This window comes from Schistocerca piceifrons, chromosome 4 (assembly GCF_021461385.2).
Source record: "Schistocerca piceifrons isolate TAMUIC-IGC-003096 chromosome 4, iqSchPice1.1, whole genome shotgun sequence".
In the NCBI taxonomy this organism is placed as follows: domain Eukaryota; kingdom Metazoa; phylum Arthropoda; class Insecta; order Orthoptera; family Acrididae; genus Schistocerca; species Schistocerca piceifrons.
Genome location: NC_060141.1, coordinates 296,354,627 through 296,426,715, shown reverse-complemented (window position 1 = coordinate 296,426,715; position 72,089 = coordinate 296,354,627).

Here is a 72,089-nt window from a genome sequence, read left to right as displayed (position 1 = left end):
CTCAGGCATACAACTGATTGCCAATAGAGCCACTGAATCTCCTCTTAGGGAGCATTGAATGCCACAGCCAGGCACGTGTGGTAAAAGTAGGTTGTTATGGAAAATATTTACTGAAATAATTAGTAATTCTACTTTCACGTTGATTGGATCGCAATGGAAAAAGAGATACAACAGGCAGGAATGACTTTATTGTTCATGTGAGGCGTTTCTTCAAACATCCAGGAGTCATTGCTGCACGTATACATGGTGTTTCAAATTTTATTAGAAACAAACATTTGCAGACATTCACATACAATTTGAAACGCCATAGCTACGTGCCGCAGTCGCACGTCGATATCTGATGATAGATAAATTCAGAAACGCGTCTCATGAGCAGTAATGTCATCCCTTACCTGTTGTCTGTCTCACACCATTGCGTCCCAGTCATCTTGAACGCCGAACTGCTTATTATTGTACTAATGGTCGCCTGCCTCCTCGTAAGACTTTACCTCACATTCATTTTATTTACTACAATGGTTTTTGATTCATTTTGGCTTGCATCTTCGGAACTTTTCCTGTCACATGAACTCTGTTGGCCGTCAAATGTACTGGGAGATCTGCTTGGTTATACACTCTTCTAAAGTTCTTTCCATAATATACGCTCTCCTCTCTTTATTATATACCAGTTATGTCTCAGAACTGCACCAAGGTCTTCCAGAGATAATCGTCTTCAGTGCTGCTCTAATTTTTTTGACGACGTCAACAATGTACCAACAAAACGTAATGTGGCGGTGCCATGCTGTACAGAGCCGTCTGAAACCTCTAAGCGCTGAGAAACAGCAAATATAACTGTTCATAGATTGCGTATTTTTATGAGTATAAAAGTTTCGTACTTTTGCCAGTGTGAAGATGCACACTGTACAGGGTTATTACAAATGATTGAAGCGATTTCACAGCTCTACAATAACTATATTATTTGAGATATTTTCACAATGCTTTGCACACACATACAAAAACTCAAAAAGTTTTTTTAGGCATTCACAAATGTTCGATATGTGCCCCTTTAGTGGTTCGGCAGACATCAAGCCGATAATCAAGTTCCTCCCACACTCGACGCAGCATGTCTCCATCAATGAGTTCGAAAGCATCGTTGATGCGAGCTCGCAGTTCTGGCACGTTTCTTGGTAGAGGAGGTTTAATCACTGAATCTTTCACATAACCCCACAGAAAGAAATCCCATGGGGTTAAGTCGGGAGAGCATGGAGGCCATGACACGAATTGCTGATCATGATCTCCACCACGACCGATCCATCGGTTTTCCAATCTCCTGTTTAAGAAATTCCGAACATCATGATGGAAGTACGGTGGAGCTCCATCCTGTTGAAAGATGAAGTCGACGCTGTCGGTCTCCAGTTGTGGCATAAGCCAATTTTCCAGCATGTCCATATACACGTGTCCTGTAACGTTTTTTTCGCAAAAGAAAAAGGGTCCGCAAACTTTAAACCGTGAGATTGCACAAAACACGTTAACTTTTGGTGAATTGCGAATTTGCTGCACGAATGCGTGAGGATTCTCTACCGCCCAGATTCGCACATTGTGTCTGTTGACTTCACCATTAAGAAAAAATGTTGCTTCATCACTGAATACAAGTTTCGCACTGAACGCATCCTCTTCCATGAGCTGTTGCAACAGCGCCAAAAATTCAAAGCGTTTGACTTTGTCATCGGGTGTCAGGGCTTGTAGCAATTGTAAACGGTAAGGCTTCTGCTTTAGCCTTTTCCGTAAGATTTTCCAAACGGTCGGCTGTGGTACGTTTAGCTCCCTGCTTGCTTTATTCGTCGACTTCCGCGGGCTACGCGTGAAACTTGCCCGCACGCGTTCAACCGTTTCTTCGCTCACTGCAGGCCGACCCGTTGATTTCCCCTTACAGACGCATCCAGAAGCTTTAAACTGCGCACACCATCGCGGAATGGAGTTAGCAGTTGGTGGATCTTTGTTGAACTTCGTCCTGAAGTGTCGTTGCACTGTTATGACTGACTGATGTGAGTGCATTTCAAGCACGACATACGCTTTCTCGGCTCCTGTCGCCATTTTGTCTCACTGCGCTCTCGAGCGCTCTGGCAGCAGAAACCTGAAGTGAGGCATCCACCGGACAAAACTTTATGAGTTTTTCTACGTATCTGTAGTGTGTCGTCACCATATGTCAATGAATGGAGCTACAGTGAATTTATGAAATCGCTTCAATCATTTGTAATAGCCCTGTATAAAAATAGCGGTTATGTGTAGTATATCATTTTAAGAAATGAAGTTCACATATTGTACAGTCGTGCTCAAAAGTATCCGAACGATCTGAATTGCATTTCGCCTGCTACGCATGCTACCCACATAACGCAGCTGTCTAGCAGGTTCTCTAATCGCTCCTTGGTACAGTCGTTTGACTATTGAAAAGTGTTCCAACAAGTCACCATAGAAAACACTGCTCTGTATCGCAATAACTCAAGATGTAAAGAAATACCGCGATACTAGAAATATCAGGGAACAACTTATGACAGATAAGATTGTCCTTAAGGCTTGTAAGCTCACATTTATTGCAATAAATGACATGCCTGAATGTTACCACTCTCATTATTACGTCAGATAGGTAATGCACGTAATAAGTTCGTCGTATTCATGGTTTCCTCTTCAAAGTAACATACCGTACTTGTCATTTAACACAAAATGACATTAAAAATTTAAGTCATTGACGAGCAGCTAGATGAGAACGTGGATGAACTTCAAATGACACGACGAACTGTCTCGTTCTGCATATGGATTCAAACCCAGGTCGTGAAACCTAAGCAAAGATTTCGTGACTGACGGAAAGTAACAGTCATTCCGGACTAGGCATATAGAGAGTGATATACCTCGATTTTAGACAGTATCAGGTACCAAATACCAACTTTAAATTACATAACATAAACATTTTTAACGGATGCAAATTCCTACCCGGCATCTATTGTTCCTGTTAACCAACTACGAGAGATGTTAAATATTGCTTCTTCACAAGTAACTTACTTGAAATGACGTGAGGTAAAGCTTTGTGTTGGACAGGGATTCGAACCCAGAACCTAATCGTATTGTTATCGAAGCACAATCAACTGTGACATATCGGATGTTCTCGGCAGTAGCTAGATGTTTTAACTGAAATGACGAGACGAAACATTAATTTTTTCATTCTTAGGACTCCAACCCGGCACCTATCGCTGTTATATTCTAGAGAAAACGAAAGTTAAATATGGATTTGTTACACCAGCAGCGATATGTGAGCATGTTTGAACTAGAAATAATATGAAGAAGAGTTCAGTGGTGACTGGTTCAAAAATGGTTCAAATGGCTGTGAGCACCATGGGACTTAACTGCTGAGGTCATCAGTCCCCTAGAACTTAGAACTACCTAAACCTAACTAACCTAAGGCTACCACACACATCCATGCCCGAGGCAGGATTCGAACCTGCCACTGTAGCGGTCGCTCGGTTCCAGACTGTAGCGCTAGAACCGCTCGGCCACTTCGGCCGGCAGTGCTGACTGGGAATCGAACCCCACACATATAGTTGTTGACTTTACACAATCAGACATCAGCTACAGAATTTTTCTCCACCAGCAGCTCGGAATAACATCCTTGAACTTACCGTGATATCGCAAATAGTTATATGTCTCACTGGGAGTCAAAAACGTCAGATATCGTTAGTGTTGACAACGAATGAAAATGCATTAAAAATCAAAATTATTATCCACCAGCAGATAGGTGTTCTCATGCTAGAGATTGATAATTCATAATGAAAACCTTAATGCTGGGCCAGGATAAGAACCCATTCACGCGCTATATGTGGAGATGTTGAGGAATCTGCGGATTTGAACAAACAACAAATTGTAGTCGAGCTGTATTGTCACGAAGGAATTAAATTCCGTGTAAAGAGCGGTCTCAGTTGCATTCCCAGTTCAGAACCAATTTTAATGGCATACAGAAGCTCTTATAAAATATGGAATAAGTGTCCTGTGACCCTACATAGCGTTTGTCTTGTCACTAGAAATAAATAACTAGAATTAGAAAGGATACTTATGATTGAGTGTCTACATGTCGCCACTCCTGACATTATTGTGGTTCAGCCTAACGTCTACTTGGTAAAGAAGGAATATCATGTTTAATGTGAATTTCAGACAACAATTACATTTACCTTCTTCACTTGGCGTAGCCAGAAGCGAATAGAATCTTTCTCTCCCTATCTGAAACCATTGGCAGAAGTTTCAATCGAAAATAGACCGTCAGTATACAAACCTATCACCAATCCAACAGACCACCTAATTCGCTTCACTGTTACTCATTTTTCTACCATAACACCGATGCGGCACACTCGATGAGAATTCTGACACACAGGCTCCCTGTAGTGGTTTGCAGCATGTTCAATACATTCGTTTACTTGGTTGACCGAATCGCCATGAACTAGCTGCCTCGGCTATCCAGTGCATACATTCGACTCTATTTTGTAATCACCGAAATAAAATGACGTAACTGCCACTTACACAGAACTGACAACATTGTAGGATGCAGAAATTTAAATAGGAAGCGTTCCTTTCCATTTGAGCTGCACTATTGTGCTATCTGTTTGTTGAAACCGTCGTGCAGTGCAAAAGAAAAGCCGTAGCAGTCTCTCTCAGAAGACTAGAACTGACCTTATGCATTATCGCACAGCACTGTGGAATGTGGAAGTTCTGGAGGACCTGTTGTCGACTTCTGGAGCTGCTAGCTAGTAGTGTAACAGAAAGCGTCGCGCACTGTAGATAAAGCATCTCGAGTTGTATTGTATTCGCTGCTACATTTTTTAAAACGCAATTGTGCTGTCTGCTGAAGTTATCAATTTAATGGAACTTTGTACATAATTCGCGTCACTTCTCAACCCAAAACAGTCGCATGTGGAAAAAGGGCTAACTTCGGCGACATTTTGTTCTTTTCAGGTTTAATTGGCGGCCAGGCAGCAGATACGTCTCGAAGCTTTCGCATTATGGATGCGGAGAGCGCATCGTGCCAAAATAGTCAGAAAAGTATTTTCTACATTAGCTGTCGTCAGGTAGTGGTATTTTATTCTATTTCAAACCTTGTCTGACAGCTTTAACTCAGAACAAGTTTTCTACATCAATGTAGTCAATAAACAGCATGTGCATTGTCAGACTGTTATAGATAACATCAGAGAATTCGCACGTATCGTTGATGATTAATTTCTCTCTCATGTTTAGTATTGTTTTAACAACACACGAAAATTGTGCACTGTATTATAAGAAATGAAATAAAACTACCAACGATAACCTTATGATGAAAGTCTGTTTAAACAAAACTGAGTATCTGTACACAAGCGTGCCTCTATCGGCACACATTAGTAAATACTACTCACTTAGATTTCGATTGGGTCTGTGTTTAATTGGTATACTGTGTCATACTCAACTGGTATGCAAATATGGCATTTCGTAAATAAAGTTATGTATCCCTAGAAACTCAAAATTTGCTTGTCAGCACCGGTAAGAAGTGTTACCTGTTGTGCAGTATTGTAAGTTTTTCACCATTGCACATTATGAGCTGTATGTATTTTCTTGCGATTTGCTTATCGATACATTTCCTTCATACTTATCACCCTGGCATATCAGTCTTAAATGAAGAACAATACTGAATTTCGTATCGTTGATGGTCGATTCGAATTTCTTCAGAGACGCTTGTATTCTGAAGCAGCTTCGCAATCAGAAAGTCGGGATCTATGACTATTAACACAACTTACTGAGTCGAGCTGCCAAGAGGATTTTATGTGTGAAGATTTTCTTGTGATTTCTTTACAGAATTTTTTCTGGAAATTCGCCGCTCCATAAAATAAACCACGGAAAAATGTTCGCTCACGCTATCCCTTACTACGGTTAGAACTGACGACTCTTTGAACTGTTGCAACAAGAGACAGAGGCGTCACCATGGGGCTACGGACACAATGCTGCCGTCACGACATTCTCATCATGGTATTGATCGCTCAGCCTCATAACGTATCGGGAAAGGTAATAAAGGTTGTCACTTATGTGAAGAATAGTATTTCTTTAGCCAAAAAATTGAATTTTCTGTCTCACTGTCTTAGTTTGCATGAGGATTATACAGCACGAGTCATTCAAATGGAAAGAAAATTTCAAGTAAATTTAGCGATTCAATTCAGTACCATACGCGGAAGTGATTGCACTGTCACAGTTTGCCAAATGTTTGTGACGATGTTGCCAATTCTCAGCTGTGCTAGGAACAGCTCTGCAGCGTTATAGGAGCAAAATCTCGTGCTCGTGTCATACGAGGATACGAAGAGGAGGCGCGGGGTTTGGTTAATATGCAACGTTTTCTCCTACCGGTTGTGCCAAACATTCAGGTGTGTAATCTTCCATCACGCTTACAGTTTTCCCACAAAATATATACGAATAAAACACTTACCTTGTTATTTTGTGACAAAAGATTATTTCAGTAGAATAAAAAGTCTTTCGAAATCAACTTTGCCCACCTGTCACGAAAAGTAAGATAACAAATACTTTGCACCTCGAAATCGATTGCACCTATGCGCAGTCTTGTGATCATACAATTAGAATTTCATGAAATGCACGAGAATGTAGAAAAATTTTGGTGCGAATGGAAGCTGTAAGAAACACAGTTAACTAACTATTCTGTACCGCGTAATAATCAATTCATTTGAAAATTCAGAAGAGAAGAAACTAACAATTATGCCCGTTAAGACAGAAGCTAAAGTGCAGTTGCGGGCACTGTGCAGATCTGCGGTTTTTCATCTTCAGATCCATACAAAGAATGTATACTAAACAGCGTATTCATTGCTTTCGTGATGTTTCCCTCTTGTTTAGTCTTCTAATGATGAACTGGATCCACACCTATAAGTCTGATAGCTTCTTTGTATCATTCCATATACTATATTTGTGTGTTATTGTTCGATGTTCAAAAAGAAAAACATTATGCCTGCCCCCACAAGGTATTAAAACGAGGTCACAAGAAGGCTTACGAACCATAATCAAAATACAGTGGGACGCCAATTTGTCTGTCGTCATGGTGTTAAGTCGACAGAAATAGTTGGGTGTAATTGCCTGCATCACAGGCATCCCATTGTCGTCTTCTCTTATTGAGATTTTCATATTGCCCTGAACACAAGATGCCGAGATAAATGTGTATATTCTCCGTGACGAAACACCCCACATTCCATTCATCCTGATCCATTCGTTACGTGCATCTGCGGCAATGAGTGATAGGAAAGCTGTTGTGAGGTGAGGAATAACAATAACAATGGTAATAATAACAAATCAAGGATGTTTACTGCATTACAGACGATTAACAAAATAACCAAGAAAGGCTGAGTGTTTAATTGGCGCACTGCGTTGGTGTTCTTACCACTTTGTTACTGAATTCTGTTCTGGTTGTTGCAGAGAGAAAAGAAAGAACTCCGTAGCCATACATATCGCTAGTACAACGAGATATTACCTATCAACTATACTTGCTTTACATCACGAGACGAACATGGCGTCCTGAGCTGATATTTGAAATACATTCCCGTTTTCCCCCCCTGTCTCTCTCTCTGTTTTTGTTTTTCTTTTTCTTTTTTGAGAAAAGCAGCGAGAAGCGCGAATAATAAGCAAGTTGGCATATAACATGTGTACAGTTATTTTCATCGGGATACATAATGCAAAAATACAACTTTTATGTGTATTATTGCGTAATTCCAGTTATTGACAGTCTATTCGTGAGCTTGCTCGCATTCAGTGGGGTGAAACCTGTCAGAGAAGCAAGCAAAGCACAAATGTTTCTTGCATCATGCGCAACACACAAACGAAATCTCGCTGCACTGACGTGTTGTCCGATATATTGCACGGAAAACATATCTGATTCATGTTGCTGAATACAGCTCTATCAGATATCAATTTGGATGCGTACCAAGTGCATAAAAGTATATCTTGAAATACGCAGAAAGGCACATAGAGGTATTCGACTGAAACATAGCCATGACCAAGATTGTAACTGGGTCGACAGCATTGTCGTCTACCACCTTGACAACTCTAACGGTGACAGTGCTCAACCGGTTACTTACGTTTACTGGTATCAAACCTACAGCATGAAAACACAAAAATGTTAATAACCAGAAGATCATTAATTTTGGAACCCATAGAAAGTAAAGCAGTCATCAGTCGGAAGAATTGTTTGAACACCACAGTGCTTTAATAGGCACGGTCTTGTTGGAGGTGCTATGCCGTTGCTTTCCTCCGACCTTTGATTTGACTTACCTAGCCAAGTTAATAGGCGAACCTACAGTTTAACGTGGCTTTAGAACCACAGTACAATTCGGCATTTTTCACGTTAACAAACACTGCCCGAGGGGAAATAAGTGTAAAATGGCACATAAAAATCGTGGGACTGACGAGGGGTCGAAAAAAAATGGTTCAAATGGCTCCGAGCACTATGGGACTTAACATCTATGGTCATGAGTCCCCTAGAATTTAGAACTACTTAAACCTAACTAACCTAAGGACATCACACAACACCCAGTCATCACGAGACAGAGAAAATCCCTGACCCCGCCGGGAATCGAACCCGGGAACCCGGGCGTGGGAAGCGAGAACGCTACCGCACGACCACGAGCTGCGGACAACGAGGGGTCGAACCTGAGACCTTTGTATCCGTAGTCTTGGTCTTTATCACCTTGCCACCATGCAGCCAACACTGTGATTTGTGCTTGGCATTAAAATTAGGATCTCTGTTTGTGCCTGCGATGGCACTTGCGTGTCCCTTAGGAGACATCTTTGGGATTACCCTCGTATGCGTGTGTGCAAACGCCTTCCAATGCCCACTCAAGGAAGACAAGGATACACAGTCTAGCTTCAATATTACAAATACGGCTCAGTTTGTGGATGAACGCAGACTTAGGTTGATAATCATTTTGAATACTTAGCAGTACTGTACCCATTGGTGTTAAATTCGTTTTAAACTAATGATTCCCACAGCTACAGGAGCACTACTTGTGATACTTCTCAGACAAAATACTTACGCAGTGCTATCAGACGAAAAGAACAACCTGACACAAACTGTGCGAAGTTTGTTTTACAACCTTCGTACCTGGATAAAGAGCTTTTCCTACTTGCGATATCTGTGAACGTTGCTGCATAAGACGATTTAAGAAGAAACTAAATTCCTTCAGCTACGCCATTGTTTAAAGAAATCGTCTTAACGGCACTAAGTCGTGGTTTGTGAATCGTTTACCGGCCGTACTCTGCCGCATTTCGCTGGTTGGAGAGCAGAAAAGCTTACTGACAAATTTCACAGAAGGAAAAGGGGGACGAAATGTCTCCCACTGGAAGGTCATGTTGTTTTATTTAAATGATTACAAAATCAGGTAAAACGAACAGCGAGGTTGTCAGTATAAGCACATTACTGTTGTCAATATGATGTTGCACCGCCCAGTGCCTGTAATGATAATGCGCCCGTTTAGGTCAGGCATATTGTATACAGAAGTGGAAGAGAGAGCACCACTAAATTCTACAATCCGTTTGCATTGCATACACACAGAAATTTCTGTAATGTGTACTTATGACGCCCAATGAGTGAATTGCATTTTTTCCGGTGAGAAAGATCAGTGGCAGAACAGTCTTCGCTGCATTAGGTTACTTAAACTGGTGTCACTCTGAGCTAGAATTTATGGTCAGCGACAATGAGTCGAATGCGGCTTTTGCAACTACGAAATACTTTCCTACATTATAGAAGCGAACATTAAATTTGAACTAATATTGCGAAAATTTTGAACATGGATAGATAAGAATGAAAATCTTTCTGTTTATTGCAAAGGGAAACAATTGATTTTCTAAAACACTCTCTGTCATATACAACTTGAAACAGGCCACGTCGACCAAATCATATGGAAGAACTGACAGCGACGAGTATCGGAAGGCAGCAAGAACCCTTGGCTTTTGGTTAGGCAGTATTTGACAGCCACTTCTAGGATCAAAGTAAATGAAGAAAGGCAGCTCGTTTTTGTTATCAAAAAAAAAGAAGTTCAAATGGCTCTGAGCACTATGGGACTTAACTACTGTGGTCATCAGTCCCCTAGAACTTAGAACTACTTAAACCTAACTAACCTAAGGACATCACACACATCCATGTCCGAGGCAAGATTCGAACCTGCGACCGTAGCGGTCACACGGTTCCGGACTGTAGCGCCTAGAACCGGTCGGCCACTCCGCCCGGCTTTTGTTATCAAGTAACGTCTTCATCAATTACTTTAGTTTTAATGTGATCTACAAGTAATTGCTGATGTTTGATATTAACATGAAAAGGATTCCGTAGACAGGGAAAGAACCTGTTCCTTGGCAACTAGTTCTATAATGACCAAAAGGCCTTAAATGATCTTCAGGCACATGGGTTAAAGTAGTGGTATGAAGAAAATGATAGTAATAAAGTAATAATCGAATTGTCTGGTAACGTCACACTTCACAGTGGATTTTCTCGAACTAAGAAATTTGCTGAATTAGTGAAAATTTCAAAATGGCTTCACATCGAGGCTATGATGCCTAGAAGAGTCTTTACAACATGCTGACATGAGAATAGCATAATCCACGTCAGAAACTTGCTTATATTTAACCATTTAATAGACTCGCCTTTTTTTCCACCGTGACTAAGTTTGTAAGCTAAACACATCATCTGTTACAGCACACTCCTGGGGCTGGGAAATGTCGTCACAATGGTGTGGTAAAACGAACTATCACAAATGCATGCGTGGGTTCAGGCATTTACTTTTAAGAGGCACAAACAGATTTACTTTACCTCTGGTAACCTCAAGAGAAAGATGTTATAATCCAGAATACGCACTACACATAACGTTCCTTCATTACCAACTGGGCAGAGCCGGTTAACGTTGGGAAGTGACATGGGTGGAGGTCATGGTAAACAGAAATACTGTCGGCAGTAAACTTATTTACACTAGAAAATTTTATTTTATTTGATGAACCGATAGCCATTTAAAGGAACAGTGCTCTTATTTTACTTGTATCTGATTCAACTAGAGACGTTGAAAAATTTGGTGCTGGACTGTGATTCGAATTCGTATCTTCTCTTTCGGGGATCTGAATCTCTCGGAACAGTATAGTTCAACCATTTCGTTCCTTTTCCCAAGACTGCGATCTTCTCTAGGTCTCCTCCAAAGGTAAGTATGTGGGTCCGAATCCTGATCCAGTGCAAAAATATTCATAATTTCATTTAAACCCCTATCACGTGCACACCGACCTGCTAGTGAAAATTAACGTGCATTTTTAATGTCTGTTCATTTGTTGCGAACAATTTCTGGTCGAACATGCACACATCTTACTGCTGGTAGGTAAGCAAATGATACATAAGTTATATTCGTGGACGATAAAGAAGAACGATAGGAGTGCGGTCCGATTGTCGCTCAGACACAAAAGTTTGTATCCTTATTTTAGATTCAAACGCCTAGCAGCTGGTAGGAAAAACCGATACGTAACATTTGATTTTACGTAGTCAACAATCCGATTACGTTTTGAGTTCGTATCTCCGTCACAGAACTTCACATCATGCACTTCATCTTTAAATGCATACACACTTTGATACTTCTGAATTGAGGTATATCAGACATCTTTCGTGGTTAGTTAACAGGGATGAAAGGGTCTTGATAGGAGTCCCACTTTATTACAAAAACTGTCGTCTTTTATTTTCAAGTTTAGATTTAGTTACTGATATTGACGAAAATTTCGGTAATTCATGATTCTTCATGGCTAGTCAGCAATATGATGTGATTAGATTAGATTAGATTAATACTTATTCCATAGATCACGAATACGACATTTCGTAATGATGTGGAACGTGTCATTTTAATGAAAGATTTCTTTACATACCAGTATTCAATTTCTTTACAACAGTTTATTATCCTCTCTCTCATTCTTTTCTATTTCTCTCTCCCTCTCTCTCTCTCTCTCTCTCTCTCTCTCTCTCTCTCACACACACACACACACACACACACACACACATTCTCTTTTTATGTTTGTTTGTTGTGCTCGACTATCGGCGAGGCACGAAAACGTCCGTGAATGAGTTTCTTAGTTCTGAGTACAGTTACGAAAGAAATATAAAAACAGCTATGAGAGTTACTGATTTATGATGCTTACTTAGCAGTCAGTTCTGAGTATTATTAGTAACTACGCTCCAGTCCCTAAACCTAATTACAGAAATGCGAATCATATGCATTACGTATTCCAGGCCGCAAGAGCCGCGTCTTTGAGACGCCAGCTATAGTCACTTCCCTGCCCGCTGTAGGATCACATCGCTTCGTCTTCTTCCGGCTGGTAATGTAACTGTGATTTGGCAACAAGGCACAGTACGTTTGGCAACTCTGTGATCGACGAGTTACTTCCTGGTGTGCACGGAATTAAGCCTCAAAGTTCACTTGATTTTTCCTCTCATTTCCATTGAATAATCTGAGTTATTATCGCTTGAGGTGTAACAGAAGATTGTAAATTTACGGTTTTCAGCCCAGGAAAGTCGTCGCACATGGAAATCGCAACTAATCTCGTCCTTAAAATAGCGGTTTAAGAGTTCTAGCCACTACTGAACTTGTAAGAGGAAGGCGCAATACATACCTCTACGCTGGCTCTGTGGTGAATTGCTGTTATGGTTCGCGGTTTGAGTTTCGATGGCTGTAACGTTTTTACCCCATCTGTGAAAGAGCTACAGGCAATCAGATCAAACATCGATAAGCAAATCGCAAGAATTACTTTCACCTCATAATGTGCAATGGTGAAAACCTTATAATGTTGCACAACATGTAACGCCTATTGCCGCAGCTGACAAGCAAATTTTGGGTTTCTAGGAATACATAACTGTATTTATGAAATGCCACATTTGCATGCCTGTTGAGTGTGACGCAGCATACCAATTAAACACAGACCCAATCAAAATCGAAGTGAGTAGTATTTTACAAATTCGTGCTGATAGAGGCACGCTTGTGTACAGATCCTCAGTTTTATTAAAAAAGACTTTCGTCGTATGGTTATCGTTGGTAGTTTTATTCCATTTTTTATAATACAGTGCACGATTTTTGTAATGTTTCTTTTAGTGTTGTTAACAAAATACATGCAGTTTATTGATTACATGGATGTAGAAAACTTGTTCTGAGTTAAAGCTGTCAAACAAGGTTTGAAATAGAATAAAATGCCACTATCAGACGACAGCTAATGTAGAAAATACTTTTCTGGCTATTTTGGCACGATGCGCTCTCCCCATTCATAATACAAAAGCTTCGAGACGCATTTGCTGTCTGGCCGTCTATTAAACCCGAAAAGAACAAAATGTCGCCGAAGTTAGCCCTTTTTCCACATGCGACTATTTTGGGTTGAGAAGTGACGGGAATTATGTTCAAAGTTCCATTAGCTAGCAGCTCCAGAAGTCGACAACAGGTCCTCCAGAACTTCCACATTCTACAGTGCTGTGCGATAATGCATAAGGCCAGTTCTAGTCTTCTGAGAGAGACAGCTACAGCTTTTCTTTTGCACTGCATGACGGTTTCAACAAACAGATGGCGCGATAGTGCAGCTCAAATGGAAAGGAACGCTTCCTGTTTAAATTTCTGCATCCTACAATGCTGGCAGTTCTGTGTAAGTGGCAGTTACGTCATTTTATTTCGGTGATTACAAAATAGAGTCGAATGTATGCACTGGATAGCCGAGGCAGCTAGTTCATGGCGATTCGGTCAACCAAGTAAATGGATGTATTGAACATGCTGCAAACCACTACAGGGAGCCTGTGTGTCAGAATCCTCATCGAGTGTGCCGCATCGGTGTTATGGTAGAAAAATGAGTAACAGTGAAGCGGATTAGGTGGGCAGTTGGATTGGTGATAGGTTTGTATACTGACGGTCTAGGCTCGAGCCAACATCTGCCGATGCTTTTTGATAGGGAGAGACAGATTCTATTCGCTTCTGGCTACTCCAAGTGAAAAAGTTATAATGTAATTGTTGTCTGAAATTCACGTTAAACATGATATTCCTTCTCTACCAAGTAGACGTTAGGTTGAACCACAATAAAGTCAGGAGTGTCGACATGCAGAAACACAATCATCAGTTTCCTTTCTTATGCTAGTTATTATTTCTAGTGACGAAACAAACGCTACGTAGGGACACAGGACATTTTTCCATCTTTTATTTGAGCTTCTGTATGCCGATAAAATTGGTTTTGATCTTCGAATGCAACTGAGACCGCTCTTTACACGGAATTTAATCCCTTCGTGACAATACAGCTCGACTACAATTTGTTGTTTGTTCAAAACTGCAGATTCCTCAACGTCTCCACATATAGCGTGTGAATGGGTTCGAATCCTGGCCCGGCACTAAGATTTTCATTATGATTTATCAAGCTCTAGCATGAGAATATCTATCTGCTGGTGGATAATAATTTTGATTTTTAATGCATTTTCATACGTTGTCTACACTAACGATATCTGACGTTTTTGACTCCCAGTGAGACATATAACTGTTTGCGAGATCACTGTAAGTTCAAGGATGTTATTCCGAGCTGCTGGTGGAGAAAAATTCTGTAGCTGATGTCTGATTGTGTAAAGTCAACAACTATATGTGTGGGGTTCGATTCTCAGTCAGCACTGAACTCTTCGTTATATTATTTCTATTTCAAACATGCTCACATATCGCTGCTGGTGTAACAAATCCATATTTAACTTTCGTTTTCTCTATAATATAACAGCGATACGTGCTGGGTTTGATGATTCCTAGGAAGGAAAAAAATAATGTTTCGTCTCGTCATTTCGGTTAAAACATCTAGCTACTGCCGAGAAAATCCGATATGTCACAGTTGATTGTGCTTCGATAACAATACGATTAGGTTCTGGGTTCGAATCCCTGTCCAACACAGAGCTTTACCTCACGGCATTTCAAGTAAGTTACTTGTGAAGAAGCAATATTTAATATCTCTCATAGTTGGTTAACAGGGACAATAGATGCCGGTTAGGAATTCGTGTCCGTTAAAAATGTTTATGTTATGTAATTTAAAGTTGATATTTGGTAACTGATACTGTCTAAAATCGAGGTATATCATTCTCTGTATGCCTAGTCCGGAATGACTGTTAGTTTCCGTCAGTTTACCTAGTTTGCACGACCTGGGTTTGAATCCATATGCAGAACGAGACGGTTCGTCGTGTCATTTGAAGTTCATCCACACTCTCATCTAACTGCTCGTCAATAACTTAAATTTTTAATGTCATTTTGTGTTAAATGACAAGTACGGTATGTTACTTTAAAGAGGAAATCATGAATACGACGAACTTATTACGTGCATTACCTATCTGACGTAATAATGAGAGTGGTAACATTTCAGGCATGTCATTTATTGAAATAAATGTGAGCTTACAAGCCTTAAGGACAGTCTTATCTGTGATAAGGTGTTCCCTGATATTTCTAGTACCGTGATATTACTTTACATCTTCAGTTATTGCGATACGGAGCAGTGTTATCTAGTGGTGGCTTGTTGGAACCATTTTCAATAGTCGAACGACTGTACCAAGGAGCGATTAGAGGACCTGCTAGATAGCTGCGTTATATGGGTTTCATGCGTAACAGGCGAAATGCAATTCAGGTCGTTCTGATACTTTTGAGTATGACTGTACGCTAGGAAACTATATACCGGGTGACCAAAAAGTTAGTATAAATTTGAAAACTTAATAAACCACGGAATAATGTAGATAGAGAGGTAAAAATTGACACACATGCTTGGAATGACATGGAGTTTTAATAGAACCAAAAAAAAAAAAAAACATATTGCTAGTCGAGTGAAAGATCTCTTGTGCGCGTCGTTTGGTGATGATCGTGTGCCCAGCCGCCACTTTCGTCATGCTTGGCCTCCCAGGTCCCCAGACTTCAGTCCGTGCGATTATCGGCTTTGGGGTTAACTGAAGTCGCAAGTGTATCGTGATCGACCGATATCTCTAGGGATGCTGAAAGACAACATCCGACGCCAATGCCTCACCATGACTCCGGACATGCTTTACAGAGCTGTTCACAACATTATTCCTCGACTACAGCTATTGTTGAGGAATGATGGTGGACATATTGCGCATTTCCTGTAAAGAACATCATCTTTGCTTTGTCTTACTTTCTTATGCTAATATTGCTATTCTGATCAGATAAAGCGCCGTCTGTCGGACATTGTTTGAACTTTTGTATTTTTTTGGTTCTAATAAAACCCCATGTCATGCCAAGCATGTGTGTCAATTTGCACCTCTCTATCCACATTATTCCGTGACTTACATAGTTTTCAAATTTATATTGACTTTTTGATCACCCTGTACATTCGAATATATCTTTAAATGCAATTCGAGCTAATAGATGAACAGAGGAAGCTGTACATCGTGAAATGCCAAACTTAAATAGAATATACGATGTGTATGAAGAGAAGAAACAGGAGTTTATAGAATGGAGAAGCTGGTGGCTGCTTGAAGATGCACGTAAGATACTTTCACCCAGTTCCCCAAACCAATGAGAGAGTTGAAAAGGTCAAACAATAATAAATAGTGTCTTTCTAATGATTTCACTCAAAATAACATCAGTAGGTACAACAGCATCTGTTAAAAATATAGCTTATGATTTCTGGTAAAAACAGAATGTTTGTTGGCCTTCACGAATTAAGGAAATGCTTGAGATAGCAGACGCTAGAGTATTCGACCTGACAAGCTGGGATATTAACCAGTACAAAGAAACGTGATACCTATAGTGAAAGCTGTCGTTAGTTGTAGCCTTTATAAATACAGGGTGTTTCAAAAATGACCGGTATATTTGAAACGGCAATAAAAACTAAACGAGCAGCGATAGAAATACACCGTTTGTTGCAGTATGCTTGGGACAACAGTACATTTTCAGGCGGCCAAACTTTCGAAATTACAGTAGTTACAATTTTCAACAACAGATGGCGCTGCAAGTGATGTGAAAGATATAGAAGACAACGCCGTCTGTGGGTGCGCCATTCTGTACGTCGTCTTTCTGCTGTAAGCGTGTGCTGTTCACAACTTGCAAGTGTGCTGTAGACAACATGGTTTATTCCTTAGAACAGAGGATTTTTCTGGTGTTGGAATTCCACCGCCTAGAACACAGTGTTGTTGCAACAAGACGAAGTTTTCAGTGGGGGTTTAATGTAACCAAAGGACCGAAAAGCGATACAATAAAGGATCTGTTTGAAAAATTTCAACGGACTGGGAACGTGATGGATGAACGTGCTGGAAAGGTAGGGCGACGGCGTACGGCAACCACAGAGGGCAACGCGCAGCTAGTGCAGCAGGTGATCCAACAGCGGCCTCGGGTTTCCGTTCGCCGTGTTGCAGCTGCGGTCCAAATGACGCCAACGTCCACGTATCGTCTCATGCGCCAGAGTTTACACCTCTATCCATACAAAATTCAAACGAGGCAACCCCTCAGCGCCACTACCATTGTTGCACGAGAGACATTCGCTAACGATATAGTGCACAGGATTGATGACGGCGATATGCATGTGGGCAGCATTTGGTTTACTGACGAAGCTTATTTTTACCTGGACGGCTTCGTCAATAAACAGAACTGGCGCATATGGGGAACCGAAAAGCCCCATGTTGCAGTCCCATCGTCCCTGCATCCTCAAAAAGTACTGGTCTGGGCCGCCATTTCTTCCAAAGGAATCATTGGCCCATTTTTCAGATCCGAAACGATTAATGCATCACGCTATCTGGACATTCTTCGTGAATTTGTGGCGGTACAAACTGCCTTAGACGACACTGCGAACACCTCGTGGTTTATGCAAGATGGTGCCCGGCCACATCGCACGGCCGACGTCTTTAATTTCCTGAATGAATATTTCGATGATCGTGTGATTGCTTTGGGCTATCCGAAACATACAGGAGGCGGCGTGGATTGACCTCCCTATTCGCCAGACATGAACCCCTGTGACTTCTTTCTGTGGGGACACTTGAAAGACCAGGTGTACCGCCAGAATCCAGAAACAATTGAACAGCTGAAGCAGTACATCTCATCTGCATGTGAAGCCATTCCGCCAGACACGTTGTCAAAGGTTTCGGGTAATTTCATTCAGAGACTACGCCATATTATTGCTACGCATGGTGGATATGTGGAAAATATCGTACTATAGAGTTTCCCAGACCGCAGCGCCATCTGTTGTTGAAAATTGTAACTACTGTAATTTCGAAAGTTTGTCTGCCTGAAAATGTACTGTTGTCCCAAGCATATTGCAACAAACGGTGTATTTCTATCGCTGCTCGTTTAGTTTTTATTGCCGTTTCAAATATACCGGTCATTTTTGAAACACCCTGTATATGAAACTCGAACGTTAATATTCTTATTGAATATGCCTATTAGGGTAAAATACACGAAACTCGAAAGTTGAGAGCAGGCGTGAGAACGGTATTTCTGTAAATTTAGAGTCATATGTTGTCATCTTCCCTAAAATATATTCCAGAGTTACAGATAGGCTATCTGGCGTCTGCTTTTGGTTCGTATAACACACGGATGGGGAACAAGTAGTGTTGACTTATTACTCATTCACCAATGACGCGTAAAATGGATCACCGACTGTCGGTCGAGTTCAGCCTCAAAAGTTCTGTCTCGAAATTCTTTCTCGTTTGTTATTGGTCTTATCGTTTGCTTGGCCTTAAGTTCTGATTTAATTTTCGCATTTCATTGCATGCTGGAAACAAGGTCTTATCATGAGTGCAAAAATCTATTTGAATTCAAAAGCTCTCTGACAAATCGCTTCCAGTAAGATGACAAATTTTCAAATCTAATGCGGTACTTAACGACAAAGCATACCACTGAATGGATGATAACTTCAGAAACAAATGCTACGTACAGCTGCAAAACTTTTGGAAAGGTTTTTTGACGGAAGACAGTAATCTCTGAATGATACCTTATATCAAATTTTGCACGGTTTCTTTGCGTTGTAGGGCGATTACTTTCAGATAATCGACGATTACCTCACCGTTCATTGTTAATATGAGCAAATAAACTCGCGATCACCTTCGTGGGAATAGATCAAAATAGATGTTTAAGTTTCAGACTAGATTTCAGCCCCATAGACATAAGAGCACAGCTATCGTCGCTCGCCGTCTGGCGACGTGCCGTTTATATTTTTCAGGGCGCTGCCTCCTCATGAATATGAAAGTGTCTCCCCGCTGCGAGGTGGAGAGCGCTCGCTTTTGGCAGGGCAGCGTCGTTTAAGAGACGACGTGACGGCAGAGGGTCGCCCGTAGCTTCTGAGATTACGTGTCGCTGCGAGCAGCGAGACACGAAATTAGCGATCCTACGGCGGCCAAAGGGATCTTCATTAATTTACTTCAAAGCGGACGGGCCGCCGCCGCCGCCGCCGCCGTCGCCCCTGCTGCCACTGCCGCTGCCGCCGCTGCCGCTACCGCCCCCGGAGGCTGTACTCTGCCCACGCTACAATTGATTCAGCATCCAAATAAACGTACGCCCTCCTTTGCGCATACCGGACGCTTTGATTTTGCGGCACGAAAGCTATCAGATAAATTTGATATCGTGGTAGCTTGAATTTGTCAGAACAGTTGGCGTAAATACCAGCGACATTCTGATCGGCTGCAAAATGTGAAAGCACGTTCACGGAATAACTACAACTCTTCCTTAGAGCTACTTACTCTTCATCGACTTCACTAGAAAAAGAGAAGTATGAAACACGTGAAGTGGCACATCATTACGAAGTCTGCTAATTTCATTGCATCCTTACTAAAAATCTGTCTCTAGAATCATCACGTGATCGGATTACAAGGGAGAGACGTATACTCAATTAGTACGATAGCTGGTGACGAAAAATTTATCCGATGATACATGGAGAAAGAGTTTAATGCACTCTTCCTAGCAGCACTTGACTGCGCCTGTCTTTAATATTCCTGGTCGATCATTGCAATCTACTAACTGGTAAAATATATTAATTTTCAAGTTATGCACATGTTTATCTAGATTCACGTCCGTTGAAGGACTTTAAGCTGTCTGTCAGGAATGGCTCAAATGGTTCAAATGGCTCTGAGCACTATGGGACTTAACATCTATGGTCATCAGTCCCCTAGAACTTAGTACTACTTAAACCTAACTGACCTAAGGACAACACACAACACCCAGTCATCATGAGGCAGAGAAAAACCCTGACCCCGTCGGGAAGCGAACCCGGGAACCCGGGCATGGGAATCTGGCAGGAATATAGATCGCTAATTGCCACATTCGCTCTGTGATTGTCGTTGCTGCCGACCTATGCCTGTAATGTCTGAATACTTGATCTGTCACAATACGCTGAAGCACGTACTCCAGATCCGTCAGCAGCTTTTATTCGTGAATTAATTATCGTTGACGGGCCTTGGGGAATGACACTCTTTGAAATCGCTCTCCATAAGCACTGATAAATTGTCTATTAAGACAAGAAAAACATGCTTAAAACATGAATTGCACTGTTCACAGTCGACAGCTAGTCTTACTTTAGTTTTTGATAGATACCGTTTATCCTTGTGGTATGCACAATTGAAGACAGTTGCGTAACACAGAGTTCCTGTAAACTAATCCATAGTCACCAACTAAATAAAACCAATGTCTATAGCGTGTATTCCCACTGACGTCACATTTTCCGTTACTTCTCAGCACAACAATCCATACTTTCATACAGTTTATGTCTTAAGCCACACATTTCCATCATACACAAGTGCAACTACGAAAAGAATCAAATACGATATGTGAATTCAGTTTACTCGTGTCAAGGTCGACGCAAGACGAGATTCCGTACAAAGTAAAATTCGATCATTAACTGATAGCAAAAATTCGATTTTTGCACCAAAATACAATAGCACTAAAGTTTTCTGTATTATTCATCCAAATGCATCCAAACAGTACTAAACAAATATTTCACTCTTATTACAACTGCTGATCTAACTTTCAGGTTAAGCTGCACTTGGCACCAACAATAGTTTGTTATTTGTACTAAGATTTAAAGAAACCAAAATTGGTCTGTATTATTAAACAAAATACACTAAAAAGCACTGGCGATGTCTGATTGATTTTCGTTGTCACACAGAGGAAGCCACATGATACTTCGATGACACAACATACTGAGTTTGAATTTGCTACACATTCATATAGGAAAGAGTTAAGAATGACTGTGCTTTCAACTACCCACAATTAACTACTTTTCAAAGTCAGCAAAATATCATAGGGAAATAACTTCATCTTGCAGTACAATGCGTCGTCTACTCCTTGCGTTTGTGTCTTGACTTGTCGCTGAAAGCACATGCCCATTTATGTCGATTCGGTGACTTATACGAGTTATGAGATTGTGTCAGCCATTCCTTGACTATGTTTGTCTCGATTTGTATGAAAAGTCCACATGAATTTTTATTGACTGCCGGCCGAAGTGGCCGTGCGGTTAAGGGCGCTTCAGTCTCGAACCACAAGACCGCTACGGTCGCAGGTTCGAATCCTGCCTCGGGCATGGATGTTTGTGATGTCCTTAGGTTAGTTACGTTTAACTAGTTCTAAGTTCTAGGGGACTAATAACCTCAGCAGTTGAATCCCATAGTGCTCAGAGCCATTTGAACCATTTTTTATTGACTCAGTAGAATATGACATGCTTGGAGAGGTGTCAGGATGCGTGAGCAAATGTCATCAAGTCCAGTCATGTCACTTTTGGTTATGCCTCATAAATCTGAAACATGTCTAAGAGCTTTTTGACTAAACAGATGTATATACATCTCAGAAAATACTCTCTGGTGTCATAGAGAAGCAGAATCTCGTACCATCTCCTCCCCCTCCCTCCTTGCCGCATGTGTCTTACATCAGGGGGAACTGTGCTGAGAGTGATAACATGCGTAGTCAGCAAATACTCAGACGAGCCAGGAATTCTTTCAAATTTATGATGCATACCCAGAGTGACAGTGTTAGACTTGCTGACGTCTGCAGACATGCATTGATGAAATATTGAAGTGTTCCAAACTTCGCCAAGTTGACATAAATGGTCACGCACTGTCTCTGTCAAATGGAGACTTGCATTCAAAGAATACCTAATAAAATGTACTGCAACACAAAATTATTATTCTAGCAAGGGGGCATTACAGCGATTGGCTGACTTTCAAAAGTCGTAGAAAACAGGCAGTTGAAAGGATAAGAACCCTCGTTTCTCAGGTGCATGTATACGTATAAGACTGGGACACTAAAACTACTGTTCATTATGCTACTTCACAGCAATGTAATGTAATTTCCACTGTGTGCCAGCAAAGTCAGTCAGTCGTAGCCAGTGTATCAAAACGATTAAGTTAGACCAGTATTAACAATAAGCGATCTACGTGTGTGTGTTCCACTTTTACAGAAGAAATCTTTACATATTTTGGTAAATAATGCAAACAATTTTCTGTTTCTTTAAAGCATAGTACAAAGATTAAACTATTGTTGTCGACACGTGTACCATAATCTGTAAGATCAGTAGTGCGAATAAACAAGTCGTTTGTACAGTTGTACAACGAATCATCATCTATTTTGGTAAATAAATCAGATTTAATTGGTATTTTATTTAGGTGCAAAGACCGAATATTGGTTCGTATTCGGAAATCAGAATTTCCCAATGGGTAAAACTTCGTTCAGTGTTGTCTTTCATGTTTGGTCTTTTTTGTAGTTACACTTGTGTTTTATCAAAATATGGAGTTTAACTGTCGCACTGCATTATAGATTTCTCCAAACACGCCATTCTTAGTATTATTTGTGGTCATAAAGTGTCGGAAAATGTGACTATCGTGGGTATAGATGCTGTAGAACGTATTCTTTTTTGATAGTTGATTATGGAAAGGAAAGGAGATATAGTTTGTAAAGTTTCTTAGAGGGCTTGGTCGATACTGCAGCCTGTCTGGAGGGTTCGTTCTTATACCATCTGTGGAACATTACTTAACAAGTCCAACACAAGAAAAGTCGCAACACGAAGGATTTATCAGAATGGGACGAATATCCACAGACGTGACATAGATGTACAGCCAAATAAATGATTACAATTTTTAAAAAATTGGCTGATTTATTCAAGAGAAAAAGTTTCCTAATTGAGCAAATCACTAACGCGTTGGTCCACCTCTGGTCTTTATGCAAGCAGTTGTTCGGCTTAGCATTGGTTCATAGTGTTGTGGGATATCCAGTGACGAGTTCCGCTTCGAACTGAGCTCCGACGTGCAGCAAAGACGTGTCTGAAGACGCCCAGACGGTGGTGGGATACCAAACTCACTGTCACCCTAGTCTGTAGTGCCATTTCTTTGAATAGATGGACCCCCTATGATTGTCATCTGCGGCATACTTACAGCATTCTACGCCCAGTTTTGTTGCCCTTCATGGCAAACCATCCTGGGCTTACATTTCAACAAGATAATGCCCGCTCACACTTGATGAGAGTTTCTACGCTTCTCTTCGTGCTTGCCAAAACCTACCTTATCTCGCAAGGTCGCCGGATGTCTACCCAGTTGAGACAGTTTGGAGCATTATCGGAAGGGCCCTCGACACGGCGTATTTTGACGATCTAACGCGCCAGTTTGACCTAATGTGGCATGACATCCCTCAGGAGGACATTCAACAAGTCTGTCAATTAGTGCTCAATTTGTGAATCTATTTCTCTTCAATAAATCATCCTGCTTATTTTTTTAAAAAAGGTATTAATTTTCCCGACTGTATATTTACTTAACATCTACCGATTTCCGTCTCATTCGGAAAATTCCTTCGAGGCGGACCTTTCTTTCTTTATTTCCTTCATTTTCACGTGTCTTAGAGTGACAAAAGCTACATCAGGCAATCAATAATATCAGTTACCATTTTGCAATGTCAAACATGATCCATTACCTTCTTCCCCCCTAATATGGTGCTCTTTCAGGTGAGGAAATTTTGTTTTTATACTGCCAGTAATATGGCCTCCTAAGAGGATGTATCAACTATTGCTGCCTCGCCTGCTTAGCATTTTATTTTAACGAAGTGAATCCTGTACTGTTACTGGACAAGACTAGAAACTATTTAGATATGGGAATAAAATTGTGATACTTAATTTGCGGGTATATTGCTCCTTGAACGATGTGGGCTACAAAAGCCGAACTCTTGCCGATTACAACTGCAGCTTAACGTGTAATAAGCGAAGCACAAGTATTTTGTTAATAATACACCCAGTTTAGACATGGTAATAACTTTGTGGCATTTTTGAGGATCCTTTCTACCATGTACCAAGTGCAGTACATATACCGATCTTGATTAATTGCCAAGTGGAGTACAGAGAGCAAGATTATGTACTGTCTAGTAAAATACTGGACCTAGACTGGCTGTATCGTTCCAATGGTTGTGTTTTGACTGATTTTTTCATTGGCAGATCTAAACATATGAGTAGCGGGGTGGCGAAGTCAGCAAAGTCTGAGTGCGTGTGTGTATGTGTGTGTCGTGGGGGGGGGGGGGGGGGGGGGGGGAGTGGGTTGCACGTGGGTGTCTGTTCTGCTGACAAAGCTGAGCCAGGATTCTAAGAAGTCAGTAATGTCTCAGTTAAGTTGAGACTAGACAAAGCTGTGGTTATTCTGACAAAGCTGTGTCTGCTTACTGTAAAATCAACCAAGTTTCGGGCATCTTGAAACTTGACAAAGCAGTGGTTCTGCTGATGAAGCTTTGTCAAGTTGCTGACATGGTGGTGGTTCTGTGTGATACATAATAACTGGCTGCTTCGTTTTAATGGGTGGTTATAGTACTGGATTCTGACTGGAGATGACGGTAGATTGGGGGGAAGGAGATAGAGGAGGGGTATGATTACAAAAAGCGTTCGTAGTTAAGCTGACTGCTCAAGGCCACTGGTGAATTCAACGTCAGTCCAAAGAGCAAATGCCATTGCCCTGTCCCTACAGGAAGGAGACCCAAATGTGAAATGTCATATTTTATCCAGAGATTCCAGTACATTCTCATCGACGATGTTGTAGGTCTAAGGAGACAGGAAATGTACAAGATCCAATGTTAGTGTGCGAAATTATACACTGATAAATACCCCATAGCAGGTGCGCCACAAATATCTGTTGACTTGATGAAGGACATAGTTCTCTAATTTGTTCCACCTACTGCGATTTCGCCTTTAAAATCAATACAAGTTCGATCGGAGAATCAGTTGAAATACGTAAACGACTTAATAGAGCCGTAAGATTTCAGCTCAGCAGAGCATGGGGTCCAGAGTTAGCGGTACTACGAAGTGCGTCAAAGACAGACAAGTTCAACGAGATGACACGAAGCTACGCTGTATTCAACACCTTACCTACTCGGATCCGTTAGGGTCCACGACTTGCGGCAAGGCTTCCTTCTGTGAGCAGATGTGCGATGTGATCGACCAGTCGTGAATAGAGTGAGTGACGCAAATTACGAGTTGGTATCTACGTGTTTCCAACACGATTGGTCGTATTTTGCGGAAACGCGGCGTAAAGCGTGTTTTTCGACCACCATCTAAGATTAGGCTCCTTTTAGGGTCTGTTAAGGATGATCACTGTTTGCCTAAGGCAGCTTTATATATTGATCAGACCATCTGGGATGCAGTTCTAGCTACATATGGATTGTCTTAAAGTTTAATGCATAGTAGGTGAAATACATGTCCTATGTGTTTAGGGATTGCCCAGTCTGGAGAATCAGAGCAGCAATGGCTCAGTTCTGCTGACAGACTCATTAATGTGGTGAAAGTATGTAATCGTTTGATGTGATTCGTGTAAAAGATGAAACCAACGTGAAGATTACATGTTTAGGACATGGACGTGATGATATACCAGATACTTAATTAGGGTTTGACATGAGGCGAAGGACAATTTTCATAGTACACACTGAATAATGGCAAAGTGGCCGAAATGGTAATAGTGCAGAATGAATAGTTTTGCAGTCAAAGGCGATCATGATACAAGGGAGTCCTGCAAAGTAATGCCTCAGAACGTTGTATGTGAAAAATCTCAAAGATTTTTGAATAAACCAAACGTTATTAACATTCTACGTCTGTACTCTTCTTGTCGACATATTTACTTTTCAATATAGTCACCCTGGCGACGAGCACATATCTCCTAACGAGAGACCAGTTTGTTGATACCGTCATTGTAGAATGTTTGACTTCGTTGACGGAGGCATAACCTCACCTCTGCCTGCACCGCTTCTTCACTATAAAAGTAAATTCCTCGAACGTGATCTTTAAGCTCTGGAAGCATGAAAATCGGATGGAGCCAAGTCGGGATTATATGGCAGATGATCGATTATAGTGAATCCAGTGGCTCGGAATGTTGCAGATGTCGTAGCACTCTTGCTCCCTCATGCTGAAGGAGAAGATGCTATGAATTCGAAACTCGATCCCAGCACGCTTTTCTCCCTGATTGGCCAAGTTACACGCTAAATCTGGAGCCCTGTTACGGCAAAGTGGAGTAAATAAGTAGCCATGGAGATTAAAGATGTAGCCATGGAGAAAAAAGATGCAGAATGTTAATTAAGTTTATTTTATTTAAAAAACTTTAAAAGTTTTCACATGGAAAATTGGAGGCATTGCTTTCAGGCATCCCTCGTGTATTAGAAGAAAATTGTTTACATATTTGAACCCTACGCACCTTGACGCCACGAAGATGCAATTGCTTCTGGTTACAATATTCGCATAGCGCGTTCATCCAGTAGTGGATAATTTTCATGAATATCAGAGTTAAGGTCTCGACGCTCTACCTTGGGCAATGAAGAATATTGTGGTAAAAAAATCTGTTAGTATCACAAACAAATATCGATAATAGAAGTAATTCAATGGCGTTATTTGATTTTTTTCTCTTCACGAAGCTGAATGAATTGCCATTATCACAAATTTCTCCATAAAACTTACGGAAAGTCAGTTAAGTGCCGTTAAACGGCTTCCTTCTCTTACTGTGAATTTCCAGCGGGGTGATGAACAAGTGTTAGCGATTTTGTGGCTCAGAAGAATTTGAAAGCCGATAATATTGTCACAGTTTTCCTTATTTTCTGAAATTTTACACAAATATTCAAGTCTACAAAATTTTGTCGGCCCGAAACGATGTGGAAAGTTTACCAGTTTAGCACTACGTTGGACAGGCCGAGTTACGAAAGTGTTTATCTCTGTCATCAGCCTTAACGAAAGTGCATTCGAAAAGGGACTTGCCCTTCCTGGCGAAAGCTGGGACTGACGAGAGCGGACTGCCGTCACTGCAGTTAGTCATTTAAGGACGGTGTCGCCCCACAGGAGTGTAGTGCCTCTCAGCGTGTCTGCTAAGGAGCACGACTCCCTGTCGAGAGTGCCTGTAATAAAAACTGACGTAAAGAGTGCTACACAAGGGGCAGCAACCAGATCGCAGTCGTCAAGTTTTTAACAGCAGCGAATGTAAGGGAGAAGTAACGAATCCCCAAGGTGGAACAACACGGCAGTGCTTACCTTCGCCTTTCCTTACAATCGCCCAGCCACGTTACTTCCCCCTAAACAAAATCGCTAGCGAACATTCTACTGGTGCAGTTCACGTTACCTCATGGATCAATGATGTACCTTGAGAATATTAACTGTTTTATTACTTTTCCTTGGAGAAAGCCCGATGCATTCGCGTGGATATCCGCAGAATATTAAAATCAGGCTTGGGAAACTTTAGTCTTTCAGTAAATAGATGCAGCGTGGAACTGTCAACTTAGTCGTTGTTTTGGGTGGAAGTGTAAGAAATATAATCAGATAAAATATCCGCCTGTCAAACAAATTAACACATTCTAACCGAACTGTATGGCATTGTTTAAGAATCAGCCGTCTGACAAAAATTCTTGATTATTACAATATAAGTGTGTTGTAGACCAGTGATGAAATTATCCATCGAGAGCCGGCCGAAGTGGCCGTGCTGTTCTAGGCGCTGCAGTCTGGAACCGCGAGACCGCTACGGTCGCAGGTTCGAATCCTGCCTCGCGCATGGATGTGTGTGATGTGCCTAGGTTAGTTAGGTTTAACTAGTTCTAAGTTCTAGGGGACTAATGACCTCAGAAGTTGAGTCCCATAGTGCTCAGAGCCATTTGAACCATTTTATCCATCGAGAAGTTATGGAACTGTATCATCAAGAGTGTGAGCAAACGTGAGCGATTACGTTGACCTTAACAAGAATGATAGCGAAAGTAATACCTAGTTTAAAAGAAAGTCTACGAGCGCCAACACTGTTCCCGATATTTATGAACCACGAGCCAGAAATGAAGGTGGCTACGCGGATGTATACAGAAATGTCAAGTTTCTAGAAAATTCTTACGATGTGCAGCAAGACTTGTTCGGCTCTTGGTACAACATCTAACAACTGTTCCTGAACATAAATGATAGTGATGCGACTAAACGGAGGAACTACACCATATTGTTTGATTTCAAGATCGCCGAATCGTGTCCATCCTCGAATGTGACGTAGGCAAATGATTTTAAAAAATCGCCGTGCCAACAGCAACCTCCGTTTTGAAGTTTCTTATAATGATCCAGATATAATTTTAAAATACACAGTCGTCACATTAATGTTACCACTGCCTATGTTAGCCTTCAACGTACAATAACTACTGACAGACGTCAGATGGTTGCACTAGCAGAGGAGGACATGTAATGCACGTTGGGGAGACGCGGAAAACAGTGCAGTAGTTGTCGTAATGCGGAAATGGACGGATTTATCTGACAATCAAAAGGACATGATTATTGGCTTTCGTGCCAGGGGTGGAATCTTTTCAGAAAGAGCTAACTTCGTAAACTGTTCGCGCCACAATGATTAGAGTACACAGTGCATGGCAGCGTGGCGTTATCCAAATCCAACGCTGAGACAACTGTGGTGCGCCACGTGCCATAGATGACAAGGTTGAACGACAGCTGCGAAGATGCGTACTGGCGAATATACACTCCTGGAAATGGAAAAAAGAACACATTGACACCGGTGTGTCAGACCCACCATACTTGCTCTGGACACTGCGAGAGGGCTGTACAAGCAATGATCACACGCACGGCACAGCGGACACACCAGGAACCGCGGTGTTGGCCGTCGAATGGCGCTAGCTGCGCAGCATTTGTGCACCGCCGCCGTCAGTGTCAGCCAGTTTGCCGTGGCATACGGAGCTCCATCGCAGTCTTTAACACTGGTAGCATGCCGCGACAGCGTGGACGTGAACCGTATGTGCAGTTGACGGACTTTGAGCGAGGGCGTATAGTGGGCATGCGGGAGGCCGGGTGGACGTACCGCCGAATTGCTCAACACGTGGGGCGTGAGGTCTCCACAGTACATCGATGTTGTCGCCAGTGGTCGGCGGAAGGTGCACGTGCCCGTCGACCTGGGACCGGACCGCAGCGACGCACGGATGCACGCCAAGACCGTAGGATCCTACGCAGTGCCGTAGGGGACCGCACCGCCACTTCCCAGCAAATTAGGGACACTGTTGCTTCTGGGGTATCGGCGAGGACCATTCGCAACCGTCTCCATGAAGCTGGGCTACGGTCCCGCACACCGTTAGGCCGTCTTCCGCTCACGCCCCAACATCGTGCAGCCCGCCTCCAATGGTGTCGCGACAGGCGTGAATGGAGGGACGAATGGAGACGTGTCGTCTTCAGCGATGAGAGTCGCTTCTGCCTTGGTGCCAATGATGGTCGTATGCGTGTTTGGCGCCGTGCAGGTGAGCGCCACAATCAGGACTGCATACGACCGAGGCACACAGGGCCAACACCTGGCATCATGGTGTGGGGAGCGATCTCCTACACTGGCCGTACGCCACTGGTGATCGTCGAGGGGACACTGAATAGTGCACGGTACATCCAAACCGTCATCGAACCCATCGTTCTACCATTCCTAGACCGGCAAGGGAACTTGCTGTTGCAACAGGACAATGCACGTCCGCATGTATCCCGTGCCACCCAACGTGCTCTAGAAGGTGTAAGTCAACTACCCTGGCCAGCAAGATCTCCGGATCTGTCCCCCATTGAGCATGTTTGGGACTGGATGAAGCGTCGTCTCACGCGGTCTGCACGTCCAGCACGAACGCTGGTACGCTGGTCCAACTGAGGCTCCAGGTGGAAATGGCATGGCAATCCGTTCCACAGGACTACATCCTGCATCTCTACGATCGTCTCCATGGGAGAATAGCAGCCTGCATTGCTGCGAAAGGTGGATATACACTGTACTAGTGCCGACATTGTGCATGCTCTGTTGCCTGTGTCTATGTGCCTGTGGTTCTGTCAGTGTGATCATGTGATGTATCTGACCCCAGGAATGTGTCAATAAAGTTTCCCCTTCCTGGGACAATGAATTCACGGTGTTCTTATTTCAATTTCCAGGAGTGTAGGTGCAACTTCTGAGTAACTGACCTCTCAAATGAACCAATGGGCTACCGGCACTATCTCTTTCAACGACCGTTCAGTGAACGATGTTGCGTATGGGCCTCTGCAGCAGGCGCCTGGTTCATGCACACATGTTGACTGTTGTCAATCGGCGACAAAGGCTGGAATTTGCACGTCAATCTCGCTACAGGACGTCCGCTCAGTAGCGACAGGTGGTCTTTTGACATGAATCACGTTTTATGCTCCGTGGGAGAGATGGCCATCAGCGTGTACGACGTGAAACGTTTGAAGTCAAACACCCGGCAACCAGGAGGGTGCGTTACGGGTTGGGGAATGTTTTCGTGGCATTCCGTGTGGCCGGCCGCTCTGGTCGAGCGGTTCTAGGCGCTTCAGTCTAGAACCGCGTGACCGCTATGGTAACAAGTTCGAATCCTGCCTCGGGCATGAATGTGTGTGATGTCCTTAGGTTAGGTTTAAGTAGTTCTAAGTTCTAGGGGACTGATGACCTCAGAAGTTAAGTCCCATAGTGCTCAGAGCAATTCCGTGGGTGATCTCGACATCTGGAAGGCACAGTGGATTAACACAAGTATACATCTATCATTGGGGACATTGTCCGCCTCTGTATGGAGCTTTTTCTTCCTGTGCGCGATGCCATGTACCAGTAGGACAATACAAGGTGCGGGTTTCGAAGAGCGACAGGATGAGTTTACCGTAATCCTCAGGCTACCAAATTCCCCAAGTTTAAATCCAATTCATCTGGATCGGACTGTTCAACCAGAAATCTTGCGCAGCTGGCCACGGAACTAGAGACCGCATGGCTCCACATCCCTATCGGTAGGTTTCGAAACCTTAATTTCTTCCTCCACGTCTGGCAGAAGTCGTCGCTACAAAAGGGGTTATTCACGCTTTTGACAGGTGGTCACATTAAAATTACTGAACAATGCAATAGTAGCATTCATAAGTACGACAGTTGGCACATAAACAGCCTCCACTATCTGCAATGTAACCTTACACTGCCTTAGAAACGAGCAAAGTGTACATCATAAAATATTAAACCACCATCCTTGGAAACTAAGTAAGAAGAAAGATTAGGACTTCAAGTCCAGTCGACAACTAATTAAACATTAAACAATTAAATTCTGGGCACATACTCGCAATATTTGAAGGATAGTGAAGAAAACCGGCCATCTCGGCGTTCGCCTGGAGCGATTTAGTGGAATCTTATAAAACCTAAACCTGGACGTTTGGACGCGGATTTCAACCACCGTTTTCCCGAATGCGAGAACAGTACGCTAACCAATGCATCATCTCCCTCGTTTCTGCAACTAAAGGAGTTACCAGGTGTAGAAAATTTAGAAAGAAACTGAATTCACTTCTGCTTGACAGTTTCTTCTACTGCATAGATGAATAGGTAGTACGTGTTTGGTTGGACTGCATTTTCGTAGTAGATTACAATTTTTAAAGAAATTCAGTTATGTTTCCTATTTTCACACTATAAATGTATCTTACTTTACCTTACTCATAATGGCAAGTTACTGCGAGCATGATTCATGGAACATAACACCAAACTATGTAAGTTACTGGAATCAGTAAAAATCGCTCATGAGTTTCACTGCGAAGTGCCTTTAAAGCTGAACAATCACATAAATCTATCCTGGATCGGAGACATCATCTAAGGTACATCAGGATAATCCCAAGGGGGTTTAGCTTATCTACAAATAAGAATGATTACTAAACCTTCAATCGACAAACTGTTATTGTTCGTCGGTATGGACCTCGTTCAAACTGAACTGAACAAAGAGATAAAAAAGATTTCAAAAATTCGCTCTTAGTCGCAGGTTTGTTTAAACAGTGCGAAAATTGTAATTTGTCTACTATATTTTGTAACTCAGCTACTAGTAAAGTAGAACCGTTAAACCATGAATGAAGGAAACTATTCCTTATTACAATCAAGCTCAGGACCCAACTAATCAGTTTGATAATGCTGTCTGAGTGCATAATGAGAAAAGATAGCCGTATAGCCTAATGAACGGCACGCATAGTATGAATGTTTGAACATCAACAAAAATTCTGCCAAATCACCGGGTGTAATAGTGAGCACTGTGCGATGGGAGCGAGACCGCTCTCTGCACTTGAGATAGTCAGATATAAAAAGTGAATTATTGCCGGCTGTGCATCTCAGAATCAACTGAAAAACGAGCAGTTCGAAAGATATGAAAATACCCGACCTATTGCGTAATAATGGGCTCATCAACGGAACATTATCTGTAATTCAGTTTGTGGAACATGAACCTATACATTTGAAAGCAACAGCCACAGTTTTTCTTTATTCAGCGGCCGTGACCTACCCTCGCGGCTGGCATAACATGCTAAAAACGGGTCAATTGTGGGTATAAATAGGGAGACTATTTGAGAAATGTAATGCTTTATCAGCTCTGTCAAACGCAACAATTAGGTAGACTAAAGTGACAACTTCCCACACGTGAACGGGAACTGCTAGCAGACAAAGCACATCTCTAAATATAATTAAATATCCAATTAATTAGCTAGGAAAATGGAAGTTAAAAAATGAATAGGCATTTAAATCATATAGTTCTTACCAGAATTGTTATATCCTAGCCAGTAATGCCACCCGAGCCCGCTGCCAAAAGGTTGGCAGCATCAAAGTCCGGACGCCGTCCGCATAAGCAGCGCCAGCGAGACAGGAAATCGCTGCAAGTCTGCGCGCGCCACCGCTGGCTTCTGGTTTCTTAAGCGCTGGAGTCGCGAGCGCTAGGACAGTTCTGTATTCGCCGCTCAGTTGTATACTCGCCACCGAATTGTGTACTTGCTAGTCAGTTGTGTGTTCATCGCAGCAGAGTTGTTGTTTGTCGTCAGCCGACGCTGACCTAGCCGCTCCGACTCGAACTAGACAGATCCCTGTAGACACGGAGTTCACTACTGTGTTTCTGTATCTTCGTTAATAAAGATAAGTACCGACTTTTATTTAATCAGAGTGTTTGGGTTTTCATCTTTCTGTTCACTGTTCCAGCGGACCGGTCGGCCCGCTATTAAAAGTGTGGCGGTGACTTCGTAAGCCGTTTCTACAGCGAATTGTTTGTCGCTACGAAAGCCGCCACAAAACTGGCGACGAGGGCTTCCGAACTCGTGTGCAGGGCTGGTTCAACTTGTTTCTGGTTATACTAATTATAGCGATAAAATTTTGGGGGCTGGTTTAATTTGTGTTCACTATGTCTGCCGCATTACAACAGTTGATCTTGTTACAGAGTCAGCAAATACAATGTCTGGTGGAAGCAATCGCCAAACAAGCGGCTAATCCTCCAACACAAAAGGAACAAGCACAGGCAGCACCACCTTTCCGTGCTTTTGATGCATCAAGAGAAGAATGGCGAGAATATTTCGCGAAGTTGCAGGCGCACATGACAGTCTACAAAATCACGGGTACTGAGCGGCAGCTTTATTTAATTTCCACTGCAGGCGTGGAAGTCTATCGACTACTTTGTAAGTTGTTCCCGGAATCCAAGCCAGAAGCTTTAGACTATGACGTTGTTGTTAACAAGCTTGCTGAGTATTTCGAGTCGCGAGTTCATGTGGCAGCAGCCAGATTCAAGTTCTTCAGATTAAAGAAACTGCCACATCAATCTAATAAACAGTGGTTAACGGATTTACGGGGCCTCACCCGTCAGTGCCGATTTAATTGTGTGTGTGGAGCTTCCTACAGTGATGTCATGTTACGAGACGCTATTACTCAAAACATTGCAGATTCTCGTATTCGTGCTGCTATCTTAAAGTTGCCTGACCCGTCATTAGAGACTGTGATGAACATCATTGAAGCCCAAGATACTTTTGACTATGCTGAGTGTGAGTTAGATCAGCCATGCATTTCTCAAATTGCCTGTGCTAAGCAAGTTATGTCACGCCCGCGGCCCCACCGACAGGGTCAGACTGTAAACACTAGCCGGCCGCGTCATGTTTAACACATTCGTCAGCCGCGTGTGCAAAATGATAGAGTTAAGTCTTGCCCTAAGTGTGTTCTTGCTCATCCCCGTGAACGTTGTCCGTTAAGAAACGCGGTTTGTCACTTTTGTCAAAGGAAAGGACACATTCAGACTGTTTGTTTGCGTAAACGCAAGAACAATTCTAGTGCTGCCCAGCCCATGGATATTCATGTTCTTCAAAGCCAGCCCGCCCAGAAGGTCGCGTTTAAAGACTCTTCCACGGTTCGTGTGGGTAATAAACTTATTCGCAATAAGCCACCCACCCAGCCCTCTGCTATGCGACCCAAGCGTAATTCAAACGCTGTAAAAAGTAATGTACAGACTGCAAGTGAAGCGGGAGTTGTTGTTCCACCCGCCCAACCCACGAGTTGTCGTAAGCAGCGAACACGCGCTAAACGCGCTGATTTTGTGTCTTCCGCCTCCACTGCACCGATCCAGAGACAGTGTAATAAACTATTTGTGAAGCTTCGCATCCAGGATAAGACCTTCAATTTTCAATTAGACACTGGTGCGTCTGTGACTCTCATAAATAGTGCTACGTATGCGGCTATCGGCCGCCCTAAACTTTCAGCGGCAAAACATTCTTTGGCTACTTATAGTGGAGAACAAATTCCTGTGTTAGGTGTATGTAGCGTGCCAGCCACATTCCGTGGCAATACAAAAACAGTTTCATTCACAGTGCTCCGCGCTACAGACAGTGTAAACATTTTCGGATTAGACTGTTTTGACTTGTTTGGCCTGTCTATCCAAGACAATGTGTTGCAAATTAATTCTGTTGTTGTTCCTCAAGACAACATAACCGATTTGTGTAAACAATACAGTGACATATTTAAAGACGAACTAGGTTGTGCTGCGAACTTTGCCGCTCATATTACGTTAAAAGATAATGCTCAGCCTCGATTTTTTCGTGCTCGTCCAGTGCCTCACGCCCTCCGGGCACCTGTAGCAGATGAACTTCGTCGTTGGCAAAACAACGGTGTTATTCAACCCGTTTCAGCGAGCGAGTGGGCTTCTCCCTCAGTTATTATAAAGAAACCGTCTGGCAAGTTACGTTTGTGTGCTGATTTTAAGTCGACAGTTAATCCTCAGACTGTCATTGATTCTTTTCCTTTGCCTAGACCGGACGAGCTGATGGATAAGTTAGGGGAAGCTCGTTTCTTTTCCAAAATTGATCTCCGTGAAGCATATTTGCAATTGCCCCTCGACGAGCAATCACAACAGTATTTTGTCATAAACACGTCGTTGGGGTTGTTCCGTTTTCTGCGTTTGCCTTTTGGTTGTGCGTCTGCTCCAGTTGTTTTTCAGCGTTTTTTGTCACAACTTCTGGCTAATGTGCCATCGTGTTGCAACTATTTAGACGATTTTGTTGTGTCCGGTCGGACGCCTGCTGAACATTTCCGTAATTTGGAGTGTTTGTTTACAGTGTTGTCTCAGGCGGGCCTACGTTGCAACATCGATAAATGTTCATTTTTCCTTACGGAGATGGAGTATCTGGGACATTTAGCAGCTATTCGTGATTTGCCCGCCCCTCGCAATCTGCATGAATTGCAAGCAGTTCTTGGAAAATTGACATATTATATTAGGTTTATACCTAATGCATCGCAGATTGCTGCACCGTTGCATCGTCTCCGCCGTAAGAATGTTCCGTTTGTGTGGTCAGCTGATTGCCAATCAGCCTTTCAGCAGCTTAAAGAGGCTTTATTGAATGATCGTTGTCTGGTCCATTACGACTCTAACAAGCCTCTGGTGTTAGCTTGTGATGCCTCTTCTTTCGGCCTCGGTGCTGTGTTGTCTCACCGAGTCGGTAACACCGAACGTCCTATTGCGTTCGCATCTAAATTGCTAAACAAATCTCAGTGTAATTATAGCCAATTTGACAAGGAAGCGTTGGCTATTGTGTTCGGTGTCACAAAAGTCCATCACTACCTCTATGGTAGACCATTCTATTTAGTAACAGATCACAAGCCCCTGACGTCACTGTTTCATCCGTCTAAACCAGTTCCTCAGCGGACAGCTCAGAGACTACAACGTTGGGCTCTTTTGTTATCACAATACCAGTATGAGATACTGTATCGCCCTACAGCTCAGCATGCAAACGCTGACGCGCTTTCTAGATTGCCGATTGCTGCCGATGATGTCTTCGATTCCTCTGACGACTCTTGCCATCAGATTGACGCCGATGAGCATCAATCCCTCTGGGATTTTCCGATTGATTATCGTCAGGTGGCACGTGAGACAGCTACGGATCCTCATCTGAGTTTACTATTACGTTTTGTTCAACGTGGTTGGCCGTCCAAGGCAAAGGACATATCGGATCCTGTGGTTCGCCGCTATTATCCGCAACGTCATCTGTTGTCTGTTTCGCACGGAGTTTTGCTGTTACGCACCGAGAATGACCAGCTTCGTGTAGTGGTTCCCCAAGTGCTCCAATCCAAGGTCCTCGACTTGTTGCATCAAGGTCATTAGGGAGTGGTCCGCACCAAGCAGCTTGCCCGCCGTCATTGTACATGGATCGGCATTGATAAGCAGGTTACGCAGATGTCTACAGATTGTTCGACGTGTGCCGAACACCAAGCTGCTCCGCCTCAACGCTATTTTGAGTGGGCACGCCCTGCCGGTCCCTGGCAGCGAGTACATATTGATTTCGCTGGTCCATATTGGCATTCTCGTTGGCTCATCGTGATAGATGCATTTAGTAATTTTCCGTTTGTTGTGCCCATGCAGTCTACAACGTCTGCACAAACTATACAGGCGTTGACTTCAATTTTTTGTATTGAGGGTCTTCCAGAAGTTTTAGTGTCTGACAATGGTCCACAATTTACCTCTGCTGAATTTGAAAGTTTTTGTTCTGCCAATGGCATTCGCCATGTTCTTACTCCGCCATTCCACCCTCAATCGAATGGTGCAGCGGAACGTTTTGTACGCACATTCAAGGATCATATGGACCGCCTTCGTGCTACGCACTCTCGTCAGCAGGCCCTCATCACGTTCCTGTCGTCGTACCGGACCACGCCACGCGACGGCCCTTCGCCTGCGGAGCTTCTCCACGGCCGTCGTCATCGCACCCTACTACGGTTGTTGCACCCTCCGGATCGACCCGCCGCTTCTGAGCATCGCACGCGTTTTCAGCGCAACGACGCCGTTTTTTTCAGAGTTTATCACGGTCGCCGTCGTTGGGAACGTGGTACCGTGATAAGTGTCCAGGGTCGCGGTTTTTATACTGTTCAAGGTGCTACTGGGGTGCACAGGAGGCATCAGAACCAGTTGCGCCACGCTGGCCGCCCGGATTCTGCCCCTCGTTCTTTGTCCACAGATTTGGTCCGCGGCGGGTTCCAGCCGCTCCTTCCGACTTCGCTGCCGCCCCCAGGGCAGCAGCAGCAGCCGACGCCGCTACCACGCCGACAGCCCGTCCCGTTGATGCCTCCCGCGCAGCTTCATCCGGGAGCGCCCCAGGTGGTCGCTCCGGCGCCTGCGGTCCCTCTTCAGTCGCCACCGCCTTCGGAGCTGATGGACGTCGACCCCTCAGCCGGGCCGCCTTCCCAAGCGGTGGCTGTGCAGCCTGTCCTGCAGCCGCTTTCCTTGGGCACCCCCAAGGAGTCTGACACCGCAGCGCCTTGTCCGGCGCCCACTCAGCAGCCGTCGACGCAGCGTCAGGAGACGCTGCCTCTCTTCGTGGGTCCCGACGCCCCGTCGCGTCCAGTACCAGAAGCTGCGCCCGTGGTCACAGGCGTGCACCCTGACCTCGGTTTTCAGTCGGTGTTTCCCGAGGCCCCGCGCAGCCAATGCCGGGGTGCGGACCGGGGACTGCCACCGACAACAGTCTCCGCCCCGGTCTCTTCTGCTACGCCTGCGGCCAGACCCCGCCCCCGCCGTCGACGCTCGCCACGTCATTATTCAACGACGGTGCGACGATTTGGGGGGGGAGGAGTGTTATATCCGAGCCAGTAATGCCACCCGAGCCCGCTGCCAAAAGGTTGGCAGCATCAAAGTCCGGACGCCATCCGCATAAGCAGCGCCAGCGAGACAGGAAATCGCCGCAAGTCTGCGCGCGCCACCGCTGGCTTCTGGTTTCTTAAGCGCTGGAGTCGCGAGCGCTAGGACAGTTCTGTATTCGCCGCTCAGTTGTATACTCGCCACCGAATTGTGTACTTGCTAGTCAGTTGTGTGTTCATCGCAGCAGAGTTGTTGTTTGTCGTCAGCCGACGCTGACCTAGCCGCTCCGACTCGAACTAGACAGATCTCTGTAGACACGGAGTTCACTACTGTGTTTCTGTATCTTCATTAATAAAGATAAGTACCGACTTTTATTTAATCAGAGTGTTTGGGTTTTCATCTTTCTGTTCACTGTTCCAGCTGACCGGTCGGCCCGCTATTAAAAGTGTGGCGGTGACTACGTAAGCCGTTTCTACAGCGAATTGTTTGTCGCTACGACCGCCGCCACAAAAAAAATCATGATAGCGTCGGACATAAATCACTTGACTTTCCAACAACACGTGCACATGAACTGAAAGTATTACCAATTACAAAGACTCAAAACATATTCATCACTCTAATAAAAATATGAACTATGCTATATTGAGGGAACGAGTGGCTGAGATGACTGCTTAATGTTTAGGACTGAATAATACCTGTATGATTTTGTAACGAGCTTCAAGCTTAATGAATTCACAAAGGCTCGGACATTTTCTAACTCTGCCCTGGTGGATACTCGCCTGCCTTCGCAACCTACAGCAGATTTAGCACACGAAATTAGTGAAAATTTAACTGTGAGATATGAACGCCAAAGGAATCATTTAATAGAAAAATCTTGCCCTTCAGCAACACTTTGAAAAAGTAAATGAAACGTAAATACTGCAAACAGGCTGCTCTGCATCTAATTTCCAGCTATAGCGGGTGCCCTCTACCAAGAAAGTATGCTTCAGAGCAAGCATGTACAATAGATTACCAGTGTTTTAATTAGCTCAAAGTGCGCGGAAACCGTCATAGGTGAACAATTTTTCACCACAACATCTCAAACAGACAAACCCTGTGAATCTATGCAGTATATATCGATACTGGTTAAAGAGACATCAGAAAAGATAAGTATGCGAGTTACTGAAAGTAAATTATTGAAACACTGGAAGTGGCCATTTCCAAGTATCACTTAAATAAGCAGCTAAGTTCAGTAGGAAACGCATTTACCTTAAACTTCTGAGACCCTAAGCGTCAAGAAACGTGTAACTTCTTGAAACTTACATCTCAAATCATAGCCAAAGTAGTTTAGAGAATTCCGGTGGTCCGACAATCTTTATCCCGCGCATCACCCTCGAATCGATGTGCTACAGGAGCAAATAATTCTGTTACACAACTAGTCCTCGATTACGACATAGTCAGTGACTTATAGAGCACAGCTGCACATATGGGTACAAACTGTCTGGAAGTCAGTGATAAATGGATGGAAGAGAAACATGTTGAGGGGGTGGAAGAAATTGTTTTAATTGTACGAGTCAGTGGTATATAATGTAATATTCAAACGGACATAGGTACGTGGACCAAGTTTAGGCGCTTTTGGTCTTTTGATTTTTATTTATATGAATTTCAGTAAAAATAGTGTACAGGTTTGCGGTTGCTTTTCCGGCTTTGGGCTTGTCCCGTTGTTTTCAATGGCGACACATTTCTGCCACCCGCTTCTGAGAACATCATATCACTCATCTTATATCCACTGCTGGATTATATTTTCGTGCATTACAGTCTTTAGTAAAAACAGCAGACACCCCCATTCTATTAAGTACTCGCTCCAGTTTCTTCTTATGTATTTCAATCCAGCACAGAAATTCCTTTATTCTTTTACCACATTCAGCACACTACGCTTCCCACCCAATTCCATTCCATTTCCTTTCTCTTATCGTTACAACACACCATGCTCTTCAACCTGTTCCCTGACAGTCCTGATTATTTTCCTGTCTCTCCTACTAATTCCGAACAGAGATCTTCCACCGCTGAAGAACTCTCGATTTTTGATTGCTTTTCGCATTGAAAGTTGGTCATACGGCACAAGAGATATTATACACGTCTCTCTTTCAGAGACGTAGGAATTTTTGTCTTAATAATTAGATATGGTTTGCTAAAAGCGCTCTAGGCCATTTCTGTAGTATCTTTATCTTATGTAATCGATCTATGCTTGATCCACTCTTAGAAACAAAAACTTAAAAGCCGATTCTACAATTTTAACGTTAATTTGCAATTTTCATCTATACTTCATTCTAGGTCGAATTTCAACCCTATGTTCCTCCTTTTGTTGTAGAGTACAAACAGTACTTGGCAGAGACTATAATCTCACCAGCAAAAATATTGTTTTTGAATTAACACGTAATTAATTTTCCCTTTCCCCAGAGAAGTAACTCCAAACTTCTTCTACGGACGTGGAGAACAGCTTCCCTTACCTGGCGCCTCTTCCAATTGGCTGTTTCTCACTATCTTGACAACTCTCAATGAAAACTCAATCACTGGTGTATATACCCTTCTTTGGTACACTAACATACCCATCGTATTAAAAGGCATAGATAGTTGTCACTATTGATGTTACACACTTCTTGTCATAAGTTCTACCCAACTTTTTATTTCAACAAAGGTAGTTAAGTACATGCAAGGCATATTTCTGATCCGCTCCAAGCACACTTTAACAGCTACTATTAGATATAGGCTTATCGATTTACTATACTTAAGCAAGGACCATGTTCGTGAGACTCAAGGGAGTCGCAGACCAAAAATAAGATTTTATATCAATATCAAATAAGATCTGTAAAAAGTATGTTTTTACAGGACAACCAGTTAGTACTGCCGGTTATATTAGGTGTTTTAATTATAACGGATACTGGCAATTATGCTTTTCACTCTGTACTGCTTTCCAGTTAAATTGTGTGCTTCATAGGAGGGATGATATTACACAGTCTTAACTAGGCGTTTCTAGTCCTAATTTGGTATTTAGTATTTGTGTTCCTTCTCTTGACTGTGTCATTCGTAATAATTCAAACGGCAGCAGCCTATGTATGTTACCGTATCATATTTCTACTAATTTGTTTTTCTTATTGAAGCGAATTTAATGTACTTTCTGAAAGTGTAGAAACACGACGTTTTGTAAAAACACAACCTATGAAAATAATTGTTATGTTAGATGACATTTCTGTTCTAGTAATTAGTAGACGTTTTCAATACAGTTTATTAAAAAATAAAATGCAGTAGTAAGTAGGTAAATATCTCTCTTTTTTGTCGTATGTGTCGATGGTATCCGGTATGTTGTAAATAACAGTATGCTGGATGAACCCGTATCCTATTCACAAAAATTCAGAAATTCTTTAGGGATTTTTTAAGCATTTTTGGTACGAGGGACTCTATTCTCCGGTGGGTCGTTACATCGTATTTACATCGCTTTTTCTGCCTTACTCATTTACTTTTAGATAAATTTATTGCTCTAAAAATATTTACATAACGCAGTGTATGTCAGTGGCATAGGGGTATATCCTGTTGTTCTTCTTTCAGGATAATTTTGATGAACACTTCACTCTTCGCCCTTGAGCCTGTATTCAGGCCTGCTTGGATTTATTGTTCCAGTACTGTTAGTCGCACAGTGGTACACAGCAGTACGGATAGGTTAACAGAAGAAGATTTGACCAATATGTATCTCATGTATGGGTTCAATGCGTGCAACGTAAGAGCGATGTTTCCATATAAACTGGCTCCCCACCTGCGACGAATTGTTTAAATGATTTAATGCTGGCTATAACTATCTTCCTTTATTCGTCGTATGATAATACAGTTTCGGCCTCTCCTCATTATCAGGCATCCTGTTAAATGGAAGCAACATACGTTCACAGCATTAGCAATGAATTAAAAATTAAAGATAGTAAGAAATCATATCGTAAAATGCGCTAGGATTAATAAAAACTTACTGCACAAAATTCATCGCTGGTACATTATGCCACACAAATCTGCAAATGCGTGTATTTGAATGGCGTTCACTGGGATTGTGCTCGTGAATGCAGGGGTCGTAGTTGTAAAATCGATATACCAACACCATCAGCATGTGAGCACGTCACATTTTTGCATTTACCTGTATTTCACGTACCATCGTACTCAATATACACGTTACCACCTCATAGTATTTAATTTGGGCATGGGACTAAGGAAATACTATTACAGGGACCTTATGCTGAGGTACAGACATACGGAGACGAAATACTCAACTTAAGTAGATGATGGACATGGTGACATGAATATTCAGCACCCTACATGTGAATTCAACGTTGATAAGATAGCTTGAGTTAAAACGCCAAAGTGTGTAGTTTATCAGCAGAGTAAACTGAAATGCAATAAATAGTACTCTTACAGCTCCATAATTAAATAAAACCACCACACTTTGTCTCCGTATTGTGGCCACATACGTCTGTCACCATAGCGACGACAGCGCATCCCTTGAAATTGATAAACCTCGCTGAAGAATTGTCCAGAATTTTTTTCCATTTCGCAAATTTTTTTGTTCATTTATAACTATCAGACTGGTCCCTTGGACGTAAATTTCCGTCTGCGCCATAGTCCAGTAGTTTGCCTTACAGCAACATTTCACGAACGGTACGATGTTCCAGAGAGCACGTGGGTTACGTTGACAACGTACATACAGGTTGATGTGATCCCGAACGTCCCTCAGTTTTTCAGTTTTGTCAGACCACCTCAGCGCATGAGACACCAAAACCGTTAAGTGTGAAGTAACAGTGAGCAGACTTACTTGAAATAACAAGAAATAGTGAAATGATTTTTGTATTTTTTTCAAGTGATGTGCAAAAGTGTTAAGGATATCAGTGCATCGAAGGAAAAAGACACGTGGGTATAATTCTGTACAATGTTTCTAACTCGTTTTTTTTTTTCGATACATTTGTTTTGGTTGCCACTGGATTGTCATTGCGTGTCAGTTTATAGTCACCGGTTGCATCTTTTTGATTTGCTAATGTTTTTTTTGTAATATATCCATGTCGAGGCATCATGGTGACTTTAAGTGGAAGAACAGTAAGCAGTACTGAAGTTCATTCATTTACCACGATGAGAACTGAAAGTAAAGAGAATCAGTTTTCTTGTATTCGGTAAATTTGAAGGATAGATTATTTTTTAGCATTTTTAAAAAAATATATTGCATTGCTTGCCCACAAGCCAAAGAGTTGAACAGCAGCTACTGATATTTTTTCAGTGTAAGTGTGTTACTTATAAACAATAACGAAATGTTTTCTTAATTTGCTTTCTGTTGAGAAGAGCCAATAGATATAGATACTGTATGCCATCTGACAGTGAGTGTAATTTTTACATTTCGGTTAGGTTACATGCACAAGGAGATAGAAAAGAAGTGAATGCAGCATGGATGCATCAGAACTCAAGCTAGTGTACTATATTACTTTCGCCAATTTCAGTAACTTTACCTACTTCCTGTGTAATCCTTATAAAGAAAGTAACACTTAATATTCTTATACATTTACAGTATCTATTTATGGTGTTAGTATTTAGACTGAAATGTTGTAGGTATATTGCTTGTTTTTGAATATTGTAGTAAACTATGAGCAGAATCTGGGAACGGTATTTTACTATTCAGAATATTTACAAACAATGTAGTTGGCTGTTACACTGTTCGAGCAGCATTTTTAACACTTTTATACCAGTACCACAATACTATATCAAAAAATGAAGCTTTTTCTGTTGGGAAATGTAAAATACGTAACTTCGTAAGCACAGTTGTCATACAGTACAGAGGAACATATTCATTTGTTTCAGCCATGTAGATGGTGGGAATTGGCGCTCCAGAACGTGGTCTCTTCTGTTCAAATTGTGTTGTGTGAACTTTTGCTAACCGTTGCCTTGGCATCGGACACTCCTGTTTTAAATTTTAGAATCACACCCTGTAGTGTACTCGTGAATTTTCACAGAAAAATTCGTTTGCTCTTAAACAGTTCAGCGACACGCCATGTGGAACTAAAAAACTAAAGGTATTAATAAAAACGACAAGTCTAACTGTATCGCAGTGTTTCAGTTGTTAAACCATTAGCCCTAAAAATTAAAGTGATAGATACTACAAATTATCTTGCTATGTCACCCTCTGACCATGGCCTAATTCTGGAAGGATAATGGGGTGTAAAAACCTCCTAGTAACTACCAGATCAGAATATTTCGAATGAGTCGGCGTCGAGGAGAAAATTAGTAACCAAGGCTCCAGATGTCGAGGAATGTTAGAACCAGCAGCTAAATTTTTTGGTCTGAAAGAGTGACAGGATACAAATTGCAAAGTATCTAAGCATTCAGCAGTAAATATTTTTTGAATACGAGGATGTGGATCACAACTGGACGAATCTCAAAAGCATTATGGAAATGTCCCTTAGAGAAATACGTGCCGGGCAAGTTTGTGAAGGAGAGAGAAACCCACCGCAGTTCACTATCCGTTTTAGAAAGTATTATGACTTACCTTGCACACTATGTGTTTCTTTAAAGGATAGAGCAGCGACTGAAAGATGCGGTTCATCAACAGAGAATTCAGCTACTAGTTTGTTCTACATCGAATGTCAAGTAGTAAAAATACAAATGGGTTCAGTGCGTGAATGTTCGAACTCGAGTACACCCGCCATTGCAGCTCCGGCGGTAGATGCTTGCGTCTCATTAACAGCGACATTATCATTCGTGGCCAAGCCCTTTCGAGGCGGTGGCGGCTGTGGGAAACGCGACGGCTCGCATATTTGAAAGTGGTCGACCGGATGGCGGCCGATACCGCACCCCTTCTCCTTCTCCACCCCACCCCCCCCCCCCCTCACCCTCACCACCACCCCCTCGCTAGCAAAATTGGAAGATTCGGTTGGAGGCCTGGTTGCTTGCTGCCCGGAAAACCAGGCGCAGGACGCATCAGAAGGCACGGGTTGGAGCACGAGGGTGCTTTAGAGGGTACGGCGACTAGCCGACGGTGACAGCGTAGATTTCCATGTGAGAGCCGACCTGCAGCACTGGCGGCAACGGCGTCATAGGTGGGCAGGCGGAGACTTCCATCGGTGCGACGGCCGCAGGCGGAGGCACCCGCTCGATAAGCTGCGTAGGAGGCTGCGTTGTGGCCGACAGATGTGGCTGCGTCATGGCAATCGTGCAGTGAAAAAATCTGAAACAGTTTGATCTACGCCAGGATCATTGAATTCACGGGGCTTTAGCTGACGGTCACGCTGGTGCTTACATGGGGTGCCGCGAATGGTATACTGCGCTCTGCCAAATGACCAGAAAGCAATGCCGGATTCCTGTAAATGTGGCTTTTTGTACACTCGTTATTGAAACCTGACGTTCGGGAGAAACGTCGTGGTGAAGTCTGAAGCTGTAGCAGAGAGGTGAGGACGAAGCGAATGCAGTAAGGTCCTATGGTATCTCTCATTCAGACCTTCTGCCTACGAAATGTCAGGAGCAAAGTACCGCTTAGCGTACATAAGTCCAGGAACACTTTCAATTATTTATTGCTCAAGAATCAAATATTGTACAGATATCATACATGTGTCATTTTCAAGAGAAACCCTGAAAGTTTTTTTCACGTATATCGTCACAGCGTAGTTTGGTAATTTGCCGATAGTCTGCGCTGGTCGCAAACATGGCGAGTTCAGGTGCGGAGCGAGCTTTCTGTGTGTTGGAGTTCGACAAAAATTAGTATTCTACAGCTGTTCAACGGAATTTAGAACCAAGTACGGTATGAAGCCACCAACAAGGAAGGCCATTTACCAGAAGCACAACAAATTCGTTACGACGGGTTGCTTGTGCCCGGCAAAGAGAAGCGAACGTCCCAGTGTAAGTGAAGTGAATGTGGAGCGCGTATGAGAGACATTCATAAGGAGGCCAAAGTGATCGGTGCGTCGTGCATCCCGTGAACTCGAAATGGTCCTAATGGCGCGTGGAAAGTGCTGCGACAGAACTGTCTATGAATCCATTCAAACTGGAGCTAGTGCAGAAGCTCAATGACGACGAGTAAGACCGTTTTGAGTTTGTTCGGAGTTGGAACAATTGAATTAGGATGGAGATGGCACTGTTGAGCGCTTAATTTTTAGCGACAGAGCCACTTTTCACACTAATCGGAAAGTGAACAGACATAACTGTCGAATCCGGGGTGCAAAGCATTCACGCGAATGCACTGAATTTGAGCGTGATTCCTTAAAAGGATTTTTTTTTTTTTTTTTTGTGCCTTGTCACGTCACAAACTGCAAGGGCCATTATCTTCGGCGAGAGCACTGTCACTGGATATTCCTACTTGGACATGTTGTAGCAATGGCTGATGCCTCAAATGCAAGTACACTTTCCATTCATCTTTCAGCAGGATAGGGCTCCACACCAATTTTCAGCGTGAAGATGGTGGGTACCTGAACACGGAACTGCCGCATCGATGGATCGGCCGTGCTACAGAAGGGGACACCTGTTTAATGAAATGGCCTCCCTGATCACCAGATCTCACTCCGTATGACTTTTTTCTGTGGGGACACATCAAAGATCCGGTGTATGAACCACCTCTACTACGTGATGTAGCAGAGCTCCGTGAGAGAATACAGGAAGTGACTGCCATAGTCGACAATGCCATGCTAAGACGGGTATGGCAAGAATTCGATTACCGTATTGACGTCTGCCGGGTCAGTCTTGGTTCATACATTGAATGTTTGTAAAATAAAACTTCCAGAGTTTCTCTTCAAAATGCAATATGTATGACATCTGTACAATGTTTAGTTTTTGTGCAATAAATAATTTAAAGCGTTCCCAGACTTTATGTTACCCTGTGTGTGAACTCAGAAACGTCGGTAAGGCATCTTTTCGTGGATGTAAAGCACCAAGTTTTGACTTTTGCGTCTCGAATTTTCGAAGGAAACGTTCGGCCTTGCCGTTAGACGTAACTTTTTAGCAATCGTAGTGACCAGTAATGCCCCAACGTTTGTGCGATCCGCCATGAATCAGCAGGAAAAGAATTCAGTGATTGCGACAAAAGAATAATCAATATGTAAACAAGAAGTTACTGATACGTCGAATGCTGCATCTCTGCCTACAGGTGAACGACACAATGTGTCGGCGTTTGTGTGTTGCGCCGTCGGGCGATGCAGATATCGTACTGGTATTTTGCGAATAATAGCGACCAACGTTGAAGCTTCTCCGTCGTGTTGTCGGGAACATATTTCGGTGGATGAGACATTGCAGTCAAAGGCTTATGGTCCGTGATCAAGAAAAATTTTCTGGCTCAGACATGATGATCAAATTTGGTGATACCATATATTATTGTCAGGTCTTCCTTCTCCAGCTGACTATAATTAATCTGAGCATTGTTCAAAGCTTTGGAAGCAAATTCGATAAGGCCTTTCGGTTTTGTCAGTTTTGTGGTATAAAATCGCCCTCATGACATGGGATGAGGCACCGACTGCAAGCACAAGTGGATTAAGCGGATCGTAGTACATTATGCAAGGTTCACGAAGAAATGAATTTTTCGGTCTTTGTAAAACCTCATCAGAATCTTATGTCCAATGCAATGGAGCATTTTTAGGTCTGCGGCGGTTCAGAGGCGCGGCAATCTGCGCCGCATTAAGAATGAACTTTATGTGCCAAGTCAATTTCCCAAGAAGAGCTTGTACTTTACGTAAATTTTTCGGAGATTGCTCACAAATATTGTATCTAAGGACGAGTACCATTGACTTCAGTGATATGTCCTAAGTATACAATCGTTACGTTGAAAGAAGAACATTTCTGCAATTTACATTTGACGCCTGCCTCAGTTAAAACTTGAAAAAGATGGTCCATATTTTTAAGGTATTGTTCCAAAGTTTATCCGGAAACGATTACGTCGGCAAGAGAATTAAAATAAGAAAGTACCTTGGACATCACTTGTTCGAGAAATTTTTGGAACGACGCAGACATGCAAGCCCTTCCATAAAATAGGGACTCATACTCAAACAAGCCGACGTGAGTATTCAAAACAAAAATTTTCTTTGTCACTTCGTCCAATGGTAACTGAAGGCAGGCTTCTGTGACATCAGTTTTTGAGAACTGGCCTTCGGCTAGGTGATACAAAATTTCCTCTATGGGTGGGTGTGGGTAGGAATCAATGCCTGTCTGAAATCCACACAAAGAACGGATCTTTCCAATTAGCTTAAGAATGACGACTAATGGTGATGCCCAACGACTTGCTTAAACAGGTTTTAAGACATCATTAGATTCCAGTCTCTGAACGTCTGTAGCCATGTCGTCGCATAATGCATGCGGCACAGGACGCGGGCGGCAAAATTTTGGTTGTGCATTACCTTTCAACACGTATGAGCGTAAAAATCTTTTCCACATTCTAGAGTACCGACGAACAAATGTTGATATTTGTCACGAGTTGCTGAATTGCGGATTGGGAAACTTTTGTGTCAATGGCATGTACATTTTTCTGTATGTGTAATCCGAAGGAAGCAACCTCACCCATGCCGAAAATATTTGGACTTTGGAGTGAGCTAACTACAGTGAAAGGTACTTTCTTAGTGGTGCTTTTGAATTTTGCAGGCAAGCGGTATGTTCCAAGTATAGAAATGCTGTCGCCACTGTAGGCAGTGAGATGCAGACTTTATGAATGCATCTACATCTACATCTACATTTATACTCCGCAATCCACCCAACGGTGTGTGGCGGAGGGCACTTTACGTGCCACTGTCATTACCTCCCTCTCCTGTTCCAGTCGCGTATGGTTCGCGGGAAGAACGACTGTCTGAAAGCCTCCGTGCGCGCTCTAATCTCTCTAATTTTACATTCGTGATCTCCTCGGGAGGTATAAGTAGGGGGGAAGCAATATATTCGATACCTCTTCCAGAAACGCACCCTCTCGAAACCTGGCGAGCAAGCTACACCGCGATGCAGAGCGCCTCTCTTGCAGAGTCTGCCACTTGAGTTTGCTAAACATCTCCGTAACGCTATCACGCTTACCAAATAACCCTGTGACGAAACTCGCCGCTCTTCTTTGGATCTTCTCTATCTCCTCCGTCAACCCGATCCCACACCGATGAGCAATACTCAAGTAGAGGTCGAACGAGTGTTTTGCAAGCCACCTCCTTTTTTCATGGACTACATTTTCTAAGGACTCTCCCAACGAATCTCAACCTGGTACCCGCCTTACCAACAATTAATTGCATATGATCATTCCACTTCAAATCGTTCCGCACGCATACTCCCAGATATTTTACAGAAGTAACTGCTACCAGTGTTTGTTCCGCTATCATATAATCATGCAATAAAGGATCCTTCTTTCTATGTATTCGCAATACATTACATTTGTCTATGTTAAGGGTCAGTTGCTACTCCCTGCACCAAGTGCCTATCCGCTGCAGATCTTCCTGCATTTCGCTACAATGCAAAGATGGTTGGCCAATTTTGTCACATGCATCTAGGTCAAGCAACTTGACAGAAGCTCCGGTATCTTATTGAAGAGGTATTGACTGCTTACACGGTTTGCGGTGTGTCCTCTGAATACAATCGTCCAGTCTGTGTTGTGGAATGTGTTCTCTCTTTCCACCAGCGCACTAGACCACCTTTATTGAATTTCGAGATTGGGAGAGCCTTTTCGAAGTGTGTAGTACTCGCATGAAACTCGTGTGAGTTCGTTTTCTGCGTCTTTGCTCGACTGATTTTTGAGCAGGAGGAAGGAGGTGCAGAATCAGAATGTGAAATAACGTTGATTTCCATTCGTTCCTGCTTTGCCTTATTCCACCGTGAAACATAGGAGGGCTTTCTAGTTTTTTGCAGGCAGACAGGTTTTGTATGCCTAGTGCGATGACAAAAATTTCGTTCAGATTGTCTGAAGAAGCAGTTCTTCAAATCATGGGTGACATAGCATTTCATATATGACTTCGCTTGGTGAGGACCTGAGGCAATGCTATCAACTTTGCGCCGTCGGGGCAAACTTTGTATGTAGGGTTTGTGTTACTGTTTACGCTTTGCTGACTTGTTAGGGCTGCGGTTGGGCCTGTCTCAAGTGAAGCGATAACTGGCAGACAGAAATTTTGAGCGTCTAAATCTTGAACTTCGCCTGAACCGATAACTTTAAGCAGTTCACCGAGGCTGGGGTTTCGCTGCTTTAGAGTTTCGGCCCTCAATCTCTATTCTGACAGATTCTGAATAATAGCATCGTGAAGTAATTCATCGTGATAAGCTACGCCACAGACAGGATTGAGTTTACAGCCTCTACCCATGCCCTGCAATTTCGAAATCCATTCCTTATAGAATGGATCCCTACGATGTTTCGTGCAGACTAGTGTATACTGTGAAGCAACGATGTGTATCTGATTCAGCAAAAAATCGCCTAATCTTGCAGTTATGACCTCGTAGGGCTGGGTTTGAGGTTCATTGATGGGAAACAATTTCACTAGGAGATAGTAGTGTACAGTCCTACACTTGAAAATCAAAATGCACCACGTGATTCCCCTGCGTATTCTTTCCATATTTCCTTCGTCTCGTCGAACTGTTGGAAGAACGGAGGCGGCAGCTGAATTCTGTCTGTAGTTTCTGGCGCCTTTTGCTACCTGGGCGGCTTGCTCTTGTACGAGGCAAGAAACTGCTGACAGAAGTTATGTTATTTGTTGATATGAAGATGAACAGGAGATGTTAGATGTTGCTCAGCACTTAGATGTTACTGTCCCTGACTTGCCATGATTTCTTAAGTATCTCAAATTAAGTATTTCAACTTGTGTATTTTAACTTAATAAACGCACACAAAAAAGAATTCAATAGAAAGATACAAACAGCCCTGATTTGGTGTCCAGAGCACCTTGTTCAACTTTCCTTGTGCTCGCCGCCAGTCTGTTATGACTATCTTTGCACGATGTGCGGTTATTTAGTGAATACAGGAACGATAAACAGATGCAATTCATGAACAGATAATTCAGCTATTAATTTATTCTACATCGAATATCAAGTAGAAAAGATAATCCATACACTATGTGATCAAAAGTATCCGGACACCCCAAAACCATACGTTTATAAATTATGTGCATTGTACTGCCACCCACTGCCATGTACTCCACATCAGCGGCCTCAGTAGTCATTAGACATCGTGAGAGAGCAGAATGGGGCGCTCCGCGGAACTCACGGACTTCGAACGTGGTCAGGTGATTCGGTGTCACTTGTGTCACACGTCTGTACGAGAGATTTCCACACTCCTAAACATCCCTAGGTCCACCGTTTCCGATGAGATAGTGAAGTGGAAACGTGAAGGGACGCGTACAGCACAAAAGCGTACAGGCCGACTTCGTCTGTTGACGGACATAGACCGCCGACAGTCGAAGAGGGTCTAGTGTGCAGGCATCTATCCAGACCGTCAAACAGGAATTCCAAACTGCATCAGGATCCACTGCAATTACTATGGGAGTAAGAAAACTTGGATTTCATGGTCGAGCGGCTGCTCATAAGCCACACATCACGCCGGTAAATGCCAAACGACGCCTCGCTTGGTGCAAGGGGCGTAAACATTGGACGATTAAAGAGCGTAAAAAAGGTTGTGTGGAGTAACTAATCACGGTACACAATGCGGCGATCCGATGGCAGGGTGTGGGTATGGAGAATGCCCAGCGAACGTCATCTGCCAGCGTGTGTAGTGCCAACAGTAAAATTCGGAGGTGGTGGTGGTGTCATGGTGCGGTCGTGTTTTTCATGGAGGGGACTTGGACTCCTTGTTGTTTTGCTTAGTACTATCACAGCACAGGCCTACATTAATGTTTTAAGCACCTTTCTGCTTCCCACTGTTGAAGAGCAATTCGGGGATGGTGACTGCATCTTTCAAAACGATCGAGCACCTGTTCGCAATGCACGGCCTGCGACAGAGTGGTTACACGACAATAACATCCTTGTAATGGACTGACCTGCGCAGAGTCCTATAGAAGACCCCAAAAATCAATTCGACTATTTTGACAACGTTTCAGTCATTTTTTAAATGCACATTTCCACATTTGTATTTGATCAGAATTCAATAAATGTGGCACCCATCTCCCATGTAGCATTCTCTTCGTTACTCCTTCAAGCAAGGTTTACTGTACTAAATTCTTGTCAACCTCCCTAGTGTTGCCCCAGTCGACGACACGTCAATCCCTAATTATCTATTTCTTGTGATATTTCTGTGGCATTGGCTATTTCACACACTATTAACAAAACGGTTGGCATAATTTTTCGATGCTGCAGCCCGAGGTTGCAGATTTGAAACATCCTTCTTGGGAATCACGTTCAAGTGACGTACAGCCACGTTTGAATTCTGTCGTCCATTCCATAACTTTTGAAACGGACAGCTCGGACTCCGTATAAACCGGCACCGCTTTTCGGCGAATGTTAGTCGGCACAGTTTTCCAATTCATCTGCAGTGTTTTGTGACGGTGCAATTCTGTCACGTCCACGAGGCGCTTTGAACGTCCACCCCAACAGCTGCGACGCGTCCTGCACGAGTTGCCGGAGTAATGTTGACGTCGGCCGCAAATGGCGAGAGGGCACTCCGCAGCCCGCTTCCTCATTGCGGCTTTCGGGTACGGCTAAACGAATACGCAAACATGTGATCGACATCTTGCTGTGTGTCTCAGCCCAATGACAGCTGATACCCATCAAAGGATTTTCCAGCCTGTATATGATCTCGATCCGCGGTCTGTCCTCGTGGCCTTCAAATTTTGGATTTTCGGCTGGCCTTTGCGTTCCAAACAGCACAAATTTGCGGACGCTGAATTAACTTGTTTTCCGCAAACTTTATAAGGTGTCATACAAACGCTAACTATCCATTGCCAATTCATAGTGAAATATCTGTGTTAATCTGTGTGGCCCATTGAGCATCCGTTGCTGTGGGTAATTTTGAGAAGAAGTATAATTATTGCTTACGTTTTTCTTGGCTCTTCTCTGTTGCATATTTGTGGGGCACTGTTATCAAAGGTTTCTCTCACGAACTGAAGTTGGTTTTGTATATCTATCAGTCTGAATCCCAAACTGCATTTCAGAAATGTGGATATTGATGTTGTTTTAAAAATTTATATCTTTTACAAACCTATGAAAACAATGCTATAGTGGAATGTGGTTCTTGAAAATTAATTTTTATATCCAGTTTCAGCAATACTTCAGCACATTTATAATTTCATGGTTAAGTAGTATCATAAATCGTACAACTGCGTATTGGCACTTCCTAGCACTCAGCTGTAACGCTTCGCAATGGTTGCCATAAAATAGTTGTGACAAAAGGCCGGCTAAAACTCTTCATTCAAAGCAAATTAAATATATCATTTAAATACAAATACAATCAAAAAGTTTTCGTAATAATTTCAATTGATTTTATAAAATGAATTAGTTATCCCAGTCGCTAGTTTTATATTGTAATTAGGAGAAAAGTAAAAGAAACTTTATCAAAATCTGATTGTGGTTGCAACAGGATCACAATTACAATCGTTATCTATGCTTGGTTTATTGTGAATTTAAATTTTACAAAGGAAGTGTTGTGTTGTGTTTTTTTTTATTATTGTCCATTGTTCCTTGATTGCCGTTTGTTTAAGATGCGTACTTTAGTGCTGATCAATAATTTTTTTAACGAAATATTACATTGTTATCAACCCCATTTCCGTAGCAGTCCCTCATTTCTCGTTTTTTTTTTTTTTTTTTTTTTTTTGTTTTTTAGATGTCGCTACTTGCGAGTATTACGATAATATAAGCTAAGTCTTCCTGCAAAGGACTATAAAGGATTTGTGCACGGAAAAGAGCAAAGCCATCCAGCAAAATCCCTGCATAAGCCTTTATTTGTTCGTCATTGCTGTTTTTCCCTACTACTGCTCCTCCTACATCAAGTAAGCTGTTCCTACATACCACGTATAACTCTCCTGTTCGCATCGTTCTCGACTACTGAAATTACACAATGTTTTACTGAAACTGGAATTTGCTAAAATAGAACGTGTTTGTGGCAGTATATCTAAAATGATTCAAGGTCATCTTTATGGATCGGCGTTAACGACAATTGTAGTTTGCAGTCGTTCCATTGCGTGGATTTCTTTGATTTTGCAACAGAACTGTTCAGACGTGATATTTTAAAATTAATTTATACATCTGATTTGAATAATACATGCGTCTATTTACAACTTAATGGTTAAGTGGCATTATAAATTGTATCACCGTATATTAGCACTTGTTTCGACTCTTTTTGCTCAGCTACAACGTTTCGCGCTGGTTGGCACAATACATGATGCATCTCTCGCCCAAACTTGATACAGAGAAAATCAGAGATATTACTTACGTACAAATATAGCCAAATACAAAATGTTTCGTAATATTAGACTGTCGTAATAATTTGAATTGATTTTACAAAATGAATTAGTTACTTAAGTCATACTAATTTTATATTGCATTTAGGAAAAGACTATACGAACAACTGATTTTGGATTTAGTAGGATCACATGTATAATCGTCATCTATGAAGTCTTCAAACCAAACACAAATCTATAACAAACTGTTTAAATTTTCATACGAAATTTATAAACTGAACCTATCAAGTTGGTGTCGCAGCATAAAAAGAAAGGACTGACACCCAATGAAACGAACTATGATAGCTTAAATGGATATTACGCGTCGCAGATATTCCACTGACCTGTCTCTTCGTTTGATTAGGGTCTTCTTCACACTTACCTTCTTCTTTTCTGTTTAGTAATGATTTCATATTTCATCTTGTAAGGGTACATTACCCTTACGTAGTATCGATTTCGCACTATGCAGATATCACACATGGTTTAAGCAAAAACTGCAGTGCAGTCAACAATGTGCGAGTGGGTAAGAAGTAGTCGAGTGGTGGAGTCCCTGGGTGGAAGTCGGGTGTGAGAGGCTAGAGAGAGAGAGAGAGAGGTTGCTCAGTAGCGAGGCCAGAGATGAGTGGCAGAATGGCACACAGTGTATGGTGTTCATAAATGTTTATAAATTAAGTGATTTAATTGATAAATTCCTGCAAAATTACTATTTTTGGTGCGTGAGAACTTAGCACTCACACCACAGTTAACAATGGAGCAAGTGTGTTTGCTAATTGACCGAATGGAATTGCTCAATGCCGAACGCGATCAACGTGAGCGACACAGTAATAACAATTACCCGAATCGTCATAACGGCCCAGCGCGGGAAGGTATACCAAGTTACGAACGACCGAAAGTATTTGATCGCCGATACGATGATAGACACAGGAGAAACGAATACAATGTACAAGACGGATTCAGGTCAAATCATCCGCCGAACCGACCACACAATGACAGGGACAGAGGACAGTATCGATCGCCAGAACGTGCAAGAAGCCGCGATAGCAATAAGTGAGATTCTGAACAGTTAAACTAAGCAAAGTTTCGGAGACGACCCGCTACGGAACTCTGCCACAGGGACAAGGGTCGGATATTATGATAAATGCCATAAAGTGTGAACATGTGAATGATGTCAACGAAAATCTGTATCGAGAAAATGAAGAAACTAATAAAGAAATTCTGATGCCAGTTGTGGAAGTCGAAGTATGCGCTATTGTTATGGATGCATTAATTGATTCAGCTTGCGAGGCAAGTGCTATTTCTGAAAATCTATTTTCGCAATTAAACAATCTTGTCGCTATTTCCACATTTCCTGTTAACGGCGTACGAATTGCCACTGCAGTTGGAAACCGAAGCAAACCAATTAAAGGACGAGCATTACTAAGATTTCGTATTCAAGGGGACGAAATTGAGCAGAGTGTGTTAGCCTAATCGTTGGTTCTCTCAATGTTGGGCTAGTTCTCGGAGTTGATTGGTTGTCAGAAATGAGATGCTGTATTAATTTTGAGGAGAATTGTCTGCGTACGTGGAGAAATAATAAAGAAAGAAGAATTGTAGAATGAAATTTTCACTCTGCAGCGGAGTGTGCGCTGATATGAAACTTCCTGGCAGATTAAAACTGTGTGCCGGACCGAGCTGGTAGTGTACTTGCCCGCGAAAGGCAAAGGTCCCGAGTTCGAGTCTCGGTCCGGCACACAGTTTTAATCTGCCAGGAAGTTTCGAAGAAGAATTGTATTCGAAGGGTTTATTGTGGATAATAAGGGCGCTGCGGACGTGAAAATAAGGATGATGCGTTATAGAGGAGAATATGAAGATGTCACTTTAAACAATTCAGAGAACTGCGCTAAGCTGCAAGAGAGGAACGAGGAGGATACTCTAACTGTATTCAAACCAAGATTCGAGCGTTAGTGAACTAGACTGAAGCAGAAAGAGAAGCACTGAGGGAACTACTGAGACGCTACGTCGATATATTTTCAAAGATCCCAGGATTATTTAAAGGATATGTTTGTAAAATTAAAGTAAAGGACCATGAACCATTTCGTAGTAAGTCATACGCAATAGCATTGGTAAAAAGGCAAGCTGTTAACAATAAAATACAGAGGATGTTGAATAATCAAATAATTGAGCGCTCAGATAGCGAATATTCAAACCAAATATATGCCGTAGCAAAGAAGGATGGCACAGTTCGCATTGTTCTTGACGCTCGTGCAATGAATCGCATGAAGAAACATAAAAGATGGATAGAACGATTGAAATATTTTGAAACAGTAATTAATAGTTTGTCGCATGATTCAACGGGATTGCCGCCATGTACAGTTCTCTTTGGAAAAAACCTGACAGTATCTTTCATGAATACATTTCCTTTCAGCAAGAAAAGGAAATTATACAAGAGGAGCGCTTTAAAATCACGTTGGAGACGATGAAGCAACGAGCAGAAGAACGGAAGGTGGCACATGACATGATAGTGAAGCCCATTACGTACAAAGTCGGTGATTTAGTACTTATAAAAACTCGTACGAAATCATCAAGTGCAAATGAAGAGATAAGAAAGTTTCATCACTACTACAGAGGACCATTCAAAATTAGAGAACTTGTTCACCCTACTTCGGTTGAAATTGAAATGGTGCAGTCCGGTCAGTATCATAGCCTACAACGTGTAGAAAACATTAAACCGTGTCATACATAAGAAGTGTTGCAAGACAAGAAATGCTCTGTAAAAAAAATGAACAATGTGTTATTTGTGTACATATCATATTGCCTGTGTGAAAATAAATGGACAATAGTCGGTAGCTATTATGAGTTAGTTATAGTGGTTAGTAGTAGGTAGCTACTGTGAGCTAGATGCAATCAGTTTTAAACATTTTATGCCGTCACGTAAACATTGTGCAGTGCTTGAGTCAGAGACACGTCTATAAGCAATAATAGGAACGCGTGGCGCGAGTGATGTGATTACTACAGTCTGATTGACGTGCACGCGCAGTGTATTTTGCTTCCCCACTGCCGTAATTCCGTTTTGTGTTTGTATGTTGGCGAGCCGATGTGGAGCCACCGACGTGAAACGATGCGCGCGCAGCGCGGTCGTCATATGTTATAACCTGCAGTAGAGGATGTACCAACCCAAGGAGGTATATAAACTACATAGAGTGGCTATGTAGCTCCGCTCCCAGCGGCAGCAAAAAGCAACACCGGCCGCCATTTTTTGGAACGTCTACATGTCAGTATATTTACACTTGGTGTATAGTACTGGTGTTAGAAAATCGCTGTTTTCCTGTTGTAATTTGTTTTAAGTCTTATTGACCGATCGCGAATCATGCCCAGTGTATGTGCAGCGTACAATTGTGCTAATAGAAGTGATAAAAGAACTGGAATATCATATTTCAGGTGAGTATCTAAATACGTGTTGTACTTAGCGTCTTGTCCATCACTTTCGTGTTTAAGGTGTATACAAAATGTAAATAAGCTACTGTATAGGCTACACGCCTCTTTATTTTTAGATTTCCTCTGAAAAAGAAAGAGCTGTTAAGTCGGTGGGTGGCCAATATGAGGCGAGAAAAGTGGCAGCCAACCCAGTATGGCTACATATGCTCGTTTCACTTTGAAGATAGGTACATGTATACTACAAACGAGAAAAGGCGACTTCTGGCAAACGCAGTACCGACAATATTTACGTTTCCTGACCATCTGCAGAAAACAACTGTAGTATAGAGACAACCAAGGAATCATCCTGTCAGTGAAGAATCAGCTTCCTTATCAAATGAACCAAGTAACATAGTTTTCCTGTTATTTATTTGCTATATCGGTTATGTGTGAATTTTACTATTAATCAATGTAAAGAAAAATAAAGCTTAATGATAACACTTTATTTTTGTAGGTGAAAGAGTGAATCAGAATGATCATACAGATCATTCTTACTGTTTGCTGAGCCCCAAAAAATTGAAACAGAATTATGAGGCACTACAAAAAAGGACCGAGAAGCTGAGGAAGCAAGCAAAACATGCAAGGCAAAGTGTTTCAAGAAAGAAGAATCAAATTGTAACAATAAAGCAGTGATTGCAGGCTTAAATAAGAGACTTCAAGGCTGTGCTTCTGAAGTGATAGGATGTGACAAAAATAGTGATATTCTGAAGCAACTTTTTGCAATGCATAACAAATGTTCAGTTCCTGAATATCCTAAAGAAATAAGACAGTTTGCCCTTACACTAAATTTTTACTCATCCAAAGCTTATAATCATTTGAGTAAGTTTGTTAAATTACCCCATCCTCGAACACTCTGCAGGTGGGCAGCTACAGTAAATGGCAGTCCTGGATTCACAGAAGAAAGCTTTAAAGAATTAGCAGATGAGGTTCAACGTAGTTCAGGGCCTATTTTAGCTACACTTATATTCGATGAGATGGCCATTGAAAAGACTTAATATGGGATGGTAATAAGATCTGGGGTTATGTTGACTTATGGCAAGGATGTGAGGAAAGTGATGACAGCCAAATAGCAAAGGAGGAACTAGTGTTTATGGTCACTGGGATAAATAGGAGTTGGAAAATTCCTGTTGGCTATTGTTTCCTTAATGGTTTAACAGCAAGTGTGAAACTTAATTTACTGCAGCAGTACCTCCGTAAATTGGAGGATACAGGAGTGCATATAGTTTGTGTTGTTTGTGATGGTGCTGCAGCTAACAGATGTGTTATGGACAAATTAGTAATTAAGGTAGGTGTAATTAACTCCCAGTGCTGGTTTCCTCATCCCTCAAATGATGACAAAAAAGTATTTTGTTTTTTTGGTGCTGCTCACCTGTTGAAATTAATGAGGAATACTTTATGTGAAGAAAAAAGAATTACTAGATGGGGATGGTCAAGTAATTAAGTGGGAATATTTTAATAGGCTAGTTGAATTGCAAGAACAGGAAGGGTTCCATGTGGCAAAAAAAATGAGGAGGGCACATATTCAATTTGAATCTCAGGAAATGAAGGTAGCATTGGCTGCCCAGACTCTGAGTAATTCGTTGCTGATGCAATGATTTTTTGCAGATACTTACAGTAACCAGAGTTTGTCAATTAAGAGGGCACTGTAAGTTCATAAAAATGGTGGATACTGCTTTTGATTTACTTAATTCGTGCAACCTTGTGAACAAAGGCACCAAAACACCAGTGTTTAAAGGTAATAAAACAACAGTCTGTAAAATTATTGAAAAATCCATTCAGTATTTTATGAAATTGAAACTTTGTAATGGTGATCTACTATATTTATCAGGTAGAAAAATGGGTGTTTCTGGAATGGTGTTAGATCTCTTAAGCTTAAAACAAGTGGCTGAAATGTATGTGTGGGCTGAATCTCCAGTGCTTAAGTTTATTTTGACAAGGAGGATGAGCCAAGATCACTTAGAACAATTGTTCTCTAGCACTCGCAGAAGTGGGGGCAATAGGATAAACCCCAACGCCTTGCAGTTTGGATCAGCATACAGAAAGTGCTTAATAACGCAAATAGAGCCCTCCAAATATTCTAATAGCACTGGAGCAGATTTGGAGTCACTTTTGGTACCAATATCATATCCTGTAGAGAATTCACATGGTGTTGAGGAATTTGACCATGATCACTACATTCCAGAGTACGAAAGGTTAAGTCTATATTCGGAAAGGGTGGTAGAGTACATTTCTGGAAATGTTGTCAGGCAAGTTTGTAAAAAGGTTAAATGTGTAGGTTGCTTACAAGTTCTCCTTTCTGCCCAAACCGAAGGAAAAACCGGTTTTATTGCAGTAAAAGATATCAACAATAGTTTGTATACTGCTCCTAAGGATGTAATCAAATTGTTGGCAGTGGCAGAAAGGGTCTTCAGGAAATGTCAAAACTTAATGTGGAAGAAGAACTTTCTTTTGCAATTGTATGTGGAAGTGTTCAGAATGTTGGGTGACAGGCCAAATTTATTTACTGACTTCGACCATCTAATGGTGTCAACTGAGTTTGGAGAAGAGTCACATTACTCTTTTCTAGTCAAGTTGCTACTAAAACAGTATTTTACTTGTAGGTTACACCATTTGTGCAAAACCAAATCACTGGAAGAAAGGGGGAAACAAATCAGACAAATGTATATAAAACTGATATTGTTTAAGGGGCAGTGAAAGGTCTTTTATTTTATTTATCTACAAATTCCATAGATCCTGTTATGCGTATAACGCTAGGATGTAGAACGACTTGAGTAATACATGTTCACAGACTATGGTATCAATTAGTTAACAAGAGCAGAACTAGACATAAATTACATAAGACTTGCAAGAATAGTAATGAACTAAAATAAAGTCATAGGAATAGTACATTATGCAAAGTTTATCACATTGCAAAAGCCTATTTGTCACAGTAAGTATATGGTTTCAAATAGCAAGGATTGCCAACCAAGAAACTCATTAGGGAAAAAATATACTGGCAGGTTGTGGAAAGTATTCCAAGTTTTGTAAAGAGCGTACAGCAGGAGGTTCTTGGGGGTACTCTGCACATTATACGGACTACTTTTTTTTGTATGAGGAAGATTTTTTTAGATGAGGGTGAATTGCCCCAGAAGATGATGCCATAACACTTAATGGAGTGGAAGTATGCAAAGTATGTGGACTTTGTGACATTTATGTCTCCAAATTGTGAGATTGTCCTAATGGCAAAAACTGCTGAGGACATTGTGGTCCCAGTTGAGCCTACTGTCTATGTGGAGGCCTAAGAATTTGGTGCAGTGTACCCTTTCTACATGATTATTGTTATTTGAAACAGTAATCTCCTGGGGGAGTTTGTGGTCAAGGCTGAAATGGATATAATTTGTTTTGCTCAGGTTTACTGTGAGTGAGTTCACTTGGAACCAGGTTAATAGTACTGTAAGTAATTTATTGGCATCAACCTCTATATCAGTGAGCTGTTTGTTACTAATCAAAATGCTGGTGTCGTCAGCAAACATGGTGAACTTGCATGTATTGCATGAAAAAGGTAGGTCATTTACGTATATCAGAAACAGCAATGGACCAAGGACGGATCCCTGGGGTACTCCATGGAGTACAGTGCTCAAGTCTGACTCTACTACCTCTCCCTCTTTATTTCTCCCATTGAGAATTACCTTCTGCTTCCTGTTTTGGAGGTAGGATTCTAGCCAGCTTCCCAGTGATCCCATAGTGGCGTGCTTTGTTGAGGAGTATTTTGTGGTACACACAGATGAAGGCTTTGGACAGATCACATAATATTCCAGCTGCCTTCATTTTATTATTTAGGGATTACAGTATATCATTTGTGAAAGAAAATATGGCCTCAGTTGTGGACATACTTTTCTGGAAACCGAACTGTCTATCACTTAAATGGTGCCAAAGTTTTCTAGGTGCCTTACAATTCTGGAGTGCAGTAGTTTCTCAAGGACTTTATCAAAAGTGGACAGGAGGGAGATTGGACGATAGTTTGAGACTTGTGTTGTGTCTCCATTTTTGTGGAGAGGCTTCACTATAGCAAGTTTCATGCCCTCTGGGAAAACATCCTGGTACATAGAGGCATTAAATATATGGGCTAATACTTTACTTAATTGGTCAGAGCAGGTTTTTAGCAGCTTACTGGAGATATTATCTACACCAGATGATCCCTTACATTTTAATGAGGCAATGGTTTTTTTAATCTCATATCTGGTTATGGGGGATGTCCTTATCTCGCTCACTGGAATGGGAAAACTGTACTTCAGTAGATCTATGGCACTTTCTTAGGATCCATTGCAACCTATTTGCTCTGTAGCACTTGTGGTGTCAATTGCTCCTTTTTGGAACTTATGAACTATTCAAAATATATGGCATTACAGTGAAATTAAGTGTAACATTTTGTAATAAATTTTTAATTAATGTCACAAATGTGTTTCATTTCTGTTATCCTCCATTACCATTTGTTTTACAGTAGAGACATCAGTGTGTTAGGCAAGTTTGTAAAATACTTAAATGTGTAGGTTGTTTAAAAGTTCTCCTTTCTGCTCAAACTTATAGAAAAAAGCATTTCATTGCAATAAAAGAAACTGGCAATCCTTCATATGGAAGAACTATATGTGCAATTTTATGTGGAAGTTTTCAGGAGGTTGGGTGACAGGCAGAATTTATTTACTGATTTTGACTATATAATGGTGTTAAGTTTGCAGGTGAGTCTTGTTGCTCTTTTGTCAAAACAGTGTTTTAAATGTAGCTTGCGCCATTTGTGCAAAACCAGATGGAGTACATTTCTGGAAGTGTCGACAGGCAAGTTTGCAAAAAAGTTAAATGTGTAGTTTTTTTAAGTTATTTCTGCTCAAACTGATGGAAAAACATGTTTCATTGCAATAAAATACATCAAAAATAGTTTTTATACTGCTCCAAAGGTGTATTCAAATTGTTAACAATGGCAGAAAGGGTTTTCAGGGACTGTCAAACCTCAATATGGAAGAACAACTTCCTTCTGTAGTTGTGTGTGTAATTGTTCAGAATGTTGAGTGACAGGCCGAATTTATTTATTCGATTTTGACTATCTAATGGCGCCAACTGAATTTAGAGAAGAGTCACATTACTATTTTCTAGTCAGGATGCCATTAAAATAGTATTTTAATTGTAGGTTACACCAATTGTGCAAAAACCAGGCCAATGGAAGAAAGAGTGACAAATATATACAAACTTATATTGTTGAAGGGACAATGAAACGTCCTGCGCTGTCAATTGATCGTTTTTGGACCTACTGAACTATTTAAAATTGTTTTTGACCTAATCTATATGGCATTGCAGCGAAATGAACTGCAACATTTCGTAATAAGCTTTTCAATTAATCGATGTCAGAAGCGTTATTCATTTCTTTTATCCTTCATCAGTATATGTTTTACTGTAGATAAATCAGAATGTCATTGCAGATTGCTTTTTTCTTTTTTTTACGCCATGCATAGTAAACAATAACAACATTCGGTATTAGCAGACGACGAGTAGGCTACACCTTGACGTTACTAGACATGGCGGCTCAGTTTTCAAGTTGCTTCGAAGATGGCGGTGCCATAGCCAGTCTATGTTGTTTATATAGGTCGTTGTACCAACCCCTACGAGGACCTAGCACGCAGCGCAACTGTCGCCTGTTCCATCGCTGCGCTAGCCTGTCAAATTGGCGAGCTGTGTGGAACGCGGAACCATGGGATGCTGACGTCAGCGGCCAGCTGATCAACAACAACAACAACAAGCTTCACGGCGCGGGAATCGCTGTTATAACGCTGTCACCACAATTCCTCCAATTTGCAGAGACAACGCGTCTACAGTCCCTGGCGGCTTCGATGCCACAACTCTATAATTCATCGAAAGCTACGAATACGTGTGTTTTGCATCGCATCATATAGGGAAATTAAAAAGCAGAGTAAACAGTGAAAGTGTTATTGTTACTGTGGTGGTATATCCCCAATGGCATCGATGCCGCAGCCCAGTGCATAGTGAACCAGCGTGTTTGCGTGTGATTTACGAATCAACATATGGTCAGGGACCTAAAGCAGAGTAATTAGATATGAAGTGCTATGTAAAAAAAGTTTTTTCCAAGGTTATTATTTGTTTATGGATTACTTTCCAAGGTATGTGCCTTTTGTCAAATTAGTTGTGTTACTAATCCTGTAAACTGTGTGCCTTAAATATAACAGTATCGCATTTTCAAAATATGCTGCCACATGGAGGGTTAATTTATGTGGGGTAGTAATAGAGTATTTTCCTGTGAATATTGTGTAGTAGTTAGAGTTGTCTGTTTATTATTTTGTTTATTTTTTGATCACATTCATTCAGTTAGGCCTATGTTTCTATTCAATAGTGACTATCTGATCATTAGTATTTAATTCATTACAAAAAAAAATATTCATGAACAAGCCAATAGACACTTGTTATTCATGTATCACAGTTAGCCATACTATTTATTTCGGACGTTACCGCATTCTGTTTCATGTTGCAATGTTAATTCAATTACATTATGCAGTGTGCACTAGCATTTGCGATTAAACTGACTTATCTTGTTGCTAATTAGTGAGTGATTTAATGATATGATTTGATTAATGTACTGTGATTAAGTGATACTTGAATTTCTAAAACACAATTTTCCTTACACAAATGAGAATTATTCTTAATGACTTGAGGTTCTCCATTAATAAGCAAATAGTTTTGACTAAATAGTGTAATTTAACATTTTTATCTTTTTTGTCTTTCTATATATTTTTCTACTATAATATTCAAATCTAATATCACTATTACATTTTTTCATATTAAAGTATTATTTTGATGGGGAAATGTAAGGGTACAGTACCCTTACGTAGTACCAATTATGCACTATGCAGAGATCATACGTGGTTTAAGCAAAGACTGCAGGGCAGTCAACAATGTGTGAGTGGGTAAGCAGTAGTCGAGTGTTGGAGTCCGTGGGTGGAAGTCCGGTGTGAGAGGCTATAGAGAGAGGTTGCTCAGTAGTGAGGCCGGAGATGAGTGGAAGAATGGCACACAGTGTATGATGTTCATAAATGTTTATAAATTGAGTGATTTAATTGATAAATTCCTGCATTTAAGAAAGGAGATTGTATCATTTAGTAGTTTTCACAATAACGGAAGTGGACAACAATGAGTCTCATGAAAAGGAGGAAAGATACATACTATGTTAAAATAATTAAAATATGACTTCACCTACAGCATATGCGAATAATATAGTTCGGTGCGAAACTGGGGGGAAGTTACAAGCTGTGTATTTAATCTTAAACTTACTCGGAAGCACCATATTTGTAATGATTCCAATTTCTTTTTCTCTGATTTGGAATCTTTCATGTTTCACTTAAACTTAATCAGATGCTCTAGACATAGGCTTTCAGAAACTGCTTTCCCATTTTCAATTCAATATCTGATACTAGTACGAATGAAGAATACTGTTGATATTGTTCAGGTTATAATATCTGATGTTTTTAAAATAATTACAACTGGCAGAATTAATGCGATTTCTACATCAAAGATTAGAAATATTACAGCGATTAGAAAGAGGTACTCTATTGCAAAAAGTTTTAATCATCTCTATTTTCTTGCTTCAGCCGACCGGTACAATGTTATTTAGGACAGAGTAAGTGCTATCAGTGGGAGAAAACTTTTTTGTCGCCTCTCGACTTTTGTCTCCTCCCTGCACTCGTAAGCTAGTCCCGCCAACTACATTGCCTGTGCATCTTTAGATGCACCATTATGCACTTCGGAAGTCTGGGTGGATTGATATTCTGTGGTAAAATGAGACACATACTTCAAGTAGTAGATTGCACTGTCACAATTCAATCGAGCTACAGCAATGTAACAAGGATGTGCGTTTATAGAAGCGACAGTATTCCTCTAAAGAAATTTTACGGACCAGAATCCGTCTTGCATCCAGCAAACACGATTTTGAGGACCCGAAGAATAAGATTCACAAGATCGCACCCTACCATAGAATGAAAACTGAAGATCCAGCCGACCGACAAAGGAGAAGGTTCTACAGCAAATAATATCTGAACGTAGTGTGTTAGAAGGATTCTTAAGTTTCTCCGCAGAATGGACGGAGAGAGAAACGTATGGAAGACGCTGACAAGGAAAAGGATGATAGAAAATGTGTTAAAACATCAAGAAATAGCTTCATCAGTACTTAAGGGAAGTGTAGCGGAAGACAGAGACTGGAATACAAACGAAATATAACTAAACAATGTGGGTTCAATTACTACACTGGGGTGATTGGTTGGCAAAGGAAAAGAATCCATGGTGAGCTGCATCAAAGCATTCACAAAACTCATTATCCAAGAAAAAAAAATAATTAAAAAATAAAGTCTCTGCCATTAAATCAGTCTCCTACTATGATCATATGTGTCGAGCAGTAAAGTCAGTCGACAACTTCCATTTATTCGATTCCTGGAGGTCAAAGAACTGAAATAGTCTTCTTCGTCACAGCTAAAGCCACGAATCGATTAGGCCACATTTACGTATCACAAAATCTGGTAAACAAAATATATAGGGATATCTTCCTACCTTTCCTAACATTCTTTGTCAGACACATTGTCATAGATGTTATCACAGCCTAATGATGACTGATACCTTCCGCTATGCTAACCGATTCCATATGTACAGGTCTGTTTGTTGCCAGGAGATCTAAGACGTTACCCTCATTAGTTGGTCTATCCAGTTTTCGGACAAGACATCCAGAACAATGTCACAAGAATCCTTGTCTCTTGAACAAGGTTTGATAGCATGGCAGTCCTAATCTATGCCTGGCAAATCGAAGTCACCCTCTATCACAACGGCATGAACAGGAAAATTACTAACTATATTATGCAAGTTGTGTCTGAAGTGGTCTATCAATAGAGCTCCTGACCCAGATAGTCTAAAAAAGCATCCGGTTATCTTTCTGACCGATTCTGATATCTAACTTCACCCAGATTAATTCACAATCGGAATCCGTGATAACATCGCTACATTTGATCGAATTCTTTACTGAAACAAACATGCCGCCACCAGTAGCGATTAATCTATCCTTACAATAAATATTCCAATCTGAACTTAGAATTTCGTTGTCATTAACTTCTGGATTCAACGAACTTTCTGTTGCTAATGCTATGTGCATTGTAACATTATTACCTTCAGTAAGAAATAGTATACCGGAACCTTTCTTTGGATGCTCCTGCAATTTACTAAAATCATATCAACCTTTTTCCCTCTCTGATTTGCGACGACAATCGTTCTGAGGACATTGTGGGTAATTTGTCAGACAAATCGTCTTCGATCCCAAGGGAAGGTTTCTTTTTTTTCTGGTCATCAGTCTCCTGACTAGTTTGATGCGACCCGCCATGAATTCCTCTCCTGTACTAACCTCTTCATCTGGGAGTAGCACTTGCAGCCTTCGTCCTCAATTATTTGCTGGATGTATTCCAATCTCTGTATTCCTCTAGAGTTTTTTTCCTTCTACAGCTCCCTCTAGTACCATGTAAATCATTCCCTCAGGTCTTAACAAGTGTCCTATCATCCTGTCCCTTCTCCTTATGAGTGTTTTCTATATATTCCTATTCTCTCCGATTCTGCGCAGAACCTCCACATTCCTTATCTTATTAGTCCACCTTACTTTCAACATTCGTCTGTAGCACCATATCTCAGATGCTTCGATTCTCTTCTGTTCCGGTTTTCCCACAGTCCTTACTTCACTACCATACAATGCTGTACTTCAGACGTACACTCTCAGAAATTTCTTCCTCAACTTAACCCTTTAAGTCCCAAATTAATTTTTTTTTTCAAAATTGAATTTTTTATTCCTTAATTATAATGTAGTTAGTGTATGAACAACAATAAGTACAAAATAGCCAAAGAATATTTATACATGCTGATATAATGGCCGTCCTCAAAATAGGACACTGGGATCTAACAGTATCGTATAGCATACTAAACTGTATTCTAGTCTCAACTGTTTATTTCTTGTGAAATGGTACAATCCACTTCACACAGTCTTACACGGCATTTAACACAAAATGTTTTTGGTTTCCCATTGCATTTAGCTCTTACACATCGTCTTTGCATGCTTCTTTTGTCAATCATATGATCAATTCCATCAAACCTGATGTCTGGTATCACTCTCAACTGACTTGATGGTATTCCATTGGACGTCCAATATTCGGTCTTTGAGTGTCCAATTTCAGGTATGTAAGTGTAACAGCACGTCTGAAATCCACTAAATCCTGTGCATTTTTCCCATGGACTAGGCTGTAGAAGAGTCAGGCATTTACGAGGGCCATTTCCAGCAAACGTGTAATATGACCAAGTACCAATTTTTCCCTCTAATTACCGTCGCATATTTTCCAACTAACCAGTCATGGTGGTCAACACCTACCATGTACGCGTTGTACGACTTCAAAACGGCAGGTTGTTGCACTTGTGTCTTCTTACTTGTTTGTCTACTGTACCACATAGCTGCTCCCAAAGGTTCAACTTGGTCAAAATTTGTATCAATTGTAACGCATCTGTTGTCATGCCATCGAACAAATAAGACTTCACCATTCCTGTCGAACTGGTAGTCATAGTTTCCTCGAACTGTCTTTTCCAGTTCGTTGCTGCTCAGTAGTGGACAGTCACCGATTCGATTCTCTCTGACAGTCCCAGTTGCTCGAAAACCCATATTTCTCAGATGAATCAGTGAAGAAATTTTCAAAGTACGCACAATGAATCTTGGGTTTTTCAATGCAGTCCAACATGTTTAGGACTACTCTTGATCCCAATGGTAGGTCATCCCTTGCAGGATCTTCTGGATCCTTTCCACAGTATAAATCAAATTTGAAACAGTAGCCACTTTCTCCACAAAGAGACCACAACTTATAGTCAAATCTAATAGGCTTGCCTCGGATAAACTGTCCATCTGGAACTGTATTATTTACTAATGGGTAAGATATTCATAAATATACTTACATAAGACACTGTAAATTTCGAAGTAACTTCATATCCTGTAATTTATATATAAAAGAGGGGTCGTTACTTACCTCAGCAACAAAATCTGGTAAAATTACCACGTTCTCAAAAGAAAATACATCAGCAGTAGCAGAGTTTCATATTGGAACGTGCAGCAATACAAATAACTGAAATGATAACACCAAGTCCCAGTGTCCTATTTTGGGTACATCAAATTTTATAACAATGGCAAACAATGAATATAACTCTAGTTGAGGTAACAATGCAAGTAGTTTAAAATAAACAATGTTGACTATAAATAATCGCAAAAAAATCTTTGCCACATATTTCAAATATTACTAAATTGTCGACAAAGTAAATACCTGTAATAACCAAAAGAGTGCCTTAGTATTCAATAATCAATTAACGGTACGATTTATTGCTTTTAATTTCCTCTAAGCATACATTTGTTATAAAAAGCATCAACAAATGACGTATAACAGTAATAGATGCAAATTAATAATTTATTGTGTATTTATAAATAAATATGTGCTCTGTCCTCAAAATAGGACACTGGTACTTAATGGGTTAAGGCCGATATTTGATATTAGTAGACTTTTCTTGGCAAGGAATGCCGTTTTTGCCATTGCTAGTCTGCTTCTGATGTCCTCCTTGCTCCGTTCGTCATTGGTTATTTTGCTGCCTAGGTAGCAGAATTCCTTAACTTCATCTACTTTGTGAACATCAACCGTGATGTTAAGTTTCTTGCTGTTCTCATTACTACTTCTTCTCATTACATTCGTCTTTCTTCGATTTACTCTCGATCCATATTCTATACTCATTTGACTTCATTCTGTTCAGTAGCTCGTGCAATTGTTCTTCACTTTCACTCACAACAGCAATGTCATCAGATAATAATATCATTGATATTCTTTCACCATGAATTTTAATTCCAATCCCAAATCTTTCTTTTATTCCCATCATTGCTTCCTCCATGTACAGATTGAAAAGTAGGGGCAAAAGGCTACATCCTTGTCTAACAACCTTTTTAATACGAGCACTTCGTTCTTGGTCGTCCACTCTCGCTATCTGCTCTTGGCTGTTGTACATATTGTGTAAGACCCGTCTCTCGCTATAGCTTACCCCTACTTTTTTTCAGAATTTCAAACATCTTGCACCATTTTACATTGTCGAACGCTTTTTCCAGGTCGACAAATCCTATGAACGTGTCTTGATTTTTCTTTAGTCTTTTTTCAATTATTAACCGCAATGTCAGAATTGCCTCTCTCGTCAAATCTCCTAAAGCCAAACTGATCGTCATCTAGGCCACCCACAATTTTCTTTTCCATTCTTCTGTATTTTATTCTTGTAAGCAACTTGGATGCATGAGCTGTTAAGATAATTGTGCGATAATTCTCGCACTTCTCAGTTCTTACCGTGTTCGAAATTGTGTGGATGATGCTTTTCCGAAAGTTATACGGTAGGTCGCCAGACTCATACATTCTACACACCAATGTGAATAGTAGTTTTATTGGCACTTCCCTCAATTATTTTAGAAATTCTGATATAATGTTATCTATCCTGTCTGCCTGATTTGATCTAAAATCCTCCAAACCTCTTCTAGATTCTGGTTCTTATACTGGATCCCCTATCTCTCCTAAATAGACTTCTGTTTCTTCTTCTATCACCTCAGATAAATCTTCCCCCTCATAGAGGATTTCAATGTACTCTTTCCACCTATCCGCTCTCTCCTTTGCATTTAACAGTGGAATTACCGTTGCACTGTTAATGTTATCACTCTTGCTTTTAATGTCACCGAAGGCTGTTTTGACTTTCCTGTATCCTGAGTTAGTTCTTCCGACATTCATTTCCTTTTCGATATCTTCACATTTTTCCTGAAGCCATTTCGTCGTAGCTTCCGTGCACTTCCTATTTATTTCATTCCTCAGCGACTTGTATTTCTGTATTCCTGAGGTTCCCAGAACACTTTTGTACTTCCTCCTTTCATCGATCAATTGAAGTACTTCTTACGTAACCCATGGTTTCTTCGCAGCTACCTTCTTTGTACCTATGTTTTCCTTTCCAACTTCTGTGATGGCCCTTTTTAGAGATGCCCATTCCTCTTCAACTGTACTGCCAACTAAACTATTCCTTGTTGCTGTATCAATAGCCTTAGAGAATTTCAAGCGTACGTCGTCACTCCTTAGTACTTCCGTATCCCACTTCTTTGCGTATTAATTCTTCCTGCCTAATGTCTTAACTTCAGCCTACTATTCATCACTACTGTATTGTGATCTGAGTCTGTATCTGCTCCTTGGTACGCCTTACAATCCAGTATCTGATTTCGAAATCTGCCTGACCATCACCTGGCCTTTTCCTAGAATATCAATTGCTCTTGTGTTTTCTAAACAGAGTAATCGCTATTACTAGATGAAACTTGTTATAGTACTCAATTAGTGTCTTTCTCCTTTCGCATTCATTGACCCAAGCTCATATTCTCCTGTAACTTTTCTTCTATTCCTGCCCCTACAAATGCGATCCAGTCTCCCATGACTATTAGATTTTCATGTCCCTTTGCATACTGTATTACCCTTTCAATATCCTCATACACTTTCTTTCTCTCTTCATCTTCTGCTTGCAACGTCGGAAAGTATACCAGAACTATCATTGTCGGTGTTGGTTTGGTGTCGATTCTGATAAGAAGAATCCTATCACTGAACTGTTCACAATAACACATTCTGTGTCTTACCTTCCTACTCATAACGAATCCTAAAACAAAACAAAAAACTATGTGCACACCTCTCTGCTACCCTAGTAGCCGCTTCCTGCGTGTAGTGCACGCCTGACCTATTAAGGGGAACTCTACAATTATCTGTCCGATAGCGGAGGTTGAGAAATTCACATTCGATACCGTCGCAGAGTCGTCTGAGTCTCTGGTTTAGACCTTATACTCTGTTCCAAACCAGAGGATAGCGATCAACCTTGTGTA